At 47.9% G+C, this 71302-nt stretch overlaps 1 protein-coding gene and 2 long non-coding RNA genes across 4 annotated transcripts; 1 reads left to right on the plus strand and 2 right to left on the minus strand.

Annotated features, from left to right (window-relative positions):
- Window positions 1-4684: 4684 nt before the first annotated feature.
- Window positions 4685-6624, minus strand: LOC119088286. 2 transcript variants are annotated; one of them, XR_005091910.1, is made up of 2 exons: window positions 6528-6624; window positions 4685-4908 (listed from the first exon to the last, which is right to left on the minus strand). It is a non-coding gene; the product is annotated as an uncharacterized LOC119088286 (long non-coding RNA). The 2 variants fall into 2 exon arrangements; XR_005091909.1 differs by having other exon boundaries at window positions 4685-4911.
- A 15019-nt stretch (window positions 6625-21643) lies between these two features.
- Atp1a1 (ATPase Na+/K+ transporting subunit alpha 1) lies at window positions 21644-49332 on the minus strand. The gene is made up of 23 exons (XM_028877301.2): window positions 49024-49332; window positions 39636-39746; window positions 38778-38837; window positions 37105-37308; window positions 36474-36587; window positions 36062-36196; window positions 35828-35945; window positions 35154-35422; window positions 34461-34659; window positions 33633-33742; window positions 32150-32284; window positions 31483-31675; window positions 30288-30463; window positions 29216-29352; window positions 28112-28262; window positions 27407-27575; window positions 27144-27298; window positions 26553-26676; window positions 25226-25371; window positions 24977-25107; window positions 24427-24528; window positions 22358-22449; window positions 21644-22005 (listed from the first exon to the last, which is right to left on the minus strand). Exons 1-23 carry the CDS (start codon window positions 49033-49035, stop codon window positions 21977-21979), a joined length of 3072 nt encoding a protein of 1023 aa, XP_028733134.1. The 5' UTR covers window positions 49036-49332; the 3' UTR covers window positions 21644-21976.
- Window positions 49333-49417: 85 nt separating this feature from the next.
- Window positions 49418-52891, plus strand: LOC119088205. Its single transcript, XR_005091815.1, has 3 exons — window positions 49418-49589; window positions 51337-51430; window positions 52447-52891. It is a non-coding gene; the product is annotated as an uncharacterized LOC119088205 (long non-coding RNA).
- Window positions 52892-71302: the final 18411 nt, after the last annotated feature.

Consider the following 71302-nt stretch of genomic DNA (forward strand, 5'->3'; position numbering starts at 1 on the left):
AAATAACAGCCAGCCAATCAAATAACTCTTGGCACCTTCTTTTTAAAACACACACACACACACACACACACACACACACACACACTACATACAGTTTTGTCTGCATATAGGTTTGCATCACACACATGTCTGGTGCCTGTGGAAGTGAGAAGGTGTTAGATGCCCTGGGACTGGAGTTACAGATGGTTGTGACCTGCCCTGTGGTGTTGGGAATTAAGCCTGGGTCCTCTGGAAGGGCAGCCAGTGTTCTTAACCACTGAGTCGTCTCTCCAGCCCCCTTGGCACCTTCTTTTAATTGCATGAGCTACAATATTAAACTAGAATCTCTGCTCAATGAGACCATACTGATAAACTCTTCCTGGTCTAGCTTTGTATTGTCCAGCATTATCCCACTCCCCCCAAATCCGTTTCCACCCATATTCCCTAGATTTCCACTTGAATGCATTAGGAAACTCATTACGTTCTTTAGGGGTACAGTGCAGCTCCTCACGGACCATGCTTCCTATCTCACCGCTCGAGGCCTGACCAGCTTTGAGTACGGTTCTAGTCTAGGGGCAAATACGGTTGGCCTCTGTTTAGACTCACGGATAAATTCTGCTCTCAACATTGGTCAGAGAAGCTTCATTTTGCAGTGGGCATCGGTCAGTGTAGAGACTCAATGGTCAAAGTACGGACAATAAGGGACTGCCTTGTCACGGCCCTAAGTGAGACGTTTCTATCGCTTACCCACCCGTGCTCAGGGGACACTGTGGGAGAGGAGGCAACAAGAATGTAAGAGCCAGAGGAGGGAGAGGCAGGAGTGCTACAAGACTCTGGACGTGCACGGTCACTTCACTCATGAACTCACAGAAGCTGTGGTGACCACAGACGACCTTCGCAAGACGGGACTGAAAGGGGACAGGATGGGCTCAGGACACCCACGACCAAGTTCTCAGCACAAAGGAGACTTACTTGCCCCAGAGGAACAGAGGGCAGGAATAAGAGACAAAGACAGGAGACAGAGGATTTGGGAGAAGGGGAAGGGAGGGAGGAAGGGCTGTTTGTCCCAGAGGGAGACAAAGGACAGTCTCTGGATAGAGAGGAGACAGGCGTGGCCCATAGGAAAATGGCAGTTTGTCAAGGTAACAGGGATGTATTTAACTTTAGTTGGGCATGTTAATTGGGTGAACCAAAGAGGGCTTCTGACGCCTGGACATTTAATACTTTGATAGCTGAACCTTGGCCATCAGCCTCAGGAGGAGGATGTGGTCATCGAGGGACTAGACCTCGGTGGCTGGCTTTGGGAAGGTAATCTTAATGGTTGTTAGCAAGGCAGAGGGTCTGGAGAAGGGCAAGGCCTGCCTGAGCCATGCTTGCCATGCTCAGCCTGACTAGAGTCCCCTCAGGAACCCATCAACACTCCAGCATGGATGGAGCGGGGCACATGTGGCCCCACTCCTAGGAGCTATTGATAATCAATGGCTGTGGGGAGGGTGTCATTTTTCTTCAGGGGTGTAGCCACTGGCAAGGTGCCTGTAACCCCACACCCCTTGGGGGGATAAAATGAAGAAGAGTTGGGATTTAGTTCAATGCTAGAGTGCATGCCTAGCTTTTGTAAGGTTCTAGGTTCAGTTCTCAATGAAACAATTAGTAAATAAACATATTATATATATATTACTATATATAATAAACACACACACACACACACACACATATATATAATGGGACATTACTCATTACAAGGCAACATGATCTCAACACCCACCTCACTGGAGGAACCTTGAAAACATACTAAGTGCAGAAAGCTGGATGATCCCACCTGAGGTGCAAAGCTGAAGATCTCTATGGAGAAGTGCCTTCATGGTCACCTTGAGTTAAAGAGGTGACAGGACGGGCTGAGGAGCTGAGGGACACCTGACAGGGAGGGTGTCTCTGCTTTCCAGGTGTCCTGTCTCCTTCCTCCTACAGAACAGCGTCCAACTGCCCAGCAGATCTGTGTCCTTTCCCAACACGATCATTCAAGTGACTCACCCTTCTGCAAACACCCAGACAATTCCCTGCCTTCGTCCTTTCTTGTGTTCCCTGCGCCAAATGCCTGTTCTTTGTTTACTGATCAGATTGCACTCGCTCTTACTTCCAGATCCAAGTCTGATGCACCTTCCTCCCCATTCCTACGTGCTCCTCTACTCTCTCTGTTCCCCTGAAGGAACATCAGCATCAGAATGTGTCTCCTGTCCTCAGTGATCCCCCTGCACCTTTTATCCTCTGTAGCTGAGTGACAGTGTTATCCACTCAGCGTATTGTGGGCAACTCTATCTCTCCAAGGCCTGTCGACTCTTCAGGGATCAATATAATTACCAGAGACTTGAGGGTAAACACGTTAGGCTTTGCCAGCCCCCACAAGCTGGGCTCTGCCACCCCTCCCCAATAAACTAATTGAAGAGACGGGTAATGATGAAAAGGAAAGAGAAGGGACTTTTTAAAGAAATTTTTAAAAATTGACATCCTGACCATCGTTATGCAGCTCTGGTCTGGCCTGGATCGTGGTCTGATGAGTCGCTAGACTGTACGATTCTTTCCTCGATTCATTCCTCCTCTGACTGGTACTAGGGCTTCAGCTTTTCCCTCCCCACCCCAGCATTAGTTTCCTGGGGACCCCATTCTTTGGGCCTGTTGTTTCAGAAGTCTGATAATTGAAGAGAGAGAGACAAGTGTCTCTTCACACGGTTCCTTTGCTGCAGGGTGGTTACACTGTAACAATCTGCTTCCTCTCTGGGGTTCCAGGGAACAATGATGGCTGGAGCATTTTCCTTCCTTGGTGGGCTGTGCTCAGCAGAGCTCAGCGTGACAAGTTTGAGACTCCGGATGTGATTGTAAAGATAGTGTTCCTCTTTACAGCTCCCCCCCCCCTTTTTAAGCCTTTTGATCCCCTTCCTTTGCTTAGGGCTACTATCCTTACTGGTCACATTTGCATCTCTGCTTCTCACTGTAGCTCCTCAGATCAGCTCCAACACTCCAACACTGCCAAATGTCAGCAGTGCTGCCAGCACCCTGAGAGCAGGTTACCTCTGTCCCTGGAAGTGCCAGAGGGCTGGGGAGGAAGCCCAGAGAGTCCTCAGTTCCTACTTTCTTCCACTGAGCCCCAAGTGAGCTTTCTTCATTAGACCTTTGCGCTTTTCTGCTTGACATAAAAACATCCCCGCCCTTAATAGCTATATCGGTAAACTGCAGAGAAGAGCAATGGATCTATGAGCAGAAAACTGCTTTTCTTTTCAAGATGTGATTTTTAAAGGTCTGCTGTCCCTTTGCACAGAATTCTCTGTGCAGCAGGGCCCGATGTTTTCCAGAGGAACACATGGCCACACTTGTGATAGGAGGCCCCGGAAGAGGGCCATGACTAGACGCCAAGTGATAGCTAATGTCTGTACAAGGAGGATGACATCCCAAGCCCCTGGACCACAGTGTTGGCTTTTCCTCCTGTTCTCAACTAAGACTGAATGGAGAATTCCTGCCTTATTGACTGGTTAGTGAAATCGTGCCGGAATCTTCTAGATCTTCAGTGTCATCCCAGGACTGTCAAGTACCTTTGGATTGTTTACCTTTAGTTAAGACTCTGCTTGGAGCTGATAAGATGGCTCAGTGGGTAGAGATGCTTGCTGCCGGGCCTGCTGACCTGAGTTCAATTCCCAGGCCCTACCTGGCACAAGGAGAGAATCAACTCCTGTAAAGATGCACACACACACACACACACACACACACACACACACACACACACACACACATTTTTAAAAATTTAAAGACTGGTTAAATGAACTATTGATAATTATAACTAAGTATTAATTCATTTGACCAAATGGGCTGGAAGAACAGACAGACCTGTTGGTTAGTTGTTTCTCTGAGTCTCTTCCTAGCCATCATCTAATCTGTCTCTGGTACTCAGAGCTGGTAAGTGCATCCATCCTGTGAAGTTCGGTTTATGCTTGAAATAATGTATTTTATGTTTACCTAATTAACTACTGACTCTGTGATGAAGAATATCACTGTAAATTCCATGAAACTTTTTGGATTCTCATTTACTTCAGAAAACAAATGAAGCTCTTAATTTAATTTTCATGCCAGAATGTAAACTCCGTAAGGCCCTAGAGCATACCTCCCATGTCCTGACCCTCTCTACTCTCATGCTTGTTGAGATATCTCTCTCTCTGTCTGTCTCTGTCTCTGTCTCTCTCTCTCCTATCTATAAAACTTTCTTGCTATCTCCTTTCTCTTTTAAAAAAATATTAGATGGTGGCTGATTTATTTTTAGTTTACGTATATGGGTGTTTTGCCTGACTGTGTCTGTATACCATATATTGCATTCTGGCCCAGAGGCCAGAAGAGAGCGTCAGATCATCTGGAACTGGAGTTAAAGTTGTCAGCCACCATGTGGATGCTGGGAACTGAGTCAGGATCCTCTGCAAGAGCCGTAAATGCTCTTAACCTCTAAGCTATCTCTCCAATCCAACCACCTTCTCTTTTAATTAAGTTCTCCTTCGAAGTTTTCTATTCTGCATGGTATCTAATCTCTGCGCCAGTCTCCAAGGGTGTTGATAGGTTAATTTACTTCTGATCCTTGTAAGTCACAGTCCATATTTCTTCGAGTCTAAGATGTACATGATTGCAGAGTCTACATGCCTTATAGATCATCGAGTAAAAACACTCAAGATTTCAAGAATGCAGCGTGTTTGTTAGGGCTTGATTTTAAAGACATTTTCAGTATGACGCAGTGTGCATCTCAGAATTGTGCACTGTTTTTGAATTTTGAAGGGATTCTTCTTCAGGCAATGCCTTGGTGTCTCCTATGGTGGAATGCTGGGCATCTTGGTGGGGAGAAAGGCTTGAAGTCACATGGAGCTTTGGCTATTAGTTGCCTGTCTGAGTTTTCCATTACTGCTGTAACAAATGATGACAAATTTAATGACTTAAAACAACACAAACACATCAATTTATGGCTTCGGAGGCTGGAAGTCTGCCATGTGTCTCACTACTAAAGTGGAGTTTTGGCAGGCTTGCTTTTCTTTATGGAGAAGGACTGGATCCCCTGTCTTCGCCCGTGTTGGAAGGCCATATGTATTTTCTGTGTAGGATTTCTTTCTCCACTTTCAAGGCAGAGGGTTGCATCTCCTGGACCCTCCATAGTCAGGTCTCTCTCTGACTCTCTCCTGCCTCCCCCTGCCCCTCTAAGGATCCTCATAACGACCTTGAGGCTATTACAGCCAGTATAACCTTCCCATTTGAGGAGCATCTGATTATCAACTTTAATACTTTAATCTCCATAACTATGTAATCCTCACATTCACAGGTTCTGTCAGTAGAACACAGACATCATCAGATGTCATCACACTGCCAGTCCTAGAACAGAAGTCACAGCATGGCCGAGCTTGAGAAAATCAGGGGTGGAGGAAGACATCAAAGAAGCCACCGTCAAAAACTAGCTTCTTTTGAGTTGTGACCTTCTCATATTGTTTATTAGACAAGGAGCCAGAGAGCAGTAAGGGACTATTTGTGGGGTAGATATCATGGGCTGGGGTTCCAGAAGCATGGACAGAGAAGGCACTGTCCATGCAAGCCCTCCTCAGGGCATCCCTTGGGCTCAACACAGCTGGAAGGAAAGGAAGCCTGGAGAGGAGGCAGGGAGAATGGGAAGCAATCTCAGCCAGGACTCCATCTGGAGCTTTAAAGGTGGTCAAAGAGCAGGACATTTGTACCCTGTTAGATGTGATTGTCCATGAAGGGAGATGTGATCTTGATGGAGGGGGGGGGTTCTCTCTTCAACAGAAGCCCTTCTTGGAGAGGACTGTCTGCCAGCATGTTCCTGGCCAGTGTGGGGAATAAGCCCAACACTTCTCAAGAAGCATGGGGTGATGCAGTGTGAAGCCCGCTGTGGAAGTGTTTTGGTGTAAGGTCAGTGGTCAGTGAACAAGAGGGTATTCTCCAGGTTTGACAGGGAGAGTCTCTGAGCAGGGTACATGACTAGGAGGAGGAAAACCGCCATTGAGGCAGGGAGGAGATTCAGAAGGTATGACTTCTCATCTCCCACCTGCACCCAGTCCCTACAGAACTCAGGCTTCTTGTCCTAAGCATTAAGAAGATGTTCAGGTAAATGGTGTCAACTGTACCTACCCCAGAATGGTGGCCGACCTGCAAAGTCAGGGACCTCCCCACCCAACACAAAGAGGAGTCTACAAGGAAGTCCTGGCTAGGGTTGCAGCATTGATGAGACAGTCCCAGCCAATCCTGAGAAACCAGGCAGAGGCAGTGTGGCCTCCCCTCCACAGAGAGATTCCAAATCCTTTGGGGGTAAAGATGATGCTTCAGGGTTGTTGAGAGGATTGTTGTTTAGATGGGTTAACCCAGTAGCTGGTGTTAAAATACATCATTTTCTCTACCTTCTCCACCCCTGGTGACTAGACATCAGCAACCTGCCTGTGGGTCTCATTTGTAAAGTGGGACCAACAGATGTGTTGTAAATATTAAGAGAAAACAGGCATACGGAACTGAGTATTTACCTGGGACTTGGGTCATGGCATCCGTTCCTTCTTCCCTAGGATGATACATAGGTTGCACCATAGTTGACGAAGATTTTTTTCTTTAGCTTCTTATAAATGTAAGGGAACAGAAGGCAGGCACTGTGTAAGCAGGGAGCAGACAGGAGCCCACCCAGCAAGGCAGCCAGCAAGACATTAGGGATGCACCAGGGCCTCTGGTGCGCCTGCTTTTGCCCTGCCTGTTGCCTGCATTTGTACACCCCTAAGTGGCTTCCCAGGAACCCCATGCTCAGGTGTAGACACCGTTCAGATAATGCAAGAGAGGCCCAGCACTTGCTGGACCGGACAGTGGGGTCCCTGCAAACCAGCCTTGCTGGCCAAGGAACCCCGCAGCCTCGAGGTAGGGGATGGGGTAGGGTGGGGCAGGCTCTGAGTTAGCTTCTTGTAGACAGCTGACTTCGGGGCCTGCTTAGGTCAGGAGCTCCCTTCTCTAGTAAATCAGACTTTAGAGAGAGAGAGAGTGAGAGAGAAGCTGACGCACATCTACTTTGCTGTCCCGAGGAACAGTGTTTGCCTTGGATTTAAAGGGCACTGCAGTACCGACCGGCCACACTTAGAAGGAAGGCCCTTGCTGTTTGTAGCCATGGCGCCAAATGCCCTGGAATCTCACTTAATCCTCACAGCCAGCCGCTCTCACAAAGTTCTGCCCACTTTACATGCTGGGAAAGAAAGACTCAGAAGTGAAGAGAAGGTTGTTGCAGGTCACAGGGCATGAGTGACAGAGCAGAGCGTGAGTCTGGTTCCATCGGGACAGCCGTGCTCCCAGTGAAGTGTGCTCCTCCGTGAAGTGTGCTCCTCTGTGAACACTATAGTTTCGTCTTTCAGAATCTTCATGTCCAGGGTCTCTGATGAAACTTTTGGGGAACATATTTTCTAGGTGCGCCCACCCTTCCCCAGTCAAGCTTTTTCTTAACCTTTTATTTTCTCCATTTTGTATTTTTTGTTTGTTTGTTTGTTTTGTTTTTCAGAACAGAAGGGAGCTCTGTTCTTTTTAAAGTTTATTTATTTAATGGGTGTGTGTGTGTGTGTGTGTGTGTGTGTGTGTGTGTATGCTCACACTTGTGCCCTGGGATGCACATGGAAGTCAGAGGCCAGCTTTCTGGAGTCAGTTGTTCCCGTCTACCTTGGGGCAGTCTCTCGTGCTGTTTCTGCCACGCTGTGGACTCCAGGCTAGCAGGCCTGTGAACTTCCAGGTAATGCTCCCGCCTCTGCATCCCATCTCACTCTAGAACAGCTAGGATCACAGATGGGCACCACCACACCTGGTTTTTTACGTGGGTTTGAACTCAGGACATCAGGCTTGCACCACAAGCGCTGTTACTCACTGAGCCATCTTGCTAATCCCCACCCCCGACCCCTACTTAACCTTTTAATCATTGTATGTCCATAACAGATGCTGTTGTGTGCGCAGAACCAAGTTAGGCTGGCTTGGGTAAGTGAATTCAAGGATAAGTTACACACTACCCAAACCCTCCAAACCAAAGCTAGAAACACAAGAGGCCTTGGCTCACTTCACAGAGGTATCATGGTGCCCATGTCCTGCCGCACAGGCGGCTCACCCAGCCTAAAGAATGAACTGATTGTTGTCTGTGCTTTCCCCTTTCTGTGGCTCCAGATGTGGTATTTAATTTTCAAAGGTGAAACACTGCAGGATAAATGTGGTCTCAAGTCAGGAGAGTGTGTGCACATATATGCATGTGCATCCATGTATTCATATGTGAAAGGCAGTCTATCGGCACCAGCTAAAAACGTGAAGCAGTCCATCTGTGCTGGAAATTGAGGGCACCATATGCTTGCATTTCTAGGTCTCCCTAAGAATTATATAAGCGCCCCCAAAGCCAAGAGGGCAGGATCAGGGCCAGCCATGGGACACGTTTCCAATGAGGAATGCTGAGGAAGGACTGTCCTTGAGGAGACCTAGCTTGCCAGCCCATGGAATGTTCCCAGCCTTGGGGTTTAAACAAAAACGGCATTCAAAGGTTGAGCGCTCTGTTGAAAGCAATCTGTCTCCTTGCTTTGTCTTGGGGACTTATCAAGGTGAACCCTGGCCCAGAGAGGCACTGGCTATTGAATTGAGAGCTGGACACTACTGCCAGGCAGGCCCAGTAATCCTCCCAGCCATCTCCTAATGAGCAGGCTCTGGGGGCCCTCAGGGTCACACAGTCCAGGCAGAGGTGAGATAAGCATGAGGTCTAGTCTCCTCACTCCGGGAATAGTGCTGCAGAAAGGCATCCTGGGAGGAGAGCTGTGGGAGGTAACACAGCCAGGCCGGGAGAGCTTATCAAGGGCTCCCTGTGTGCTGGCCCTCCAGAGAGGGACCTATCTGATTGGCGCAGACCCACTGTGGGCCTCTGCAGCGTTCTCGTCTAGAAAACCTTCCCTCATTACCCTCCACTCATTCTCTCTGGTCTACTTGAGTAAGGCCCCTGTACAGAGACCTGAGACTTAAAGTTTCATTTTCAAATAGTGCATCATGTAATTGGTTTAGTGGGTGATATCCATCATTTTAAAAAAAAAAAATAGAGAGAGAAATTAGACTGGAATAGAACAGGGGTGTGGCTGGGTGCACTCAAGATAATAAAGGTAAGCATGGTCACGTGACCATGGCATTCCGATCTAAGAAAGTAACTTTTTGTTTTTTCTTTCAGGACTAGGGATTGAACTCAGGGCCTCGGGCATGCTAGGCCAGCACTCTACCATGTGAATGAATGAAGCCTACAAAAGTGTTTCTAGGTGACATGACATGACGTCAGAAAGAAGTGGTGACAGAAAGATGTGAATAGATGAGACAAGATGGACCCGATGCCAGCAGCCATTCAGTGTGGACAGTGACTCCGACACATCTGTTCTATTATCGCCTGTGTTTTTGTGTCCTGTCAAGATTTTTTTTTAAAATGGAAAAAGTTTAAAAGCACACATAAACACAGAACAATATTTATGCTGCAGAAATACACTGAAATTAAAAACCAAACATTAAGAGAGCTAGAGAGGGTCTTAGTGGTTAAGAGTGTGTAGATGTAACAGTCTTATTAAATAAGAAACACAGAGCCAAATGCAGAGTTAAAAGCCCAAGAGGTCAGAGCAGTAGCTGAGAGCTGAGCTTACCCTCCACTGCCGCTGCCATCCTTCCCCTGAGAAAGAGGCCTACTTCCTGTGTATCTGTCTTTTTATTGACTTTCTATTCTGCCTTCTCATTGGTTGTAAACCCAACCACATGACCTCCTCGTCACTGCCTGTCTATACAGACCTCCAGGTCTTCTATGGTTGGTATTGAGATTAAAGGCATGTGTCTCCATACTGGCAGTATCCTTGAACACACAGAGATCTGCCTGTCATGTGATCTAGATTAAAGGTGTGTGCCACCACTGCCTGGCTTCTGCTATGGCTTGCTATTAGCTCTGATCCCCAGGCAACTTTATTTATTAACATACAAATAAAATCACATTTCAGTACAAATGAAATATTACCGTAAGAGTGTTTACTGCTCTTACAGAGGATCCAGCTGGGTTCCCAGAACTCACATGGCAGTTCACAACCATCTATAACTCCAGTTCCAGATGATCCAATGTTCTCTTCTGGCCTCTACATATAAAATAAAAATAAATAAATCTTTAAAAAAAAAAAAAAAAAGGAACAGCAAACCATCCATACCTATAGTTTCAGGAGATCTGATGGCCTCTTCTGGCCTCCATGGGTACCTGCATGCATGTGGTGCACATAACCTCATACAAGCGCACACACACATATACATACATCTTTTTAAAAAGATAAATATCAAATCAAAATGGCCACTTGTGAGGATAGGGAGTGGAGCACAATAATGGAGCACTTGCCTACCATGTGTGAGGGCCTGGATTTGATCCCTAGCCGTGCTCAGCCCCTCTCCCTGTGGGGGATAGGGAAGATTAACTGTAAGTTAGCAGAATGGGGGTTTGACATTCATCTTTGTTAGGGTTTCTGTTGCTGTAAAGAGACACCAGGACCATGGCCACTCTTAAAAAGGAAAAACATTTAATTGGGGTGGCTTACAGTTTCAGAGGTTTAGTCTATTATCATCATCATGGGGCATGGTGGCATGCAGGCAGACATGGTGCTGGCTACATCTTGATCAGAAGGCAACAGGAAGTGGGCTGCCTCACTGGGCAGGGCTTGAGCATGTATGAGACCTCAAAGTCCACCTCCACAGTGACACACTTCCTCCAACAAGGCCACACCTCCTAATGATGCCACTCCTTTTGGGGGCCATTTTCTTTCAAACCACCACAGCATGACAGGAAAAAAAAATTAGAAAAAAGAACTGGAGAAATATTTGGCTTTCCAACATTCCTCCAAGGCCCTCCCCCATCACTTCATACATCCAGAGGAACACAGGTCAGGTCAGGTCAGGACTAAGTGACAAGGTGCATTTGGCAGGCAGCCAGCGGGGCCTTCCCAGCACCCACCTTTTTCCTTCCAGTCCCAGGGCATGGTTCAGCTCTTCCTTTGGAAGCAGCCTGTCATGGATTTACCATGTATCATCTTGAGACATGATCATGGCTCTCTCTTCCCTACCACACTGAGAAGCAGGGGCTGTGCCTGTGTGTCCCCAGCCTATGGCACTAATGTACTCTGTAAGAAGAGCTATTTAGTGAGAAACAGCCTGTGCTGGTGGGTTGTTATCTGTGTTGTCTTCATAGAGCTCTGAAGTGGGGAAAGTGCTTTCTCCATCTGGTCAACCAGGGACCGGGGACCCAGGGAGGCTGATATCTCAAAGTCACGCTATTATATGGAAGTAGAGCTGGGATCCAGTCCGTCCACACAGCCAGTATTCTCAGTCACTGCCCCATACTGTCTTGAGGGAGGGAGGGGGGAGAAATGCTGGACACTCCCAAGCCAAGCGCTGAACTGATGATGTTGGTTCTGAGTGTTGTGTGCCTGAGAAGGGTGGGAGTGGTCAGAGATACTGAGAACGAAAGAGATGAGTGTGACACTAACAGCCACCGATGGCCTCTAAGTGATGGTGGTCAAGGCCAAACATCTCCCCTAAATTGTTCAGGGGCTGAGATGGCTGGGGCTCAGTTCTCTCTCATGAGAATGATAAGGGTCTTGTCCCTTCCACCTCCCCACCCATTTCTTTTCCATCTTGAGACAGGATTCTCATGTAGCCCAGGTTGGCCTCAAACCTTCAAGGATGGCCTTGAACTCCTGATCCCCCTACCTCTGTCACTAGAGTGCTTCTATTACAGATGTGCACCACCACCTCCATCTTCTCTGACAGATGTGCGCCGCCACCTCCATCTTCTAAACTGGTCTCAATCACTGGTTCTCAATTAAGAGTAATTTTGGTCTTTGGCATACCTCTGGTAATGTCTAAGATAATTTTCATGGTTACAGTGTGGACAAGAAGGTTATGTGTTGGTCAGTCTTGACTGCTTTGAGATGTAGGTAGGAGATTGGTAAGTCACACGTCTGGGTGTCTGTGAGGATGTTACCTGTGGGTAGGGAGAACTGCTCTGAATGTGAGCAGCAACCCCCCTAGTCTGGGGACTCAAGGAGAGTAAAGAGGAAGGAGGAAGAGGCCACAGAGCACTGGCGCGCTGTTCTTTCTGTGACTTGACGGCCATGAGTGAGGAAGCAGCTTGGTTCTCTGTGCCTTTCCATCCCACAGTACTGCCTTGCCACAAACCAGAAGCAGGGAGCCAGCTTCACCAGGACTGGAACCTCTGAAACTGGGGCCAAAACGATTCTTTCCCTCTTCCTCTTAAGTTATTTCTCTTTGGGTATTGGTAAGAGCCCCCCCCCTCTCTCTCTCTCTCTCTCACACACACACACACACACACACACACACACACACACACACACACACACACGGCTGATCAGCTGATGACATCTAGCAGGTAGAGACCAGGAGTCTCTAAACATGGCATGGGATCCAACAGGAAAATCCTCAACAAAGAATTTCCCCACCCCAAAGTGTTACCAAGGCCAAGACTGAGGACCCCTCTTTAAACAAGTCTTTCTTGTTTGATTGGTTGGTTAGTTAGTTTTAGGGGGTTTTGTTGTTGTTGTATTAGGTTTGGAAGATATATCTATTGAAAACAGAACTTTAACTGTAGTATGACAAAAACTATTTATTGCTTATTAAGCTTTATTTAGTGAGTATGTTATGATCAATGCAACCAATTCTTAAATGAAAGATATTGGGTTTAAGAAATGGCAATTATGTGAAATATAGTATACACAATTAATACATAATAATGACATGAAACAAATGATTATACATTTTCATTTCATACACATTTACTTTGTTAAGACAATTTCTTAATGAAATTACTTTCATGTTATAAAAAGATAATGCCTTCTAAAAACACTTAATGAATAATTAACAAAGGCCCCAGTAGTATAGATTTAAGCCAGACAAGTAGATCTTTTCCCTCTTTTGGGAGAAATTTTTAAATAGAACTCAGGTAATTAATTATGCTTGAAGATAGTTTAGATTGCTATGTGTTAAAATTCTGGGTAGTACATCACCACATAATCATATCCATTTTAGTAAGCATATTGGTTTATTTACAGCTGGGTTGCTATTTTCTCTCCCACCATTTTTCACCCTCTCCATTTAAATATAGCCACATATAGCTATACAAGATTGCAAAATGCCAAGTCCAGTTGACATGGGAATGGGAATGGGAAAATTTCACAAGATCTCACCCTTCCACATCAAGCTATGGGCTACCAATGGCTGCTAAGAGAGGGAGAATCAGTCTTCTCCAGTGATGAGTTCCATCAGAAGTGGTCAGCCCTAAAGACATGTGAATACAGGCGACAGTAAGTGGATTCAGCACGTTGTCCATGTACACATACGCCCGGGTTTCATATGCATACACATGCAAAATGATAATTATAGAAGGAGAGATCATGAATTTGATTGGGAGTATGGCAGGGGATGCAACATGGCTGAAACACATTATTTATGTAGACCAGTCTGGAGTCAAACTCATAAAGATTTGCTTTTGTCTGTTTTCCAAGTGCCGGTATTAAATACATGTGCTACCATGCCCAGAAAAAAAATCTAAATTTTCAAAAAGGCATTATTCATTTATTTGTTTGTGAGTGTGTGTGTGTGTGTATGTGCATGTGTGTGCACGCACATGATGTGTAGGCCAGGTGCCTCGCAGGTCAGAAGAAGACATCAGATCTCCTGGAACTGAAGATGGTTGTGAACTATCATATGAATGCCGGGAACTGAACCCCAGTCCTCTGCAAAAGCAACTGGTACTCTCAATGGCTGAGTCATCCCTACAGCTCCCCTCAAACCATTCTCTACCCGAAAGATGCTTCTGAAATTTCATCCACTCTGCTTCCTCGAGTGCCTTAGCTCCCACAGGCTCTGAATACCGGGACTTGGCACACACAGGCTATTGTCGAGTGGTGCCTGAGTGCTGGGCTGGGGAGGATCATGTAATGGCATTTATTTGATAGCTTGTTAGAGCCAAGAGCCATTGCACCACACTGCCTTTCCACTTTCGGACACTTAGTTCACCGGTGCACTGGGTGGCATTTTAGAGCGGCTCTCGGGGAAAGCCCATTTTGCCCAGTCCGTGGTATTTGACAATTTCCATGGCGCAACTATTCCAACCTTTGCCAATTTCGTGTTGCCAAGGTGAAGCTTGCTGGCCTGCAAAATCCATAAAACTAAATAAAGCAAATGAGCTGCGGCTGGTGCAAGCTGGCTCCCCACACCACTGCTTAATCAGTCCCCAGGGTCTAATCGTCTCTATTCTCTCTCTGGCCACACAAAGGCTGTATCTATTGAGTCAACGGCTTGGTGAAATCAACGCCGACTCTTCACTCACACGATAGCTCACACTGAGCATTTCTACTCAGGTGACTCTTGCACACACGCTCCCACCACACTCCTGCACGGTGGCTGCTCAGGATTCAGCCCCCATCTGTTTGCGGTTTCCTCTCTTCCAGAGCACTGGATTCCAGAGAGCTTAAAAGAGAGGTCCTCCCCCCTCCTTTCCTCCCTTCCAAGACAAGAGCTCAGTATGTAGCACAGGCTACATCTTGAACTCCCCGCAGAGCCCACAATGGCTTTGAAATTGCAATCCTCCTGCCCCAGCTGCCTAAGTTCTGGAATTGCAGGTGTTCACCATCACGCATGGCTAAGAATGCACCGTTTCTAGCAGGTCCCCAGGTGTTGCTGATGTTGGTAGATTAGATATGGTTTTAAGAGTCATTACTCTAAGGCAAAGGCTCTTAACCTTGACTGCACGCTGGCTGGAGTCACCTGGGAGTTTTAATAGGTTTTGATGCCTGGCTTCCGTTCCCATTGCCAAATTTCTCTGTGTGATTTCAGTGTACAGCCAAAGAGGAAGTCATGCTAAGGAGTACCACACCACTGTTTTCTCCATCCTCCAGCTGGTGGATTTTTGTGACGGTTTGGATATAAGCAACCCTCTAAAAGGCACGTGTGTTGAAGATGAGCTCTGTATCTGGATCTAGTCATTGAGAGCCTCTGCTCTCAAGCATGAGAACTCTGCCTTCTTCAGTGGCCTAATCTATGGATGGATTCAGAGTGTGGCGTTGTTATAGAGAGGCGATGGGAACTTCCAGAGGTGGGGCTTAGTTGAAGAAATAGACCACAGAGGGTGTGTTGTTTGGGGCTGTATGTTGTCTTAGGCCCCTTCCTCAATCTGTTTCCTGTCAGCTGAGGTAAGTTGGTTTGGTCTATCAGGTGCTCCACTCCAAGGGACCTGAACACACCTTTGCTTCTGGCTCGCAGCAATGGAGTCAGCTGCAAATGGAGACCCCTGAGACCATGAGCCAAGATAAATCTTCCCTCCTCCATGTCATGTGTCCTGTCACAGCCAAGACAGAGGGAGAGCATAGTTCTGTGTGAACAGGTGTCTTAGTTAGGGTTCTATTGCTGTGAAGAGACACCATGACCATGGCAACTCTTATAAAGTAAACATTTAATTGGGGCTGGCTTACAGTACAGAAGTTGAGTCCATTATCATCATGGCAAGAAGCATGGTGGTATGCAGGCAGACATGGTGCTGGAGAAGGAGCTGAGAGGTCTATATCTTGATCTGCAGGCAGCAGGAAAAGAACTGTGAGCCACTGAACCTGAGCTTGAGCATCTGAGGCTTCAAAGCCCACCCCTGCAGTGACACACCTCCTCCACCAAGGCCACACTTACTCCAACAAGGCCGCGTAGTCTAATAGTGCCACTCCCTATGGGCCACACATTCAAACACCTGAGTCTATGGGGGCCATACCTACCTAAAGCACCACACTAGCAGTGAAGAGACATTATGACCATGACAACTCTTATAAAGGAAGGCATTTAATTGGGGCTGGCTTACAAGTTCAGAGATTTAGTCCATTGTCATTATAGTGAGAAGCATGTTGGCACACAGGCAGACATGGTGCTGGAGAGGTAGCTAAGAGTTCTACATCTGGACTGCCAGGCAGCAGGAAGAGCTAGTGACTGGGTCTGGCTTGAGTACTGGAAACCTCAAAGCCTAGACTCCCAGTGGCACACACTTCCTCCAGCAAGGCCCCATCTACACCAACAAGGCCACACCTCCTAATCGTGGCACCCCTTATGAACCTATAGGGCCCATTCTCATCCAAACCACCACAAAGGGCTTGTGGCTGAGCCTGGGAGTGATGCACATGTGTTAGGCTAGCTCACGTCCCATGGCCTGGAAGAGTCCCTTGATGGAACCTCCCGTAGGTTGGGAAGTGTGATCCAGCCGGCTGCTACAGAAGGAAAGGGGTGTGGCGTACTATCTGGCGGCTATCATCGTTGCTGTTTGGGGAACAAGTACAGGGAGGCAGACCTCCCGATGGGTGAACCTCCAAGTATGTGTGCCGACGTTAGTGTGGGGGAGAGTTCAGATTTAGGGCGAGCGTGTTAGGGTAAAACCCCAAGGGCAAGATGGGGTGTTTTTATATCCACCCTCCAGATGGAACGTATGTCAAAACTAAGCCCTACAGACAGTGCTCAGTACTTCCTCAAGCAATCAAGTCACTCGACTCTCTAGCCCTCAGTTTCTCCTCACTTCCAAGAGGGAGTAGTGTCTGCTTGGATCTGTTTCGTGGGATTCCACAAGCTAAACCACCACAGGCCATGCTGCAGGCAGGAGCAGATGCTCAGTGGATGTTGGTTCCTCTCCTCTGTTAGTGGAAGTGGGTGGTCTGTGTGTGTGTGTGTGTGTGTGTGTGTGTGTGTGTGTGTGTGTATGCGCGTGTGCACACGCGTGCATATACACACGGGGTAAAGACCTGGCGTTGAGGCTCTCACTGTTTTGCCGAGGGAGACGCAGAGACGCTGCTTCCTTCCTGTAGTCAAGGGAAATATTGCTTCAGGGCAGCCGTTGGCATTTATACCCTTCCTGTCTGCTCTGTCACTCCAGGAAAGGTTTAAAACCTTGCCGTGGGTTTTAAATGGAGCTATTATTCATACTATAAAAGGATTCTTTGCATAGTGAGCAGCCTCTTTAGACATTTCTGCTTTCCTACACACAGATTAACTACACTGAGTCAGAGCCCTCCATGCAGAAAGGGAAGGAGGGGACAGAGGGGGCAGGCAGGAGGGGAGAGGGAGGGACCTCTGCTCTTCAGAAAAGCTGATCTGAGAATGACAGCGTTGAAAAAAAAAAAAGATACCACCATCTCGAACCGTGGCAACAACAACAAAACTCTAAACTCTCTGACTGCTAGGGAACAGTTAACAACGGAGAGGCCAGAAGCCATCCTCTGTAACCTGTAGGCGGTACCAGACCACTGGGCTTCCCAGTGGTCACTGGGAAGCCCTGTCCCAGGCAGACCGCCCCTGAGCCCAACGGGAGAGGCAGACTGAGCTGTTTGGGATTATAGACTTCATGCTCCCCAGTTACACAAGTTACAACCTGATCACTCAGGCCCTGGGGCGAATTCATTGGGGTAACTGTTCAACAGCCTGTGCTCAGTTTCCAAGAAACTTTCCATGCTCTGGTTTTAATGCCAGCTCTAACTCCCTGTTCTTTGTTTTTCAGAAAAACACTGCCCTTCTCTGGTCCTTGTCCCCAGCCGGGCTTCTCCACCACAGTCAAAACTTCTGATATGCTTAGGGACACAGCATTAGCATCCCACATGCCACACCCAACTGTCCGGGGAGGGGGGTAAAGGTTGGGGCGGCAGACTTTTCACCTTCTGTCACTTGTCAGCTGTAGGGCACTGGGTAAGTCGCCTCCCATCTCTGAACTTTGGGTTGCTGTTGTTTTGTGTGTTTCCCTAGCAAATGTTCTTACTTAGAACATTGCCTGACCCATGATGAACGAATGCTATTCATTAAGTACTGAGTTCCACTAGGTAGGAACACCAAACTTTGCCCCAGTTTTATCTTTGGAGAAAAGGGGTTGAGGGAACTTCTCTCTACCTTTTATGAAGGCCCAGGCGCTTGCCAAACCTTTCTGAAGTTTATTTGATCTTTGCAAAAGCCTTGCAAGGTATAACGGCCATCGCACTTTCTAGGTAGAGAGGCTGGAAGAGTCAGTGACTCGCCTAGATGGAAGGCTGAGAAGTCTGCTCAGAGATACCCCCACACCCCCAGATGTACAGGAGAGGGGAAACAGCACTTAAAACTATTCCCTTCCTAGAGGTATGCGGACGTGCTTGTGTGTGTGTGCGTGCGTGTGTGCGTGCGTGTCCAACAGGAGGCCCTGTCTCAGTGGATATCACAACATGCTGTGCTTCAGGCTTGCACCTCAGGGTAGTCACAGAGTGGTTTTGGGGGAAAAGTATGACACACCCCCCTCCCAATTTGCCCTGTCTTCTCTTCTGAGCTACGTGACACTCTGGACAAAGGTCTCTTTGCTCTTCTCTTTGAGTGGAGTATTGGCCATTACACAACATTTTCTTGGTGAGGCGGAGCTGAGCACAGAGCTCACAGTGCCAGTGACTACACAACCAATTGGGAACTCGAGTTAGAATTGGGGATGGGGCACAAGCCAGCTATCTGGTGGGCCACCCCAGACTCACCGGGCTTCTTACAGGAGACAGCCAGATCAAGCACAGTGCTTTGGAACCCGGGCCAGTCCAGGGTATAAGATCCCCCGGATGCCTCCATCTCTTGGTAGATCGTGTCTTCTTAATGACTTGGACATGGTCCTCCACTCTAACTCCATATCCAGTTTTAGGCACTGCTCATTCTCAAAACCGAGAGGAGGGCCCCTCCATCACAGGCTGGTGGCAAACCAGGGCACAGATCAGGTAGGTAAGCCCTTCCCTTTGAGAGAGTGACTCCAGTGAGCACCCAACTTAAAATTATGGCTGTTTAGGCATTGTGTGCATGTGTTCTGTTATACTATATAATTATATAGTATAACTATACAATATACACACACATATATACACATACATACAGATATATATACACATACATACAGATATATATATATATACACATACATACACAGATATGTATATGTATACACACACACACACACACACACACACACATGCACACTCTTACACACACACATATCTAAATGAGGAGTCAATCAACAAGCAGCCACACTTGGATCTGGGCTATTGGAAGACAGCAAGCCTGTGTCCTCAGCCACTTTGTTGGAGCCCACACCCTGGTGATTGGCTCAGCATCGGAAAGAGGTCTGTATAGCATCCAAGGGATGGATGGCATCACTGATCACTGCCCAGACAGAGTACGTTCATTTTTGCAGGTGCTCAAACAGGTTTGCCTTTTAGGATTAAGATTCAAGTGAACTGTCTAATTCCTGAATACATGAAGATGTCCAGGATGCAAGTGGGTTTAGGGAGGGCAGATCAGATAAAGCTAGAGATCATCGCGGCAGGAATAGAGCCAGGAGAGAGAAGGGCATGAGGCCATTCCTAAGAGGACCAAGGATCAAGGAGCAGGTGAAAAATGAGGAGCTAGAGTGAGCAAAGTTGATGAGCGCAGGACGGGAGCTGTTCCGGAAGTGGTACATAGCGGCTGGTGGCAGAGACGCTGCTGAAGCCGAGGAGGATTAGGAAGTGTCCATTGATGGACAGTCAGGCCGATGGTGACTTCAGCCGCATGGTTTCGGTGGACTGGTGTTATGGGGGGGGGAGGGATGGAGGAAGCAGAGTTGCTGGAAAATGAGCAAGGAGAGGGAAGTCATCGTGTGGCCCAGGAAGTGTTCGATGACCACCTCGATGAGTGGGAGCTCAGGATATATAAGGCCAACAGGACTCACATTCAAATGCCGAGAAGGCTGGAAAAGCACGTGGGATGTGGCCCAAAGCCTTGTGGAACACTGGAAAGAGTGGTCAGGGCAGGTTCGGAGGCACATCTGTAGGAAACAGACAGCTGGTCACTGAGGTCATCCTTAGGAGCCGTTTCTGTGATGTGCCGGGGAGATTCCTGATTGGCTGTCACAGTCGAGTGTAAAGAGGAAGAGCTGGTGGCCTAGAGCTCGGTTTCACAAGGTTGGGAAGCCCCAGCCTCTAGGAGAGTTGGCTTTGACATCTGCTCGCCCTGACCGCAGGCTACTTAGCTTCTTTCTCTATTTCACTGCGGCTTATCCAGTGACAAGTGGTTGTGAAATGGAAAGGACAGGGGCGTCCTGGTGGACAAGGGGAGAGGCTCGGAAGCCCTTCTCCCTCCAAGGTGTTCCCCAGATTAGAACAGCGGCGAGGCTCTGACTGGCAGCAAGCTGTCCTTCCAGGAAGTCCCAAGGTTCCAGGCTGACTTAAAAACCTTAAATCTGGCCGGGCGGTGGTGGCGCACGCCTTTAATCCCAGCACTCGGGAGGCAGAGGCAGGCGGATCTCTGTGAGTTTGAAGCCAGCCTGGGCTATAAAGCGAGTTCCAGGAAAGGCACAAAGCTACACAGAGAAACCCTGTCTCGAAAAAACAAAAAACAAAACAAAACAAAAAACCCTTAAATCTGGAAATACCATGACCTTCATCATCATAGTGTGCTCTCTCTGGCCCACACCCAGGAGTGACAGCAAACAGACACACAAAGTGTCAGGGTTGGGACAAACAGGCCTGTGGCGGTCTAAGCACAGAGGGAGGACCCCCTCCTGGCAGTCACCCTAGAGGCTCTCAGCAGCCTGCGCCTGGAGCCCTCTAATCCCAGCGTCTTCCGCTTGTGTCCTCCCAGTTTCATGTCGGTTGGAGAGACAACTCTTATTGAAGATGACTGGCTTGCAAGCATCGATCAGCAAAGAGTTCAAGGCAGGAGATGGACTAAGACGCCCCCTTCTCGGTCTTGAAGTTCTGGTGGTAGCAATGAGGGTGGGGTGGGGGGGGATGTGGCATTTGCTCCCCCCCCCCCCCACTTCAGAGCAGCCCATAAACCTGACCCATGGATTAAGGCTTCTCAGAAAACCACACGTCATAGATGACGGCCACCATTGGAACCAGAGGTGAGTGCGGCTTGTCATACTTCCTCAGGAGTGGCAATAACAGCCAGAGGTGCCGGCAGTTAACAGGCCTGCTTGGGCCTCAAGGCCCTTGAAAGCAGTTAAATGCTACCCCACAGGACCCTGGAGCACAAGGAACCCTCTGGTACAGAGCCACATCCGGAACTGCTGTGGGTGGTGCTAATTTAGGGCGGACTCTAAGACCGAGCCCCAGAGCGCACTGGCCAGGCAGGCAGCAGGCTCTCCCACTGAAACAAACTGGGGCTGAGGTTCTGGGAGCTAGGCTGGATTTGGAGAGCAAGCAGGAAGGCCCGAGGGCTGAGATTTGCGTAGGACTCCGCTAACTGAGGTCAGGAAATCACTCAGGTGAAGTGTCTCCTGTTAAGAAGCCCAGAACTAAGGAGCAGGTGACGCCCTGGCTACAGTAACTAGATAGTGCCTGGGAAAACGGGTCAGGGAAGCTCTGACATCTGAAGAAGGGACAGTTTCCTCTTGGCCTCTGGCTCTCCATGTGTGTGTCCGTCACCTGGGGAGCTCATTAACCACACTGTTGACAGCCTGCCTCATCAAGCCTTTCCTAACGAGCCCCAGGAGATGCCTCGGGATCCACACATGGAAACCACAGCTCATCATGCACAACCTGGTCCCCAAGAAGTGACGAGGACACAAGGCAGATTCCATTATAATAGCCATCTTTATTTGTAAAAATCCAGATATAAAACGTAATCTTTCAGTCTTTCCAGGTTTTCCTTTTTTACAAAAACAAAAAGGCACATATAAACCTTGCCCACTGTCGTTCCTGTACAGGGTGTTTTCAGGCAGCCCTCCCCCCGCCCCCCATGACAGCTACATGCTTCATTCCAGGACGTCTGGCTCCCCACATGCTTTGGCGCTTTCCTACCAGGGTAGAGTTCCGAGCTCCAAGACTTGAAGTACACAAAGAGGGGGTGGGGGTGGGTGCAGTGTGGCACGATGCTCCACATGCTCCACGGCGTGCAGGGCAGTGGGTTAGTAGTAGGTCTCCTTCTCCACCCAGCCTGGGAGAGAGGGATACATACAGTGAGTCCGCTTTCAGGGGGAAAAAACCAGGACAGTGACTCCCTAAGGATAACTCGTGTGTGTGTGTGTGTGTGTGTGTGTGTGTGTGTGTGTGTGTGTGTGTGTGTGTGTGTACCGTGTGTACCTGAGGCCTCAGCTGTAGCTAATTAGCTCTCCCCAGGAATACTGTGTTATTAGGTTTATGTCAAGATTTTTTTTTGTATGTTGCATTATGTTTGGTCTGTACCTTTTAAAGAGAAACCACGATCTGTATTGACCTTAATTCAGTTCTCTATGTGGGAGACACGGCGGCTGTACCCGACTCAGAAGGCAGGCCAGATGCTCACTTACCGCCAGGGCGTCGCCTGATGATGAGCTTCCGCACTTCGTCATACACGAAGATGAGGAGGGAGTAGGGGAAGGCACAGAACCACCACGTAGGTCTGGAAACAGAATCAGTTAGCGGGTTAGACCCACACCAGCCAGTTCAAAGGAAGACAGAGAAAGCACACGTCGTCTCCCAAATGATGAGGAAACCATCGGCTGACTCGTCACCCTTAGCTAGGGGGTCACTCACAGACTCCCCCTCCACCAGGCCTGGAGCTGCAGAAGCCAGCCTGCATTGCATGAAGGAAGCCCGTTTGCCTTGAGCTCGGTGGCTTCCCTATGAATCGAGGTGAGCGGACTGTATTTTCTGCTGACAATCTGGGAGTGACTGGACATTTCCTTTCTTCCTTTCCTAAAGGGCTTAAGCTCCCAAGTGCATTTGTCTCCCGCCTTGGCCTCTGCAGACAAAGAACTGCCAGTGGGAGTCAAAGCCAGTTGATTCAGACCCTACACTCCGTCTCTGGCCATGGAATCTGGGAGGACCAGCTGTGTGTTTTCAGTTCCCGGATCCGGGGAATAAGAGAAGCAGAGCGCTGACGCTGACAGATGAGAAAGGTCTTCAGGGGGCCTGGAGAGGCTGCCACATGGTCCCCGGCAGAGAGACAGGCTCCGGGCAGCCTCCTGCAGGCACCAGGATTCCTTGACTACAGGCTCCCGGGTAAACAAAGACAGCTTTGCAGTCTCCGCCCTTCCTATGGGCCCGAAACAGTGGAAAGGTGACCTCACTGCCTCAGCAGGGGCAGCACTGAGGCTGTCAGGAGGAAGTCAGCTCACAAAAGATCCGAAGTGCCTGGAAGGGGGCGAAGTCCCGAGGCCCTGCTCCTCCTCACTGGGACTTCTCAGCTAGTTGTTTGGAAACCCGTGACCCCTTCTACCCTCTTTCCACTTAAGGCTCAGGCAAGAGAATCCAACTTGGACATTTCTTGCATCTGATGCTATGGAACATTGTGACCAAAGCCATAAAGACTATTACCTGGAGATCAGAAACAGCAAGCCAACAAAGAGATATGAGAGCCCAGGACCAGGAGGGCAAGACCACAGGGAGATAAGCTCCAAGGACTTCAGCCCCAAAGGACTATTGGGTTTGATGGGTTGGGAGAGAGCATCCTTACCAAAGACATAGGCAGAGAGGGTAATAGTAGTGAACTAGCCTACCATGGGCTTGGCCAGGCTGTGAGACACACCCTGGATGCCAGCCCCACCTTGCACCATAGACTGACTGTACACACTTGATGTGGCCAAAGGGTATTGATTCAAAGATGAGATCAGTGGAGGGAAGTGTTGGCAAGAGGCCAGGAGGAGACATGGTCCAGATGAGTCTGAGCAATGACAGGGGTGGGTAGAACTCAAGAGACTGATGCTCTCAAAGGATCTTGTGTTGGGAGAGTGCCATGCTCTGAAGCTCAACATGTTTAATCAAGTTGTAGCTGCTCAACCTCAACTAGTTACCGGACAGCATCGGACACATGTGGAAGTTTCCACTGGCTGCCAGATTTCACGGTGAACCCTGTACGTAAGAACTGAGACCTAAGAGAAGCACAAAGTCGTTCTCTACGCAAAAGCCGGTCTGCTTCTGAACACGGAACGACGGAGATCTGCTTTCTCAACTGCCCAGCTCCACCCACAACTGACTGTGAGGTCAAAGGAACCCTTTGGAGCCTCCAGGAAGGCAGAGAGGTGACACGTGACCAGGGCGAGCAAACAGACTTGGGCCTGAGCCTCCAAAGTCCAGAACAGCTCTAGGTGGCTGGGCTGTGACTGCAGAGGACCCGAGGGTTCAACAGTTTGCTGTTGAGCAATTTCAAGGAACCAGAGCTTGTGCAGTCTCGCCTTGGGCCAAATCCTGGGCCCTGGCAGGTCTCGATTTGTCGGTCTGGTTTACTGTCGGGTCTGGCTTTCTACCTTCCAGTGCAGAGGAACTCTTACCCACACCACCCAGAAGCCCAGCAAGAACAGACACCCGCACACGACACGAGGGGAAGAGCCACATAAACTATGTCCACACTTTCTGGAATGCAAGAGGCCCAACTTACTTGAGGGGATACATCCTAAGGGCGGCGCCCATCCCAGGGCAGTAGGACAGGAAGGCAGCGAGAGCTGTCTCTTCAAAGAGGCCAAATATTAAGATCTTGTTCCTAAAATTCAAGGGAGACCAAAGTTTACAGGTTGCAAGTGCAGATTTCTCCTCTAATGCTGTGTGAGTGTGAGGGCAGATCAGCACCTAACGTATGAGCTGTCCGTAAGAGCTGAGGGGCAGGAAGGGGAAGGCTGAGCATTCTGCTCTGTGGGTGTGCCCAGCCTTTTGACATGGCAACATCTCATCCTCTACAAAGGACAGGCTTGAGAACTGCAGGTGGTAGGGAGGACTAGGAAAAAAACAAACAGACAACTAAAATGAAAACAACTCTAAGTAAGCTTGAAACTTCGGGCTGGCCTCTCTTCACAGGTATCTGGGGGTCGATGCGGGCTGGACACTCCTGGTGGAGAGTCCAGGAACTCGGGCATGGGTGTCAGATGCTCAGCTTATTGTGAAGGTTCTTTTAAAAAAGTTACCAGGTCCCTTCTGCGCCCTTCACAACTTACTTCATGCCCTGCTGGAAGACAGAATTCCTTCTGGTCTTGCAGATGACCAAGTCGGCCCACTGCACCACCACGATACTGACGAAGAACGCCGTGTGGCAGGTGAACTCCACGATCTTCCTCTGCTCGTAGGTCTGAGAGGTGAAAGCAGGCGCCTCAGCCCTGGCTCTTCGCCCCTACACAGCCCGTGGCCGCGCTGCCAGTCCTCGGGGTTGGAGGAGCACCCCCCCCCCAGTGAACGCTGTGACTTACCCATTGCTGCCCGTAACTGTCTTCCACATCGTTGACCCAGCGGTCATCCCAGGTCTCTCGGATGCCCAACAGGTGAAAGGGGAGGAAACCGTTCTCGGCCAGAATCACAAAGTAAGTGAAGAAGCCCCCCAGGGCCTGGATCATACCTATGGTGGAAAACGCACCTGAGTGTTAGCCCTCACCCAGGGCCCGCCGTCTCCACACGCTTCACCCCAGCAGCCCCAGAGCATGGAGGGCAGACGCGGGGGTGGGTTTCCTGGATCTCTGACTGATGAAGGCACAGGAAGACATGCCAGCCACTGTCTCTCGTGGGCGGAGGGCTGGAAGGGGAGCATGCGGGACCCACCGGGCTCAACGCCCCTCTGCTCCTGAGAGCTGGAGGACACAGAGGTCTTCCTCTTAAAACACTGGCTTCTCTCACAGCATCAGCTGTCTGCAACCCTTACAGGAAACCAGCTTTCCTACTTTTTAGTCTAAGAAATCATGATCTCTTTCCTACCTCATGCCTGCCACACATCGTCACTTTGCTAGCTCCTGAGGGATCTTATGACAACCCTTTTATCCTGTCATTCAGCCCAGCAAGGACACCCCCAAGTTCTGCAGAGCAGAGCGTCTTTCTCTCAAAACTAGGTCTTCCTCAAAGACATGAGGCACTCTCAGTCTACTGCTCTGCTGCCAGGAGTTACCTCATGGAAGCTGGTCATAATTTCTGTAAGACGCTAATCCATGTTACCTCTCCCAAGCATTCACAGACCTAACTGCTACTGAGATCAGTCACTCATGGCTCTCTGCTTTCTTGAAAAAGAAAGGCATTAAAAATTAGGGCATTTGGATTTCCTATCCCCCAGATCTCCTGATGGCTGGTCACTCGGCTGGAGCAGAAACCAGTGGCAGATGAGGGTGGCAGAGAACCATCATTTGGAGAGGACTCACTGAGCAAACTTTTGATGTCCAACTCTATCGCAATGAAACAGAGGAATGCGACCCACCCTCCCCACCCAGAGAAAGCGGCCCGAGTTGACAGGCACAGACCCAGGCTCCTGACATTCCACAGGGTTCAGTGACGAAAGCTGCTCCCAGTACTTCAAGAACTACAGTTTGCACAGAAATCACCCGTCAGGCAGCGAAGAGTTCCCATGGCAGCGAGACTCCAGTCTGGTTCCCATCTCCCTCTATTGCACACTCAGAATTGAACCCAGGGCCTGACGCTGTGACTGATTTGTGTCCTCATCCGTCACTCTCCAGTCTGAACCCCGTCACAGCCTATCCCAGAGAACATCCCTTCAGGCCCCTCCTGGCGCCTGCTCTACCCTGGGACAAGGCTCACCGATCTGTCCATAGGCCATGCTGATCAGGCGCTCATTCACAAGTTTGTCGGTTTTGGGATTTCTGGGTTGTCTCTTCATGATGTCACTCTCAGCCTGTTCATAGGCCAGGGAGATGGCGGGAACCTACCAGAGGTGAGGAGGGACAGAAGTGGGCATCAGGAACTTTTATTACAAAATTCTTGCTCCCTCTTTAAAAAAAGATTTTATTTATATGTGCATGTTATGTTGAATGGGAGGCTCAGCAGGCACTCTTAACCACTGAGCCATCTGTCTAGCCCCTGCCCTCTTTTTTTTTGAAAGTTTTTTTTTTTTTCTGTTATTTTTTGTTTTTATTTTAAATACATGGAAGACTATTAGGGAATCCGATGTTTCCTTAAGTAAACTTATATAAAAGTGGGGCTCTTTTCTAATAAGAGAATATGGACCATTGCCCCGATGACAAGTCACACGGAGCCAATGAGGCTGAGGCTGGCTAGTTGTTGAGAATTTCTTTTCATACACCAGCTCCATAGGTCCCAGGAACAACGAGAGCTGGTAGCAGCATATGGGGACATGTCATCACTACATTCGTGGCCGCGACACTCACATACCATGTCAGTGCCCAAGTCAATGCAGAGGATGGTCACAGTCCCCAGGGGCAGTGGAATGTTCGCAATAATAAATATCAGGAAGGGGGTGATTTCCGGAATGTTACTGGTGAGGGTGTAAGCAATGGATTTCTTCAAGTTATCAAAGATCAGACGACCTGGAAAAGCAAGGTGTTTTTATTAGACGGCTGAAGAGACAGACAAGAAACTGGACACGAGTGTGGAAGCACACTGCCTGCTGGGGAGCCCCTTCAAAGTGCTCTCACCTTCCTCTACTCCAGTCACAATGGAGGCAAAGTTGTCGTCCAGGAGAATCATGTCAGCAGCTTGCTTGGACACATCTGAGCCAACAATCCCCATGGCAACCCCAATATCTGCTTTTTTCAAAGCTGGAGAGTCGTTGACACCATCCCCCGTGACGGCCACGATGGCACCCTGCCCGGAGGAGGAGGAGGAGGAGATGGGTTAATAAGGCCCCATTTCTTTGCAGGGATGAAAAGGGAGAGACAGTAAGCGGATGACAGATGCCCTTCTCTCCCACGAAGGCTGCACGGAGCCTAGGACTACCTTGGCCCCGTGCTCACTGGGACCCCACCCACAATGACAACGGGGAGAAATGACCAGGACAGTCTCCCCATTTAGCCTGGACTACTCAGAGGAATGACCCTGGTGAGTGGCGCTGGGCAAGCCCCATTCCTGCAGGTAGAACAGCGGTTAAAAATTAGGGAAGGGTCTCCTGGCAACCGCCACTTGCACTAAAGACCCTATGACCCCATTCTGCTGCTCCTAGGGACTCACTGAGGCTTAGCTCTGCACTGCAGTACGAACCGGCCCCAGGCTTCTATCACCACGGCATGGCTGAGTCACCCTCCCCATGCCTGGGGCTCCCGACCACACAGACACAGAGAGCCTGTTCTCTCCACTTCTGCTCTGCTCCCACAGGACCCTGGGGCCCGATGCAGCTCACTGACCTGCCTCTGGCAGCCCTCCACGATGATTAGCTTCTGCTGAGGAGAGGTCCTGGCGAACACAATCTCGGTGTGGTACCGCAAAATGTCGTCCAGCTCCTCGGAGGTCATGTCCTTCAAGTCACTGCCATGTACGACACAGGCCTTGGCATCTCTAGAAGCAGGGTCAGGGAAGGAACAAAGGTCACCGTCCATTCGCCAGCACTTCAGAAAGGGAACCAAGACCCAGAGGACGCCCCACCACTTTAGAGATGGTCTTACTCAGTATTTACAGACTGTCACGCAGGGCACCACACTCAAGGCTCACAGCCACCTGTGGCTGGCCTGCTTGCTGCCTTCCTCCCCCCAACTCTATCAGACAGACAGAAGTAAGACACACTTTTAGAAATGGTAGAGCCGAGAAAAACCTTCCCTACCGTCTGCTTTTTAATGTGTACGTGCATGCGTGTGCATATGTGCATGCGTGTGTGTGTGTGTGTGTGTGTGTGTGTGTGCACGCGCGCGCGCGCTCGCGCGTATACACGTACGTACACGCGTCTACACAGGAACGCGGGCCAAGCCGTACATGTGGAGGTCAGAGAATAGCTTCGTGGAGTTGTTCCTGTCCTTCTACCTTCAGATGTGTTGCAGGCATCGAACTCAGGTCATGAGGCTGTGGCAAGCACCATCAACTTCTGAGCACTCTCTGAGCTACTCACTGGCTTCGACTACCCACATTCTACTTGGATGCAAGCTCCCTCCTTGCCTGAGTTATCTGAACAACTGTTCTTTCTCATCTACTTTCTCCGTGTGGACCTGGAAACTGACCAGACACTAAGAGTCCAGTGGCGATCAGCGTTGGACCAGAAGCCAGTCCAGACTATTTATTATCCGACTGCTCCAGTTCTGGGCACCCTGAACACCTCTAAGCCTCTCCTTCCAAGTTCTGCATGACATCATTACGACAAGCACTCCGAACAGCAAGCACCACGTGGGTTAGTGTGGCTTTCTCCCTTTGAACAACAAGGTCACGTTCTGGTGGTGCAGGTACATTGCCCACTCCCGTGGTGCCAGCCAAGAAACCAGTACAGAGCCGAGAAGAGATTCTACTGAAGCTTCCTGCTGTACCTGGGGTTCACCTGGTTCACTGGAATGTTGAGGCGGGCAGCGATGTCTTCCACAGTTTCGTTGCCTTCTGAGATGATGCCCACGCCCTTGGCGATGGCTTTGGCTGTGATCGGATGGTCTCCTGTGACCATGATGACCTGAAACAGGAGATCGGATAATATGTATCAGCTCACCAAAAACATTCACTTGTATTTACAGAAAGAAACCACAGCCCCAAATCAAGATTTTATGACACATGGTCACATCATATTGCATGCATCATCTCTTTTAACAGAAACGTAAAATCCAATTTTACTAAAACCCCCCAAAGAGAGAGAGAGACAGACACAGAGAGAGAGAGAGAGAGAGAGAGAGAGAGAGAGAGAGAGAGAGAGAGAGAAGAGAAAACCTAATCTTGGTGGGTGGGACTGTAAAGGCAAAGGTGTTGTGTATAGGTAGAGGTGTGTACAGGCAAAGGTGTATACACTGCTGGTTAGTACTTATATACTCACACAATTCCGAAGAACAGTTACAGATTTTATTGTGTGTATGTGAGTTTGTGTCGATGGGAGAGGGTTAGCATGGTGCAGGAGTCCTTGAAAACCAGAGGCGTCAGATCCCCTGAAGCCTGAGTCACAGGTGGCTGTGAGCTGCGTGACGTGGGGTGCTGGGTCCCACGTAAGAGCAGTTAAGAACTCTTAACCACTAAGCCATGTCCCCAGACTATGTTCCTATTTTTTTTTTAACTTCAAAAGAAACAGAGCACTGGGAGAATAACTTCTATCAAGCGTCTCAATGAAGCATTTTTGTAGGTGTGAAAACAGCAGAAATGACAGGGTAAATACAACACCACGTGAGCCCTTCAGAGAAGACAGAACAAGTCACTGAAAAGTCGAGTGAAAACACCAGAGAGGCGGTGTCTGTTCTTCATCTAACACTTTAACAGTATCTGATCCTTCAGGGTGGCACCTGGCTTTGGAAATGAGAAACTGATAGACACTCTGAGAGGGGAAGTAGCTGCCTAGATCCGGGAAGCATCCACAGGCGGGCACCAGGGCTCTGTGATGGCACCAGTCAAACACCCAGGCCCTACCTTAATTCCAGCGCTGCGGCATTTGCCCACGGCGTCGGGGACAGCAGCTCGAGGAGGGTCAATCATGGAGATCAGACCCACAAAGCAGAGGTTATCCACAGGGAAATTGACTTCATCGGTGTCAAACTGGAAGCCTTCCGGAAACTGTTCGTCGGGCAGAAGGAGGTGGCAGAAACCTGCAAAGGACGGCAGGGTAACCAACCGTCAGGGTTTCCAGTGCTGTAGACAGCCGGGGACCATTGCAGCCCATCGTCCATCATGACTACCTTGAGCAGGATGTTTTATGCGGAAGAGGCTAGTTTATGAATAATATAGTCAGTGAAAGAAAACAAAAATGGCTGAAGGACAGAACCCACAGGAAGCACTATCAAGGGACAGGAATATTCAACATGGGGAACACTGGACCAACAACACTAGTTTTTAGTACCAGAACATCAGACAGCCCAGTACCTACGCAATTATGTCTATCTACCTCATCTGGAAAACTGAGGGCATCTCTTCCTGTCTAGACATGTATTACTGAGCACCAATGTGGGTATTCATAGGAGCTACTTTGAAGATGAATGCAGAACAGACATCCTGCTGTAACTGGACCCAGAGAACTCAACTCGATCAAGCGATTGGGTCTCAATTATCCCACCAGGAAGAATCAAATAATGGATTTGTAGCTATCAACACACAAAACACTGTAAGTGCCACTTGCCCAAATACAATGGACAGTGGGCAAAATGAACATCTAAGCCTCAACAGCTGCCAGGCTACAACAGACAGGAAGCATCATGGCTTTTAGTTTGCTGCTGGTCTTATGAGTGGAATGGTCGCTTCCCATGGACCATGCACAGCCATCCCAGGTATTACTTAGGCACACCAAAAATAGATAGATTTTAATTAAGTTTACAGATCACGGCCATAACAATGAGTTTAGCTAATAAAGCTCTCACCCTACCCCCCGACCCAGAACTAACCATCACATGGCCATAGGTTTAAGTCCAGGCCAGTAGCAAATCATCAAGACTCTGTTTCCCAAGATAACCATTATGTCTCTACCACTTTCTGCTTTCAACAATAGAAGACAAAAACAACAACAACAAAAAGCAAGATGGCCCCAGAAAGAATTGACAGAGATAAGTAACTGCTGTGGCTGTCCAGGACACAGCTGTGCTCTGGAGCCATAGGCCGTCACCTGCCTGCATACCTAGCACTCGCTCCCCAAGGCCTCCCAATTCCAGGTAGGCATTCTGAAAGGCGTCTTTCAGCTCGTCGTCCAGCGGCTGCTCCTTGCCATGGAGGAGGATGGAGCTGCAGCGGTCCAGGATCCTTTCTGGGGCGCCCTTCATCACCAGCAGGTGTTTAGGCTCGGAAGTGTTTGGGTTCTTGTGAATGGACAACTGTGAAGATTATTTAGGAAGAAACATTAGGTGGCTGCACATGGCAGTCCAGGGAGAAAAAGCAGGCTCTCCTAACTAGCTGGTATCTACTATAAGACAAGCTAAGATCTTTCTGAACCTGTAATCTCTCATGACACATCACATGCTGAATGCTACAGAAGAAGAAAGGAGCGAGCACTGTGCTGTACGCCTAAGTTCACATGTGAACACACATCTTCCACGTGTGTGCTCACAGAGGCAATCTCCCAAACTCTTGGAGAACGCTGGCTAAGGCTTGTGTACAGATTCTCTCTCCTGTTCAGTCCCCAACTGCAAAGTCCCCAACAGCATTCAAAGAGAGGTTTCATTTCTCCTACTGATTTTCAAATAATTGAAAGGGAGACATTGTGGAACCTGAGCGGAGACTATCTCTTCCTCTAGCTCATCTCCCCCAGCCTCCCCGCTGCCCTGTGAGAAGGCCCCAGATCAACACACCTGGTACTTGTTGGTGGAGTTGAAGGGAATCTCCACTATCTTGGAGTACTTCTCCCGCATCTCCATCACGGAGCCACAGCAGACCTCAATGCACTTCAAGAGCGCCGACTCAGAGGCATCGCCTGCAACTGCCCGCTGGGAACGGAGACACAGTCCGTTAATGCCCCGCAAAGGCTGATTCACAAGGCATCACCGGGAAACCCAAGGAACTCTGGATGTACGCCAATCTTGTCAGTGGTGGAGAAAACAGGCGAGGAGTGACCCAGACCAGGCCGTTCACGGTGCCTCAGGCCAGTCTAAGCTCGTTCCCCACCCATGTCAGCTTCAGGCGAAAGGGTGCCGGAAGGCACCACCAGCACTCCCTGCCAACCTCCTGCAATCTAGTTTTACCTTCCTTGGGCCTGCTAAAAAGCCTCACAGTCAACCCTATTCATAACTGAACATTTCCGGTTCTACGTCTGAAAAAACCAGAAAAACAAAACTAAAGCAAACACTTCTCCCATTGCTCACTGGCCCAGACCTTAAAGTAAAACAGCCCAGGGTTCAAAGCCAGGAAGACTGTGTCAAGGGCAAGGCAAAGGGCTAGAGCTCTTAACCTAATTCAGTTGTGCAAATAACAACCACAACAAAAACCTGGGCTGACTCTCTCTCACCAGCTCTGGCAGTAGCCTAATCAGCTGGCATTTTATGCGGTCTTCACTTTGGGGACACACACGTTTTCCATGATCTACTTCCTTACACTGTCACACAGCTACCTTGACTTCCTAGGCAGTTAGCTCTACCTGTCAACAACTTCTATACAGGTGAACATCTTAGACCTCTGACAGGAAAGCCTGGACACTCAGGTGAGCAAAGGGATGCTCATGAGGACATCTGTAACCCATGGTCCTTCTGGGACTGCACTGTCTGTCACTTGAGCCACACGGGCCAGTCCCAGCCATTGCACAGTTGGTGAGTAGTCCAGGAGGCCGGGACTGCGCTTGATCTTATTTCTGCATCATTAGTAAGCCAGCTAAGCACGAGTGAGATAAGGGAAAATAGCTGAGCTATTTTAAGAACATAAATGGCTTAGGGGATTGACTGGAATTTGGTGCATCTGAACATGGCAAACACAATTAGAGTCCAGAGCGGTCTCACAGCCCCTTTGGTTAGGTGCTATCACAGGAACGAGGGGAAACCTAGTCTGCTTAGGTTTTCCACCAGGAAAGAATCTCTCTCCTCGTCCCGTCTCACTCAGATCAGATTTTTACTTTATCAATATGGACTGTGTCCACTGGAAGCACTTCAGGGCTCCAGGCAACACAACGTTTGCGGTACAGAGCAAAGATTCCTACAAAAGATCTCCAGCATCCTGCAATGAAGTTGTTTTTCTACACACAAAGGTAAGGTGGTGTTTAGAAAGAATGGGGGCAGTTCTTCCCTGGTGACTATATCCTCACCCACACCCCCACCCCAAACCAGCAAGAGCACTTCTCGGGTATACCTTAAGAATAGGCAGGTTTTCTTGGTTTGCCTGAAACACGGCCCTGTTACAGAGACCAGCAATTCTGGACAGAGCGAACCAGGTGGCTGATGTCTTGTCAAAGGAGACACCTGATGGAAACAAGAAAACACGACTTTAAAAAAATTGATCGATATGTGCATGTTTCTCTGTGTGTGTGCTTGCTGCATGAATTTATGTGTCCCATGAGCATGCCGGTCCTCAGAGAGGTGAGAGGCATCAACCCCCAGTAACTGGAGTTACAGGCAGTTGTGAACCGCCTTGACATAGGTTCTGGGAATCAAACCCAGGTCCTCTGCAAGCTCAGCAAGCACTCTTAACTGAACCATCACTCTAGCCTCAAGACTTGTTAACTTTGAATGCTGTGCCATTTATAAGTTCTATTCAAGTCTGTCCTCCACCCCAAATCCAAAATGCGGTATCTCACTTCTTAATTAAACACATTAGCTTGTAGTGGTTCTCAATCATATGCGTAGGGCAAATTAATTTTTCTTCTTTCTCTCTCCCCAACAATAAATATCAAACTAAAAAAAACAAAACACTGTCATGAGCTTGATCAAAAAAAAAAAAAAAAAAAAAGACAAGTGGGGCTGGCAGGATGGCTCAGAGGCACAGTGAGGCCTCTTGCTGCTCAGCAGGATGATCCGGACTTGGTCCCCGGATCCTACAGGACAGGAGAGAACAGTCTCCTGCAAGCTGCCCTCTGACCCCCACACGGTGCAAGAGCACACGTGGGCCCACGCACGCACACAGTAAATAAAGCAGGGCAGGCAGGCAGGTGCTGCAAGGGGAGGCGGGGCCCGGCCTTACCGCTCTGATTCTCCGTGGTGTCAGCTTCGTGGATCTGATTGTCAAACCACATGTGGGCCACGGTCATCCGGTTCTGAGTCAGAGTTCCAGTTTTGTCTGAGCAGATGGTAGACGTGGACCCCAAGGTCTCCACGGCTTCCAAGTTCTTGACCAGACAGTTCTTCCTGGCCATGCGCTTGGCGGTGAGCGTCAGGCACACCTACAGGCAGGGGCAGGCCAGAGAGGACATCACTCAGCCAGGCTGGAGTGCTACAGAAACTCCGTTACATCCTAATACCGAACGAAGAAACTTACTTAAAATGCAAAGTCTCCAACCTTCTCCTGAAGTCATAATGGTAAAACTTCATGAAGGTGGTGGAGACTCCCTCCCACCCCCACCCCCAAAACAATGTAATAAAAATAACAGGATTTATCAAGTCAATCCTCCATACTGATCTCCAAGGTATTATTTTCCTCCATTGTCCTGAGTTGGGTGACATGATAACTTGAGAGCATAATGTTATGTTTTGGGGTTCCTAATAAACCAAAGCTGATGTTTTCTCTGTGACATCTTATGTGATGTGGAACCAAAGACCACACAGACAAATCCAGAACATAAATACAGAATTTGGAAACAAGAGGCTCATGGCCAAGCCCTGCACCCATACAAGCTGATCTGAGAGGTGGTGACGGCTGCGGTCCCGAGCATCTTACCGTGACAGTGGCCAGCAAACCCTCCGGCACATTGGCCACGATGATACCAATGAGGAAGATGACAGCCTCCAGCCAGGTATACTCCAGGATCAGGGAGAGGATGAAGAAGGAGACCCCCAGGAACACGGCCACCCCCGTGATGAGGTGGATGAAATGCTCGATTTCTTCAGCAATGGGTGTCTGGCCGCCTTCCAGCCCAGAAGCAAGTGTGGCGATTCTGCCCATCACAGTTCGATCCCCAGTGTACACCACGATGCCACGTGCAGTCCCTTGAGAGAAGGAGAGGGGAACCGTCAGCCGGAGGCCAGAGAACGTGTTCAGTTTTGAGAGAGACAGAACACACATGCGTAGACTTCTGTCCCTGAAGAGGGCCTCGCTCTCCGGGTAACTTGCTGTTTTAAAGCAGAGTCCCTGATGAAGGGATTGTGACCCACTGCCCCAGGAGAGCAGGAGTCACGCTAGCCTGCTGCTATCAGTACAGAGCACTGTGCGGGGGGGAAGGGAAGGCTTCTTGGGCTTTCCTGGCAGCAGGTGAGGCCTCTCTGCTCTGTGCTGAGGGAAGCTGTGTCAGAACAGAGGCAGCAAAAAAGGAGGAATTGTACCTATCTTCTCTCTTTCTGTTACCACCCACAGTAAATACTAAGGCACGCCAGAAAGTGCCTTAAATAGCCTACCTTCCACACAGTTGGTTGAGAAGAAAGCAATGTTCCTCGTCTCCAAGGGGTTCTCGTTGGTGAAATCTGGGGACCGAGTCTGGGGTTCTGACTCACCGGTGAGTGAGGAGTTATCCACCTGTGTGTAAGACGAAGTGTAGGGCGTTACCCGGGCTCACCACGGGCTACTGTGACCCTCAGCTCATCCTGCCTACCGAGCAGAGCTGGCCAGGAGAGGTCTCCTGGCAAACCTACCTTGCAGCCGTTTGCAGAGATGATTCTGAGATCAGCAGGAATCCGGTCCCCACCTTTCACCTCCACCAGGTCCCCGACTACAACATCTTCTGCGTTGATGCTCATTTTCTCGCCATTTCGAATTACAAGTGCTTGCTTTGGAAGGGGAGACAGTTGACACCGTTAGATGGATCCCAAAAAGGCAAGGGTAAAGTTCAAAATAAGAAAACCAAGTTACAAGTGAGCTTATCCCACGTTACCAGAGTCTACAGCAGTGATACGGTTCATTATACAAAACGCTGTAGCTACAACAGTATTCCCACTAGAGACTGCTTAGCAACATCACTTCATACTCAGAATATCTTAACTTCACATCAATTTATGTTGTGAGAGCTGTCAATCTCTCAGAAAGGAAAGACAAAGAAGCAGGTACCTGAGGGACCATGTTTTTGAAGGATTCCATGATCTTGGAACTTTTAGCTTCTTGGTAATAGGAGAAGCAGCCGGTTATGATCACTACAGCAGAGAGCACCACACCGAGGTACAGCTGGAAGGGAGCAGACCAGACCGTGAGGCCTCACGACTCTCAGCAGAGCAGTGGGAATAGTCAGTATTTTCCGACGGAATAAAAAGCAGATCTGGAGAGGTCAGGGCTGCAGAAATAGGGAACTCACATCTTCATGTTTATCTCTCTGGAGCCTGTGAACGTGCGTGTGTGCGTGTGTGTCTGTGTCTGAAATAACATCAATCACGGACCTCCAGTCACTAACTTGAGGCTTTTGCAAATATTCTAGGTGAATCTCTTTCTCTTGCTCTATTAAAACAAGGATATCTTCCCAAGAACTTCTAGAGAACAGACTTTTCTAGGCAAGCATAATATACCTAAGCGAAGAGCTGAGCTCCGCCATCTACAAGTGGCAGCTGAACCTAGACCAGGACCTTAGCCGAGCTGCTGCCGCCCAGAGCTCTGAAGGATCCAGAGTGGAAGAAGGGGGGAGTGTCAAGGGGAGGACAAGACAGGTCCTGGAGGCAGGCGACAGTGCTCCTGGGACTCTACAACTCACGTCATCATTGGGCGGCTCCTCTTCTGTAGCACTTCGGATGCCGTAAGCCAAGAAACAAAGAATGGCCCCAATCCACAGCAGCATGGAGAAGCCCCCAAAGAGCTGCCGACAGAACTTGACCCATTCAGGAGTAGTGGGAGGGGGGGTGAGGGCGTTGGGGCCATCCCGGGCCAGGATCTCGGCAGCCCTGGCAGGTGTTAAGCCCTGAGGAGCAGAGAGGCACACATCAGACAGACCACACCAGTATTCACCAGCCATCAGGCTCCCCGAATAACAACAAGTCCACAGTAGGATTAGGAAAGAAACAGGCTCCCAGCTCCAGAGCCAGGTGAAGCCTGACTACCCGCACCCCCCCCCCACCTGCTTCCCCAAAGTAAGCAAGGGATTCCAGCAGACAAACAAAACCCATTCCCTTAGGAACCTTTAATACCCTAAGACCTCATTTAAAACTCCTTTTAAAAGGAACTGTGGAAAATCTGAATCAGGTTGATTTTTTTTTTTCCTTTAAGTTTCAGACTGGAAGGGATCTATTTTAACTAACTCATTCGGTTTTGCAAGTTAGGAGCTTTGAGAGTTTGCTGTGCGTGGATCCTAGAAGGGGGAGGGGAAACCTACAAACACAGAGCAGGACTATTTCCCTGCAGGAATAATCCAAGCTCGTACTGAGTTAGCAGCCAAGCTGTGACTACAGAACTTCATTCTCACAATGGTAATAAAAACCCTGGCCTGGCAGCGAAGGGCTCACCCACATGCATCTTTCAGCTAACTCCTGGGAAACCTATCAGTTGAACAGTGTTCACTAACAGGCCTCAGAACCTGTCCAAGTGGCAGACACAAGACTCACAGTAAGAGGAGAAAACAGTATTGCTTTTGTACTGTCCAAACATCAGGTTAAAAAAGACAGAACACAATTCTGTCTAAAGTATCTGTTTCTATGTACCTGGTGTTGGCATTATTTTTAACATTGGCGTCAACTATGAAGTGTAAGGAAAGAAAAAAAAGCATCGGTTCAGAGAAAAAGCAAGGAATCACTCCACATCCTCATCTACCAAGTCCCTGCTGGGCTATTCACTGTGGGTTAATAAAACAATGACCTAACATCTGAGCCTAGCTACACCCCAAGCACTGGGCTGGGCCCTTTAACTAGCCTGCCTAATTTCACAACCATCTCTTATAGGCTACTAACCCAATTTACAAGTAAGGGACACACAGCACCAGAGTTAACTGACTTTTGAGTCCCAGATAGCCCGCTAACATAAGAATATAATAAAAACAAGAGATAATGGGCAAGACGCTCAGAGAAGAGATGGCCTGGCCCCCACCATTGGCAAGAGGGTCTGAGTAGAGCTGAGGTTCCTCTCTGAGCCCAGGGGCAGGTGTTCCAAAGGCCTCAGACTGTTCCAAAAGGGGCGGGGCCTGGCTTTGGAACCACCTTCCAAACTGGGTGCTCACGACAATGCACTGGTTGGTAGTTCTAGAAAACAGGGACGTGAATGTCCACTCCCATGAGGCTTCGGGGAAGTGAAGTGTTAGCATAAAGCCCACGTTCTGTGTGTGTCACTCGGCCAATGGTGGCTGTCAGTGTGCTACCAAGGGCAGGCCCGAGAGATAGAACAGAACACAGTGGGGGGAAAACTACAATTCAGTACAGCAGGCTCTGAATGAGTACATACTCGGCTCAAGTCTGTTCCGTATTTACGATGGAGTTCATCAAGGCTGAGTTTATGGTCGTCCTGAAAGAAAACAGAAAAAAGTAAGTACACACCCCAACACCAACAGGGAAAAAAACACCCACACCATCCATCCCTATCAAGTTCATCAAAGAAACTTTCTTCCCTCAACTGCATAGGCTAAGCATCCATCTAATGGCTTCCTCGGGACAGCCAAGGCTGGGTGACAGTGGTCCACCATCACCTGCCACATCATCAGAGAAAGTCAACAACTCCTGGAAGTCTAGACGAAGACCTCATCTGTCCAGGTTGGCTCTAGATAGGTTAAGTCATAAAAGCCTCCTTAGCCTACCAAGGCTGCAGGCCTCCAGCACTCAGCATCCTTCAGAGCAAAGCAAAGGCTGTGGTACCAACCATACTTCCATAGCTGATGGAGAGTGGGTGAAGAACCTGTTGAACCCTTTAATAGCTTTTAGAATCAAGACCAGCACCAAAGTCTACAACCGTGGAGAGAAAACTGCTGCAAACAGATGCTGTCATTACTTCATGTCAGTTCTCTGATGGATGGGCAGGGTGCAGAAACATACACTCGCAGGTGTAAGATGCAATTATTATTATTATTATTATTATTATTATTATTATTATTATTACTATTGTTGTTTTGGTTTTTTGAGACAGGGTTCCTCTGTGCAACAATCCTGGCTGTCCTGGGACTCGCTTTGTAGACCAGGCTGGCCTCGAACTCCCTGAGATCAGCCTGTCTCTGTCTCCCAAGGGCTGGGATTAAAGGTGTGCGCCACCACTGCCCGGCTTGGGACACTTAAGAGAAATCATAGAGCCAGTTTTCCTCCCAGCACTTACCATGGAAACTTCCTTCTTCAGTTCATCCATGTCCCTTTCCTTCTTGGCCTTCTTGCCCTTTTTGTCCATGTGCTCTGAAACAGCTGCAGGCTCATATTTGTCTCGTCCAACCTACAAAAGGGAGGAGGAGGAGGAGGAGGAGGAGTGAGCTCTGGACAGCACCCGAAACCCCAAGGTTCTGCACTGTGTGTGTGTGTGTGTGGGTGGGGAGCTGTAGGGACACAGCGGTCGGCACGGTCCCTGGGTTAACACTCATGACAACACAGCCTATGAGCGTATCCTGTGCAGTGCATAAACAAAGCCATCCACAGAGGATGACGGCCATCATCACTCAAGACATCTCGCGTCCACCCTAGGCCATGAAGAGCCATGGGGAAGTTGTAACAGGCTTCAAAGAGCTTGCCAGGGCAATCTGCATTTGGGGTGAACAGAGGTTACAATGTTAAACCCCTATCCTGCAGTCTTCCACCTAGCCCACCGAAGGAATGAAACCATGTTTCCATTAGTAATCTTGAGGCCAGTCCAGTACCTAAGAGTGTTTGCATGGGAATCAGACCGACAGAGGCTGGAGTCCTGGGCCCCACTACCCACCAGTTAAGGAAGTTTGAGGAAAGTCACTAACTCCTAAGGGTCGATTTCCCTTTCCACATGGTAAGAGCCGAGAACCTAAGTCAGCATTTTTGAGTTTTTAATGATACATCTAATGCTGGTCACTGGCATTATGATTAAATTCTTACTGCAAAGACTTCAAGCAATGTTTAAACATCGTTAGTGCTCACAGAAAGCCACTAACCGCATTTCATTTTCTCAGAAGTAAAAAAGTCTAAAAGTCCCTAAAATTTTTAAATCATACACACACACACACACACACACACACACACACACACACACACACACACTCACACACAGAGAAGTGAGGGAGGAGAGAGGGAGAGAGAAAGAAAGAGAGAGAGAGGAGTCTCCACCCCATTCTGTAACCTTAAAATAAAATCCCCAAAATGAAAGGCCCTGGAAATGTTTTGACACAAGCAGGATGCAGGAAAAGCGTGTGCGTTATCGCATAATTCACAGGATCCACCTACGCCTCTCAAAACTGGAAGAATTTTTAGAGAAAATGTTGATTCTATAGTTTAAATTTAGATCATTCCACTCCCCCACCCTGTTTAAAGAGCTTGAGGCTATCTGCATGAAGCCTGAACTTAGTACTCCAAAATCAGTCCACAAAGCAAGAGGCCTCTCCCCTGCAGGCCACCTCTCCCCTGCAGGCCACCTCCCAGGGGAGGGGAAGCTGATACTGTGCCTGTCTTACAATGAATGCTGGGTGGCACTTGGCTGCCATTGTTTCATGGGTCTCCTCTAATTTTAAGTGGTACATTAACAGCTACCCTAGCAACACCTGGGAACGTTCCTGTCTACATTATAATCTTGCTGTCCCAAATGAAAATAAAACCCCAAAGCATGTGTTTCAGTCATTATATTGTAAATTTGTTTGAATTTGGAAGGCTCCAAAGAGAAAGCCTGCTCGGATGAGTGGGTGTCGGAGATGGGGCTATTTGTGACGACTGAAGACTGACTTCTTCAGAGAGCAGGGCACTTGAGCCCTCCTCTTATCTGTTCCGCCTGGAGCAGGGCTGAAGATAGTCCACATTCCTGACATTCTCTCGGCTCTGGAGCAAGCACAGCTCTGAGTGCGTGTGTGCGTCCCTGAGGGTGGCTCTGGTGCCAGAGGTAAGCCGGACAGTCACTCCACGTGTTGAATAAAAAGGAAATGGAGGGCTTTCACCAGAGACGAGGCACATTCCTTTTCATGTCCAATGGGAAGAAAGCACAGCTCTCTAAAGCCATTTCACAGACGCTGACTAAGGGCTCCTTCATGTGTGTGGCCAGTCTGCACTGGCTTTTAAAACACAGCTTCACCCATTTTTAAGCAAGTTCAGTTTCATGGAAATATGCTTACACAAGAAGCAGTGTCAGAGTCCCCCAGCCTCACTGCCTCAGACTTCTAAGATTTTCCACTCCAAAAGGGAGGAGAGCCGTGTTGGCGAAAGCCAGCCCTGGACATCTTCCAAAGTTTATCACCCGTCACCAAAGCCGTGTTCCGCCTCTACCTTCACAGCTGAGAGTAAAGTTGGGGAGTCCACATTTCCTAACAGACAACCCCCTTTATAAATTTGTGCTATTTAAGGCACAGTTTTAAATGGGGACATCTGCAAAAGGGACATGGAAACTATTAACATGTACAGTTACTTCTTCAAAATCTCAATTTTTCCAGAAGGCAACGTTGGTCTAAAAGAACTGGGCAGCTTATCGGATTCAGTTCTTGCCCACAAATAAAACAATTTAACACTAGCTCTTCCTGGTGTGGATCAAGAGATACTTAGGTTCCTAAGGGCACCAAGAACTGTAATTTCAAAGCCGAAGAAGTATGTGTTTGTGGTGTGGGGTAAGACAACATTTTCCTTATTATTTCTTTTAAAAACAAAGGTCACAGCAGGGGAGTGGTGAGGTGTTTCCTCTGTGGACTTCATTGACCTTCCCATTTGTTTGGGCACTGGGCATGTAATTTCTCCTTTCTCAAGGCTGATCGCTTTCTAACTCAGGCCCATAGAGCGGCACAGTGACTAAGACCAGTGATACTCATTCGAGTGGCTCCCTTGGGTGGCTCTGAGGAAGACCACGCACGGAGCATTCAACAGGCTGTGCTACCCTCAAAAGGGCAGTTGGTTAAAAGTAGGGTTATTAATTTTTTCCATTCTAATTTAAGAACTAGGAAGTTAAAACAAGAAATACTCCATGTGACGCTTCAAGGCTGGCTGTGACATTATTTCAACCTCCCCAAAGATTTTCCAGGAAATTTGCTATTGTTCGCTTGGGGACAAAAGGAAGGTATGTTGGAGATGGAAAGAGAAAATCCTGGACAGGAGCAGCAAATCATAGCTGGATTTCATTGAAAAACCCATGCTGGCCAGTCCTCACAACACAGGAACAAGAAATCCCCATGACCTTTTCGAGTAGAGAATGTTCCTTCCTCTTCTTTAGTTAATTCATCACTTACAGGAGGAAATGTGTTCAGAGAAGGTAGACTTGACCAATCGTTACAATAAATATGATGATCACACATCCACACCACACACAGTGCAGCGGAAGTAACGATGTTCCTCCTCAGTAGCCTACCACTGGAGGCCTACAGAGGCACCAGAGCTATCTCCGCCCTGTGCCCTTCACAGCACCCAGGGAACACCCAGGGTGACCTCCTAAGGCTTCTGCTCCCCACCAATACTTCTGGTTCTACAGCCAGAGCTCAGGAGGCCTCTTCCGGACTTGTGAAATTCCCGCTGTACTTGCTTGGAAGCCCAAGATCCCAACACTTCAGCCAGGTCAGTGGACAGTGCCGTTAACTGTGGCCCATGTCATGACGCCAGCCCTGCCACCTGCCGGCTCCATGTCCTTGAACAGTCAGCCTCAGTCTCCTGCTCTGTCCTAACTATGGACTCACTGAAGGCATTCTGACCGTTTGGTTAGTCGAATCTGAAAACAGAACACCTAACCAAACAACAACCCCTGCGCTGTTGTTTCCAGAGCTGAAAACAAACGCCTTCGACTAACAAGAGGGGTTACCAACGTGGAAAAGTAACGGCCCGGACTGCTGCCCAATTCACAGCTGGCCAAGAGTGCTGTGGAGACATCCCCTTCCATCTCAATTTGGCAAACTCCACCCTGGCAGGGAAGTCAGAGACAAGCTGGTCTGCCTGGTTGCTACAGTAGTAGGCTCTGCCTAGTTTTGGCCAACTGTTGTTAGTATGGGGGGGGGGGACGCGATGGCGCGGTTTGCATCCCTCAATTTTCCTGATTGTCATGTCAAACCTTCACACGCAGCTCTGTCTGTAAAGGTCCTCTGCACAGCGCTGTACAGAGGTCACTGTGATCACCGCGTCACTACACACATGGCTGCCATTCCTTGATTCCTACAGAAACAGCTTTCGGAGACATCTTAAGGAGAGGATCGGTCTGGCCTACTCTGCCCCATTTCCAACTGCTGCTAAGCCGAAATGGTTTAGCTGGGGATAGGAGAGCAGTACCAAAGCCTGAGCTGCGGGGGTGGGGGGCGGCAGCAGACAAACAGAAGACAATGGACAGACAGTCATGGCCCTTTAGCTGTTCTCCAGCCTACAGTCACACTTTTAGAACGGCAATTCTCTTAGGAGTAGGTAACCCAGGGGGCACCTCCCCACCCACCCCCATCCCATGCCTCTTTTCACTCCTGGAGACACACACGCTGAGGAATGTACTTGAGCAAGGGCAGAGCACTAGGTCCCAGCATCTAAACTTGGGCCGTAGCCCACTGGCCACAGGGCCGAGAACAACCACAGCTCCTAGCCATTGGGTTCCCCCATCCCATGGGAGCATTACCTAACCTAACCCTCCTCCCCAGTGAATTCTTAACAACCTGCCAATCCATCCCTTCTGCCAGAGTGGATCCACGATCGTTTGACAAAACAAACATTGTAAAGTATGTGAAGAATCACTCTACTTTAGATTTTCTTCACGGTCAAATGTATTTAGTTCTCTCACTTGCTGAAAGCACCAGTCCCATGGGACATTCTACCTCTCTGAAAGGCCGGGAAGAATCGAAAAGCCCTGCAGAGGGGGCCGTCAGTTCCCAGTTAAGTCCCGATCACTTTTTAATGGGTGGCTGGAGGCCTAGGGAGCACACTGACCGGGCGGCAGAGGGCAAGGTGCTGGAGGCCTAGGGAAACACACCCGTACCATGGAAGCATGCCAGGGACGGTGCAAACGAGAGTCTCAGCACCCCAAGTGCCCCAGGGCCTTAAATAACATCAGGACAACAGACTGGAAAGACAAACACCCCGGCCCACGGATGACAAAACGTTACAGTGATTACTAGTCCCCAAATAATGAAGGCTCCACAGAAAAAGCCCGAGCCAACATCCATCAGCTTTTCAGATCACCAACAGAGAATATGAGATCGCTGTTACTAAAATGGGGTTTGAAGAAAACTCACTAAGAGCCAATGCCCAGATATATTCCACTGTCAAGTCACAGAGCAACTAGAGAATAAGGCTATTGGATTAAAAAAAAAAAATCCCTTTGGCTCAGGACCCAAACGAAACCCAATCGGGGTGAAAGCGCGTGTGTATGTGGGGGGCGGGCATTCCTCTTTTCTCATTGACGGAACCTGTTATCCCAAACAGCAAACAAATACATGTTAAGAATGTCTTATGGATTCCTGACACCAGATTTCAGCACAGCTAATGAGGTGAGTCATATGCAGAGAACAGTCGCTCTGGCTCCAGCCAAAGAACACACTTCCTCTCACACTCTCAATTCAAGGCAATGTGAGAAAGTTCAGACCTGACTCGGTTGCTTTCCTCTCCCCCCTCCCCAAATACATATATATAAACGGAGGTGTTTTAAAGGTGCCGCACTGTGACACCCCCTTTACTTCACATCAGCAGCCATCAGACACGTTCTCAGAGGAATCTAGACTGGGCTGGCAGGACCAGAGAAACAGTCTGCCCAGTGCTTTGTTATACAAACCCAGGCACTCTGATTACTGTGAGCCCATCTGACCTGACACTCGGATTTCTTCTTTGGGCCTGCTGGCTGGCAGGGGGCCCTGGGCACTGATGTTCCGGCTGAGAAACGGCCATTTCACCCAATGAGACTTTCAAAAGGTGAAAAATGACCACTGATGACGGTTAAAGTCTTCACTTAGAAAGTGAAAGCTGATGGTGGAAAATCCAAGACGCTACTCCATGGATCTGCTTGTTGGGCAAAGGTTAAGAAGAGTTCCCAGTCATATCGATGGATACCTCCCTTTGAGGAGCGGTTAACAGTTTCTCACTCTTTTCCATCTCTAATGTTTCTCAGGGGAGAGAAATTTTGTTCCGTAGCTTTGAAAGGACCAGGGACTCAAGAGCAGCAGTTTATGAAGGTCTGTGTGGCTCATAGTTCTAATGACTTAGTGAGTCCCAGCAGCCGGAGCTGGACCGCACAGTGGTATGGCACCCACTCCAAAGAAACAGTACGTAGATGACTCCACTTGAGCCTCAGGGCGAGGACTCTACATCTGGCCAGACCCGAAACTAGAGCAGAGCTTTTGCTTAAACACACACACACACACACACACACACACACACACACACACACACACATAACCTGCTTGTCTTCAAATGAAGCAAAAATGTGACTTAGTTCTTCATACAAAGTCCTTCAGGGCTGTTTGGTTAATACCTCCCTCTCATTATTGAGCTATTCCGAAAAGAGCAGTCTGCTGTGAAGGGAAAGTCACTTATCTGTGCACTTGTTGCTAAGTAATCCTCAGGCAGTGGATTTGGAGAGTTCAGGGATGGAGAGTGAGTGCCAAGTCTCTGCTTTAACGCCGGACCTACTTCTTATTCTTAAACGTGATTTCAAGTTTTGGCCCTCATCTGGATAAACACCCTACCGGATCTTTATAAAGCTTTTGGGGGTGGGGTGGGAGCTGTTCTCTATCTTCTTGGGTTTATAGAGCAGCCTCCCTACGTCCTTCTCTTCCACCCGAAGGTGAGTCATCATTGTTACAAACTTGCCAGCAGAGAACGCTACAAATTAACCAACAGCAAGCAGCCAAGAGGATACAGCTTGACAGCGGCACAGAGAGAACCTTCCAGGCAGGGAACTGTTACACTCTTACACCGTATGACTGGCAGCCGAAAGGTGGAAGCAACCTCCCACCCCCTGCTCTGCTCCCTGGGCCTCTCAGGACCAGCCCAGAGCTCCTGGCAGGGCTGGGCCACTTTCCATTGTGAGGACTCTGCCTTACAGTGTTTTTGAGTCTAAAGTACTTGCTTTATAGCAGCCAGTGGGTAGTTACACTTTCGAGTTTAGCTCCAAAAGGGCAGCTGATAATGTTACCATACAACCAGGATTTCTGCTGACATGTGTACCCCCGTGTGTCACCTGGACCTGGACCTCTCTTCACTGCCTGGTCTTTAAATCACCACCCAAAAGCTAGGACTGCTTTTCTAGGTAACGAAGTTAATAGTAAACTAAACCCAGAACTGCAGTGAAGGGCTAGGGAAGACCCTCCCCTTCCCCATCTTTTATAAACTCAAAAACAAAACAAAACAAACAAACAAAAAAACCCCAACTAAACTACAACAGCAAAAACTCAGAAAATCTCCTGCATTTCTAAACAATTTAATGTGCACCTTTGGTGAGCTAAACAGTTGTGGGTGGTAGCCCTCATTGAAGATTTAAGCCGAGTCACTGGCAAAAAACACTCAATAAGAAAAAAAAAAAAAGCGACAAAATCCTATTTCATCCAGGAATGATTCAGCAAGCTGGTCCTTCACTTTCATACCGAATGTTCAGGACTCTGGCTTTGAAAGCTAGGAAGAATCACCTGAGAACATCACCCACAGCTAAACCCATGGCACTTGAGAAAAGGGGAGTGGGATCACAGTGACCTTAAAATGAGCTGCTGTTAGGCTTCCTGGTTAACCAATTATCAAAAGGGTTTAGTCATCACTCCACCCACATTTTAATCCCCATGTGGAAAAATCCCAACATTTCAGTATGAAATATTCCTGACCAGTTCAGCCATCAGAAGTCATCGGGAAAGACGTGCACACATACATGAATGCACGTATGCACATCCGATTTATCAGAGTACTCCAAATACCTTAGTGTTGTTACTCTAGACACTGACTAGGCTTCATAAAAAAACTTATGTTCAACTTCCACTAAATACTCAGTTGGACTGTTACTGTACCACTCCAGTGCATATGGGAGATTCAGCTAGGCCCATGGGCATGACTTAAAGATCTGCCTGGCTTATTTATTATTACAAACACCCCCATTTCTTCCAAAGGATTAACTTCAGAGTTCTGCACACCAAGTCATGCTTAAGAGGCAGATGTGTGTGTGTGTAAGCTGGAGAGCAACAGGTTGCTCAGCACCTGTTGTCACCAAACAACCCTTTGACCTTGAACAAGTCACTTCACCTTCCCAGGCTTCCCTCGGTCTTTGTACTCCCCAAAGCCACTCAAGGTCTCCACTTGACCAAGATACTTGTTGAGGGGAAAGGAGATGAAAGAGGGGGGTCTTAATGAATAAATGGCTTATAGGAACAGCCTAGATGGTATGTAGGATGATGGTGTGATACACAGAGGCAGTTTCTATCCTGAGAAGGGGAGGCCAGGCAGGCAATCGGCTCTTTGCTCTGATGCTGCATAATGCGGGGCCCGCACTGGGCACTTCCACGGTCCCTATTATCCCTATCTGGCTCAAATCTTATAATTATCTCCTCCTAAATCCATTTAGTCTCCAGAGATTTTGCTTCCCTCTGCCCCGTCTCGGGATACACCCAGGTAGGTAGGTGCCTTGGGCCCTGCAGAGCGTCTATAGCCTGTCTGCTTGGTCAGCCCTGGAGAGGATGGAGTGGACTCTCCCACCTGTATTCTCAATGACTGGTGCCTTTTTAACCCAGGAACTGATATTTTCAGGGTTATTTGGGGTTATAATTTTTATCCGCTGGATTTGAGCTGCTTTGAGGTCAGGAGCTAATTCTTCTGCGGTGGACAGGAGTCATCGAGGTGGGAACTCAGCGTTGGTCGTGTCCTGGGTCCCTCAGTTCCTTTGGGAACCGCTCTTGGGGGAGATAGCAGCAGCGCAGGACACACGCATGGCCTTTCTGACACCACCAACTGCCCAGTCTCCGGCCCTTTGTCGGAATGACTGTACCCGGCGGCCCTGGCCTCCTTCAAGAATCATCCCCGACACAAATCCACACACCCCTCCCAACGTTAAGACGGCCACACCAGTTACCAAAGGCGCATCCTGTCATGGAGAGCGGCCCATTTTAAAGCTCTCAAAAGTATACCTTAAAGGCTATCTTAGGGTTGTGAAGTCACACCCTTTCTGGCACTAGCTTCGCTGGGCTGGCTCTACCGTAAGGGGAAGCCAGTTTTTTTTCCTTTGGAGGAGGGCAGTCGCCTCTGCGGGGAGCTGGCCGAGCCCCAGCGCCTCCAGGAGAAGGGAGTCTCGACCCGGAGGCTGCCCTCGCCGGCGCCGGGCCGTGGCTAGGACGGCCACCACGAGGGGGCCCTGGCGGAGCTCCCCGGGGGAAGGGGAGGAGCGCTCCTTCCCCTGGGCACGGAGGGAGGAGGGAGAAAGGAAGCGCAAGGCGCGCGGTGAGGGCGACCGGAGGGCGCAGGCAGGGCAGGCGCCCGGCTTGGGGATGCCTCCTCGGGCGCTCCCCCTCTCCGCCCGCCGCCCGCGCTCAGCGCCCGCCCCTCGCCCGCTCCTCCATTGCCAAGAGCCTGGTCTCCAAGCCGCTTCCTCCCGGGCCCCCTCCCGCGGCCCGGGCTCGCCCAACACTCACCCCCTTCCCCATGGTGGCGGCGCTGCGGGCCCCGCGCCGGGTCCTGTGGCTGGAAACTAGAAAGAGGAGAGAGCAGCTCCCGGCCGGGAGAGCGTGGCCGGGGGAGCCGAGAGGCGGGAACTAGGGCTGCTGCGGGAGGAAAGAGGGAGGACGGCTGGCGCCCCGGACCGAGGCCGCCGCTGCTGCCGCCGCCGCTGCTGCCGCCGCCGCCGCTGCCACGTGTCCGCCTCCTCCCGCCGAGGCTCCGCGCCCCAGACCCAGCCGCAGCTCGAGCCCGCGCCTCCTCCTCACTTCCTAAAATATGCAACCTGCGTGATGGCTCCGCCCACGCGTGCACGTCACTGTTACCGGAGCAACCTGACACCGGCTCCAGCTGGCTCCGCCCCCGTCTCTAATCCCTCCCCGTCGGGCCCGGACCGCGCTAGCGGCTGCCAGCCCGGGGCTCCCGGCAGGAGGGCGCCGGAGCCCGGGACGCGCGTGTCCGGGTCTCGCGAGGGCTGCGGTGCGCGTCCGCCTGCAGGACACCGGGGACTGGAGTGAGCAGCCTGCGCAGTAGAGCACAGAAGGTCCGCAGTGGGTGCGGCGCAGGGGAACTGGGCTAGCCCACTCACTCAGCTTAGCTTTTTCTCCAGCGGCAGGGATCTCAAAGGGGCCCGGGTTGGACTGCAGCTCCGTGACTCCTTTCTGCGTAATGCAGACCGGCGTCCATCGGCTGATGCCCTCCCCAGGCTCTCGGTGCCTTCCCTTTACTTCTTTCATCTTGGGGTCCTCTTACTACTGCTCACTCCTCCACTAGAGAAATGCTTCCGAATACAGACAGACAGACAGACAGACACACACACACACACACACACACACACACACACACACACACACACAAGCGCGCGCACACACACACACCCCTCCCTTCAAGACCCCAAAATGACTAACCAAAAATACAGCCAGTAAGGAAATTCATTCACAGAGCCGTGTGAATGAAATGAAACGTTCTTGTGAAAAGAGGAGCGGGGTGGTAACCTGCTTGTCCAAGAGATTCTCCTTTTTAGGGTAGAAAAACCTGAAACCCCAAAGAATGCCCATCTTTAGTAAAAGAGGTGACTCAAGGGGGAGATGTTTTGAAGACCTGTCTGGGGCTCGCACCTCCCTCCAGCATAGCCCCTCCTCCTCCAGGGCATCCTCGGCTACCCAGAGGGGCCCATAGGTCTCACTCCCATTCCAACCCACTCAAGCCCCTGGCAGTTCCAGGGTGGGGCTTCTCTCTATAGTTTCAGGCAGCTTAGCGGGCACTGCAACCTCTGCAGTTCAACATTTAAAAAAAAAAGTATTATTATTATTATTAACAATGTCAGGAAAGCAAGCGCTCTGGGAAAGTGCAGGATTCAGAGGAGATACTCGCTTTCCATCTCTGGAAACTCCTATGAGAAGCAAGGAAAACATTAACTCCTTAGAGTTATCTATCGACTTCAAGTGTCAGTTCTTCGTAGGGTGTGGGGCTCCCAAAAGGGGGAGGGTAAGGGAAGGAGAAACATCCTAACAGCTAGCCACTGTTAGTAGTTTAATTCCATAGAACAATTCTTAGCCCTTCTCAGAAGCAACTGTTGCTTCTAGGAGAATGCAGCCTTTTATCTCCTCCGGTGACTTAATGAGTTCAGGCCGAAGAGAGCAAAGAGACTGTAAGCAGAATTCAAAACCATGATTCTGGGCAAAGAGCCCCCCCATCCAGAGCAGCAGTCCCAACCCTGTTAGTTCAACAGAAGGCTACAGAGTGTTAGCTACTTCCTGGCCTGATCACTGCCACTGTGCAGAAGGCTTTGCTTGCTGGAGATCTTAGTTTAAGATTAACTACCCCTACACCCTGATCTAAACACTACAAACAAAATGTAGAAAGCACAAGCCTGAGTTGTGGTCTCTTTATTCACATCATCCATTCATTGAACAAAATAAGCCCTGAGAGGTCAAGGCATTGTCTGGTCTCCAGAGCAGTTAAGTTGGCAGCTGTGGGTCGCTGGTGTCTTTCAGGAGGCCGGGAGTTTCTAGTTGTTTTCAAGGGTGGAGAAAGGGCAAAATCTGTACAATGTCTAATTAAACCCTGTGTTTTGCTTTTGGCTTCATACAATGGTTTTTTTTTTTTTTTTTTTTTTTTTTTTTTTTTTTTTTTGTTAACCTGCTGTGGGGTTCTTATGGAACCTATGGCTCCAAATGGAACAGTGGGAAACTTGGGGGGGGGGGCTTGGCTGCTGACTGCGGGAGCTTGGCTTTGAAATTGGACATTTAAACCATCTTTGAACTTCATATTTTGGTGTCTGAACATAGAACCAACTTCCCAGGGAACAAGCGATGGAGAGACTCCCTGCCTGGTTGAGATGTAGAGCTGTGGATGTGGGTACAGAAGCAAGTGAAAGCCAAGGTATGGATTAAGATGGAAGTGTGGAGGTCTCAGGTTTAAGATACATTATCAAGGGAAGAGGATTGAAGGTCTCTTCTTGAAAGGGACCCCCCCTCCTGTTCTTAGGAGAGACTTCTGAATGGAATCTTAGACATCAAAGACATACATGCTCCTCATTTATGGTGAAGAAACTGAGATTCAGGGAGTGATGGACACTGGACCCCCCAGATACTGACAGGACATTTGGATACCTTTTCCAGTTCCTAGTCCCAGCCTAGTACAGAGAACAACTGTGGATGATGGGAGAAAGAGCCAGCCACCTAATATCTCTCCTCCTGGCTTCTTAATGTATCAGCTCTTTAAAGCTGCTAGCTTTAAAGTTAAATGGATGGGATCAGACTCAGCATTTACAGACCTCAGGGCTGCCAGGTGTAGATGCCTCCAGGAGGAGGCTCTGATCCCAGTGAAGGAGGGCTGACCCAATCACTGTGAACAGAGTCAGCAGATGTATGAAAAATATGATGCAAGTCAGTGTTCTGAGCCAAGAACATTAGCACTTAGAGTGAGCACTTGCAGAATTAAATAAACACAACGTTGCAATTAAGGACTTGAGAAGATGGCTTGGAGCCCACAGCTAATTAGCATTTTCTATAGGAAGCAAATATTTGGGACATCAATGAGCTAGGAATTTGGGATGATGAGATTTTCCGAGGCCTCGCTTGCCCTAGAGTTAGCATGTAAACAATTATAAGTGTCCTTTTTATGTTGTACCCGTTCCCAGGCTCCCCAGAGAACCCCTCCCCTTCCTTCAAGCCAACTGTGGTTATCACCTGAAAGGTTCTTCCTAGCTCATTTCTACCCCTCCATGGAAAAATCCATCTCCTCTGCTCTCCTGTTTGACACTCCTGTTTGATAGATTATTGCCTGCTTGTTTTTGAACTTAAAAAAAAAAAAAAATCACACCTACATTTTTATTTAAGGGCACAGCATACACGAGGACCACTTGCAGAAGCTGGTTCTCTCTTTCCACCTTGCAGGTCCCGAGGATCGAACTTAAGTTGCCAAGGTTTGGAGCAAGCACCTTTACCCTCTGAGCCATTTCGCCACCCCATTGCTGCCTGCTTTAAAACCACAGTCCATGCACATTGCCAGCCATCCCAATCAGCAGGGAACTAACCCCAGCTCCTGTAAGCTTTCCTACCAAATTCCATTTCCTGCCTCAGCTCTTAATTCCTTTTGAAAGCTCCTTGGTGTATCTTTGGAGAGCTCTTTGGTATATCTTCATGGACTAATGGCTGGAGAAGACTTCAAGTTCTACCTCTGGGAACGTTGAAGATTCAGCATGTAATTGGTGACCGTCGTAGATTACTGCCAACCACAATGGCACCCCTCTCTAATTCACCATCCCTCTAATGAAACTGTCACTTAAGTAATTTGTTCTTATTAAGGGCAGCGTTTTAAAAATAAAACAGTAACAGGGGTCTTTTAGCTGTTTCTTGTGTGTCCTACTTTGGTTCCTGAGTTTACAAGTCAGGGTTCTGTGTTCATCTCAACCTCATCTCGTCCCCAAGCACTCGGAAACAGTGGCCTGTCCTTGCCGTTAGAAACTCAACAGCCATGGGGGAACAGAAAAGACAGATCAAACCGTGATAAAGATGGGGCCTGGGACTTGGAAATCTGCCGTTCCTGGAGTTTCGTTTTCAGCCCGCGGCATCTAGGTACGGCTTCGGGCAGGCTTACTCAGCATGGGCAAGCCCTGAGTCAAGAAGAGCAGTATGGGTGACTGTCATTTACTTCTGCCTGCCTTCCGGAGGGTAAAGCCATGCCCTGAGGAAACCAGTGCCATCTCTGGGCTAGATGCGTTTGCCATTCTTGGCCTGAAAATCTACACGAAAACCATCTAAGATGTTCTGTGGAGGTTGGTCCAACAGAGAGCAAAACTCTTCTAGACATGCCAAGACACTAGAACTGTGTGTTGGGGAACACACAAATGTTCTTCTTAGGGAAGAGCTACCTTCAGAGGAGCGACCAAAAAGCCATCTCGAAGTGGTGTGATTCATGTATAAAAGTCTGGAAGCTTTTGTCACGGCCATAGAAGTAACAGAAAAGTAGGTCAGGTACGAAAATAGCAACCAGCTCAATTCATCCCTAGCAGCTTGTGTTTAGCCAGGAGGCTGCCATTTTGGTGATGGATGACTCCCACATGTGAACTCTTTGAGGAAGTCCCTAGGATGTGTTCCTCTTTTATGTCCTCTCTCACAAAGAGCCTTGTCCAACACATAACTCTGGTACCCTTGGATTAGTTAACAGAGATAAGAGCCATTTTATACAAAGCAACACCCCTCAAAGCAAAAACAAAACACCAAACGTCTCCAGAATAACTGTTATTGGATCTCTAGGCTTATTACAGAGTCTGACACAGTGCCTGGTGTTAATGTGTAAAGACTAAAAGGAGCGCTCCATCTTTGAAGAACTGACCATTGAGCATGAAAGAAAGACATGCAAGGAGACGTTAGTGACATGGTGAGAGGAACTGGATCACAGCAGAGCATCACCGGAGTGAGGAGGAGGAAGCAGCCAGCTCTGCCCAGAGAACTGGGAAACATCCCTGACTGGACCTTGAGACACCCAAGTGTATTCGGGAGGATCAGGGAAACTCAAATAAAACACAGCATGTGGGTAAATTTTCAAAACATAAACCCGGTCTGCTGGAGGATGGACTCACAATTCACGGTTGGAGCCTTGGCCAAGAGGGAGAGCCGCAGAGGGTGGCTTCTTCTCTGTGGAGGTGGTAGCATACAAACTGTTGAGGACTTAGAAGCTATCCAGGGCCTTGGACTTCATCCTGGAGGCCACAGGGAGATGTGGCAGGGTTTTGAGAAGGGCTGTGGCTTTGAATAGATTTCTTTGGCAGAAAGGAAAGCATGCTTAGTTTTCACATCCACCCCTGTTTATCAACACTCCCCTAGTCCTGTTGAATTCAGACTCTCAAGATACCGGTTTCTGCCTATACCTTTGTGATGGCTTACTCTTTTCTTTTCCTTTTTTTTTTTTTTAAAGCACATACAGTGTCTCTTAATTTTCCAACATCATCCCCATTATCCACTACTTCCTCCCAACAGAGCCTTCCAAATTGCTGAGGATGGGAGAGAAAACAAACTGGAATAGAGGCATACTTTTTCACAATCAGTTAATGCAACCCCCTCAGCCCCAAAAGACAGCTCGATTGGCGGGAAGACCAGGCATTTTTTTTTTTTTCTGGTTTCCTGATAGGTGTTGTTAAATGAAACTCCCAAATAGACTGAAGCCTTTCTGCTGCTGCTGTTGGCATTGTCAGAAACCGGAGCTTAATGCAACTGCAGCGACTAAAGACAATTTAAGCCACCTGGCAACCAATCTCACAATAAAGACTGGAATTACAGGGCCTAGAGAAAGGAAGAAGAGTCCAAATTAATGAATAATTTAGCTTCAATTGCCCAAAGAGCTCAAGCAATATTTGTTCCCTGTGGCAATGACTCTTAGCATTTCACTTTCTTGAAAGGTCCTTGCCAACTTGACATTTGATGTTTGATTGCAGACAGGACAGTAGAGGTAGTGGTGGAGACCGTGATGATGGTGACAATAATTAGGGTGGTGGTACTGATGTTGATGATAGTGATGAGGTGATGGTGGAGATAATGATGGCGGTGGAGGTAGATGGTGGTGATAGGGATGCTGATGATGTGATAGGGATGCTGATGATGTGGTAGGGATGCTGATGATGGTGGTGGAGATGCTGAAGGTGGTAGTGGTGGAGGTGATAGACCCCAATTGTTGATCAAAACAGTATCCCAACCACACACCTTTCCCACATAATAATAGTGTTTTCATCATTCATAAAATGGTATGATTTATTATCTGTATCACTGTATGGCTATAAGGGCTTAAACGCGTTGACACAATATACATGAAGCCTAGCATATTGCCATCATTAGTAATGATTCCCAAAGTGTAAAGAATTATCTTGATTCCAAATACCTGCTCAGTCCGGGAGACATGAGGGCGCGAGAAGGATGAAGATCCACAGATGTGGATGTAAAGGAGGAGGAAGTGAGAGCAGAATCTAGTTCTGCTTTCACCCTCTCCCTCCCTGTCTCCCTCTCTCATCCAAGAAACCTAGCTGCCGACACACAGGCAGCTGGTCTCCGCCAAGTCAGGTGGCCGAGCTCAACCCAACCCTGCCTGGCCCAATAGCTGGTTATTACCAAACCTATTAAGGACCAGGGCAATAAGGCCACCAAAATGTCACAGCTGCAGTCCAGACAAGACATTTTCACCATCAGAGTGAGAGACCTGAAAATCCAGGGTCCTCACTGCAGGGCCTGATGCCCAACAGCCTTAGGGGAAAAAATGCTTTCACATTGCCTCCAAATGCAATTTAAAACCTTTGTCCACTTTTTGTTTCTTCAAAAAAGAAGACGAAGAAGATGCCATCTGCTAATAAAATCACTAATTAGCTGAGGAGTTATTCTAACTTCCTAAGAGCAGGCCCACAAGGGAGCTGAGTTACAGGCGTATCATTTTCTGTTCCAGGAACCAGCAGCCAGGCCATGCCAGGCAGGTATCCTGCTTGGGGCTGGAGCTGCAGGCCAGGGACACAGTTCCCTCCCATGGCTCTAATCTCATAAACCAGAAGTGCTCAAACTCAATATAGTCTCTTCCCCCTCTCATTTTTCATAATGGAAAAAAAAAAAAGGCGCTGTGAAAGTTTTGAATTAAGAAGCAGTTGCCATCTGGGTAATTGAATTCTGCTTGAAGCGGGCCACCTGCTTCACATCAGCTGTTCTTGGCAGGTATGGAAGTATCAGCACAAACCCTGCCTTGACTTCTAAACACAGGCTTGCCAGCATTCCGTGAGCAGCGGAGAGACCTTAATTTCTGAGCAGTGACAGCCACCTTATATCATGTTCCCTCAATGCACGGGAGAGTTCCCTGGCTGCAGACATTGAGAGTCACAACATGAAGGGCTGGCCTTTCCTGTTCCTAGCCACAGGCCGCCTTTATAAAACAAAAACTGAAGAGCTGGTTCCCTTTGGCTGTCTGTAATCCACGTCAAAGAAACAGGAGTGGCTTAAATCACCTTGCTCTCCTTGAAGAGTCAGGGGAGTTGAGTGTTTGCAATTCTTGGCTATTGGAGGAGGAGTAGACAACCCGGGGGGCGGGGGAGGGGGGAGCGTGTGTGTGTGTGTGTGTGTGTGTGTGTGTGTGTGTGTGTGTGTGTAAGAAGTGCCAAGTCTCCCCTCCTCTGCTGCTTCCTATGATGCTGGCCACCCCTGTTGCCCAAAAGAGATGTGCTTCTGAGGCGTGCATAGCATGTGGGCTTGCAGTCAGAGCCCGCCCCTCCCCCACCGCTCCCCAGAACCACACACTTAGAGAACGCAGGAATCAGAGAGCTAACTGTGGGACTTCCCAGTCGGGGCCCTCTGGGCCAAGAATATCTTGTATTTACATGGAGTGACATTGCTCATGTCAAGAGGAGGGGTGAGTGAGGACAAGGAGGGCGCAGGGAGCAGAGTTGCTGGGAACTCTTTGGATGGCCGCGAGCGAGCGAGTCCTTGTGTTTCCTCCGTATCTGCAGTGTCCCTAGCAGAGTGTAAGGAACCAGGTGGCTTTGCAGGTGACACCTGGCTCTTTAGTTGGGAGAGGGCCTCTGTGTCGGATGAAGCTCTTCTCGCAGATAGTTTGCACGTTTGCAAAGGAGCTTTGCGAATAAGATCCTTACACCAGGGACAACAGGGCCCCGCCCCCTTATCGGGGATGGGATGAGGCTGACAGGGCACAAGGGCTTCCCTGCCGCTGTCACAAGCTGATGCTTAATGACAAACTTAGATCCCCACCCTTTTCATTTCCAGCTACCCTGCGGCTTCCTTCATCGTAGGGCAACTAGACAAGAATCAGCTTTGAGAGCAGAAATGTTTTGCTTCTTAAAAAAAAAAAAAAAAAAGAGGGTTATCTAAAACATGCAATTTAAAAAAAACCAATTCCGTTAAAATGGAATTTTCCATGATGGTCTGGGTATTCAAATCGTTCATCTTAAAAACCTGATTTCTCCAGAGAGATGTATCTACTGGAGTTGGGGTGGTGGTGAGTTCAAGGCCAGCGTGGGCTAAATAGCCAGACCCTGTCTCAGAAACACAAAACAAAGTGGAGACAAAACAAAAAGATGAGTCAGGTGTGATGGCGCACACTTTTAACCCCAGCACTGGAGGCGGATCTCCTGAGTCTGAGGTCAGCCTGGTCTACATGGCGAGTCCCAGGGGGGCCAGAGCTGCATAGAGACTGTGTCAAAAAGAAAAAGTTTGATATCTCTCTTTCTCTCTTTCTCTCTCCCTCTCCTTCATAAAGAACTGTATCTTTATGTATCTAAGAACTGCACACATACATACACACTGTACTTTTCAACTGACGAGTATTCAATAAAGCATCTTTTTCTTTCCTAGTTGTTGTCAAGGTAAAATTAAGTTAAAACACTTTGCAGAGTTTCTAGGTTTGGGGAATAAAATCATCAGGACCCGGGCGGTGCATGACTTTAATCCTAGCACTTGGGAGGCAAAGGCAGGGAGAACTCGGTGAGTTTGAGGCCAGCCTGGGCTACATCCTCAGGAAGCATCCCTGCTGCTTCTTTCCTGGGAAGACTCTTCTCCCTCAGCATAGACCCCTGGGCCCCACATCACACCTTCAGGGAGGTGCTCCACACTGCCGACTGCCTTTACTCAGCTCCACTTCGGGAGTGGCTGTTAGTTAAGCCTAGCCTGGTCAGGATCAACTCCCAGATGGCTCACTGATGATCCCGAAGCTTTGGATCTCCCTTCTTAATCCAATAAAGGGTCACTTGCTTAAATTTAAAGAGATGTCTCAATATTACTTCATCCACAGTGTCCTGTCCTCAGGCTTTTAAGTCCATGAATTTCTTTCTTAAAATGAATTTTGTCTAATTGGACTCTTGGAATATTCATCTAGAGCAGTGGTTCTCGATCATCCTAACGCTGTGACCATTTAACACAGTTCCATGTTGTGATGACCTCCAACCATAAAACCATTTCAGTGCTACTTCACAACTGTAAGTTTTGCTACTGTTAGGAGTTGTAATGTAAGTATCTGATATGCAGGATATCTGAATGTAACGCCAAGGGGTCGCGACCCACAGATTGAGAACCACTGAGCTGGAGTCACATTTCAAATGTGCCTTTACTCTTCTTTCTCTTAACAGATGACACCACCAACCCTCTATATTCCTGCCGCTGCTGCTGCATCCATCAGCCAAGCCTCTCCCTCGATGCAGAACAGCTTCTTCTCTGGTCTGGGATCGTCTAGTACTCAATCTTCCCACACTGGGATCGATCCATGCATAATGCCCAGAAAATCAAATCATATGCTTTGGAATATGGGTGGGGGGAGTGCTGGGGGAGATACTGAGTTTAGGTCTAATTGCTGGACAAGGTATGAGGAGACTGGAGGAACCGTGAGTCCCAGAACCTGGGCACAAGGGCTCTTTTCTTAGCAATGGAGCTGCCCTGTTTTAACACAAGTATCAGTTTGGCCATTCTTGTTGGATGTTTAAAGGATGTTTTTTTTTTTTTTTTTTTTTTTTTTTTTTTTTTTTTTCTCATTGTATCCCACCAATAATACAAGATCGGGTTTTGTAGGAGATCCATACTGTGATTGCGGAAGAGGGCTACCCACACCCACAATGAACATCGAGAAGACAAGGTTCTCCCAGGAACTTCTTTTGGGGGTCATTGAGACATTGGGGAAATATAAAATACCCAACAATACTTACTTCTCACCACAATACATTTCTGGAAACCACATGGAAAATCCTAAAACTGATCTTCCCCAGGGGATCTGTGTTATAATTGGATGCTGCATTCTTGACCAAAGACTTGGCATCAGATAAATCACAGACACTAAATATGTCACAGAGGCAAAGATTCGCAGTTTAAATCGGTAGTTCTCAAACCCAACTGAGCATCAGAATTGTCAAAGGAGATTGAGCAAGAAATGCTGATGCCTGCTTCCATCTGGAACCAGTTGAAGCCAGATTTCCATGGGTGGGTCCAGGTAACTTTTTTTTTTTAGAAGAATATATTTTTATTTATTAAGAACCAGGGGGTGGCGGCAGTGGCGCACGCCTTTAATCCCAGCATTCGGGAGGAAGAGCCAGGCGGATCTCTGAGTTTGAGGCCAGCCTGGTCTACAGAGTGAGATCAAAGACAGGAACCAAAACTACACAGAGAAACCCTGTCTGGAAAAACCAAACCAAAACAAGCAACAACAACAAAAACCAGGAGCAAGTAAAGGAAACAGTGAAATAGTGGCACTGGCAGTTAAAATATTAAAAGAGCCACACGCAAAAACCACGACAAGGTGCGGGGGAGTTGATGTGATCTGGTTTAATGTTTAAAAATGACAACAAATAAAAACAATCTGAATGAGAAAAGAAAGAAAATGACCAGATAATTTTGATTCTCTAAGGAGAAATTCAGACCCCTCCCCCCCCTCCCCTCCCCCTGCATTTGTTGGACAGTTCACCTCACCTATCAGTGAACTGTTGCTTTCTAGCCCACAGTCCAAGGCCGAATTCCTCAGGGCACAAAGTCCCAAAGCTGATGACGAGTTATTGGACATTCATGAGAAGTCCCCAGGAAATATGTCTTGGTGTTTATAGAGTTTATCTGGGAGTCTTTGAAAAAGAATGGGCACAGTCCCTGTGGTCAAGGAGTCTGTGAAGGGAAGAGCATGCTGCTGCTGCGGCCAGGCAGCTTGTTATCTAGAAGCGTTGGAATGCTGCTTCTGCAGGACAGCGTTGGTATCTGAAATTGTCTCAGCCAGATAAACCACTGGAAGCTCGCAACCATTTCAGGGTTCTTCTCTTCCCCTGGCTAAAGTTTAGGCGGTGGTCACAGGGGAGCTCAAGCTCTGCCTTCCTGGAGGTACAGTCAGGACAAAGAGGGAGTCATCCCAGAGGTGGTCACCCAGGCAGAGTGTCTCTGGAGCGGCCTGGGAAATCTGCTCTGTCAGGGCAGGAGCGCGGTTTCCCTTTCAGATTCCAGTTCTGGCTAGGAACCATGATTACACACAGGGCATTTTTACAGCCTCTCACTGTTCTCCCTTTAAAATAGAAAGGTAAGATCGATTCCCCACCTACCTCCAAAGATAGGCTCAACATAATTTTTTTTCACACAAAACAAGGCATTTTTAATAACATTTTTTTTTTTTAACTTTTAAGGGTGATGAGCAGAATTCAGAAATGGTGGAGGAATTGTTACAAAAGAGAACAAATAAAATCTACCCGTAGTTAGACCCAGGAGATCATAATCATTTTAAGTACAATCAAATACAAATGAAGACTACTATTCTCTATCTGTAGTTTCCTGTGCTTTTTAAAAATAAAGACATTATAGTGAACATTTCTGAATATCATAAAATATGGTTTAAAACCTACAGACTTGTGGGCCCAGAGTGTTCGGTTTTTTGACAATATCATGGATTATATATTTGCAGCAGGGAATAGAATGTGGATTTCTGAAAATGCAGGCAAGGAAGTCATGCATTTTTTGCTTTCTTTTATTTACAACAGTAAATACACTTGGAGGTTTTTTTTTTTGGGGGGGGGGTGTTTAAGAAAAGATCTTGCGTGTAGCCCACAGTGGCCTGGAACTCATTTTGTAACCCAGGCTAGCCTCAAACCTGTGGGAAATCTGCCTTAGCCTCCCAAATCCTGGGGTTATTGGAGTAAACCACCAAACCTGGATACAGTTTGAAAAAAAAAAAAAAAAAAAAAAAAAACAAAAAAACCACCCAAACAACAGTTGGAAACAAACTCAGAAGCACAGAAAATGAGATTAAGAAAAAAAAAAATCCAAGGCAATTTTATTTTTAAAGGTCAGTTTGTCTGCTTGCAGGGAAGCAGAGAGCATGCAGTAATTGCTGTAACTACATTTCCATCGACTTCTTCGTGGTAATTTTATCTTTAACACCCCCTACTGGCTTGTCTGATGCCTTTAGGGTTATTGTTTCCTTAAAAGTTCTTTCCAAAAGTTTTTGCTAGTTGTCTGCCATCTTTCTACTCCCATCTTCTTTATTCTCTCTGAAAGAAAAAAAAAAATAGAACCTGATGTACCAATACAAATCTATAATCCTGACACCCCAGAGGTTGAAGCAGGAGGATTGTTGAGTTCAAGGCCTGCTTGGGCTACATGGTGACTTCAAGACCCTGTCACTAATAATTATAATAATGATGTGATAACCGAGAGAGGTTGTAGTAATGAAAACAGAACAATTGCGTATCTCGTCATACAAATCCTTTCCCCACACCCTCTCCCATCACGTGCAATAAACAGGCTTCAGAGCTTCATAGTCTGCTGCATTACTCATTCATCCAAGGTCACTGCCATGGTCTTACATTTCTCCCTGACCAGGGATAATTATCTCAAGATAAATCAGGAATGTGTGGATTCACAGGGTGTTAAACCAGGGCAGGGACTTCTTATGGATAAAGTTCCAGGCAGATGGAACTAGATAGCCCTTAACCTAGAGGTTGTTTCTTCCACCAAAGGGTTTGAGAGCAGCCTCCAACCTGGGACCTTAATTCCACCACAGAGGTCACTATATGATGACAGGGAAAAAAAAAAAAAAAACCCTGCTGCGTGGTGCTTAATCTTAACTGTGAGCCTGGTAGGTTTTAGAATCACCTACAAGACAAACTTCTGGGTGTGTCTGTGAGGAAGTTTCCAGAGAGGTTTAACCGAGGCGCCGCCGTTCAGTGGGCTGGAGCTGAACCAAAGGGAAAAAGCAAGCTGAGCACCGGCATTTGTCTCTCTCTGCTTCCGGACTGCAGATGTCACGTGGTCAGCTGCCTTCTGCTCTGTCGTGGACAGTACCCTTGAACCGGCCCCAATAAGTCCTTCTTTCCTTGAGTCACTTTCACTGGTCATTTTGTCACAGCAAAGAGGAGAGTAAGTAATACAAGCTGTTACTCCGTTTCTGCTAGATCTGGGCTCTGTCCACTCATCAAATGACATGTACTGGATGCCCACTCGGCCTTACTACTGATCTAGGTACAGAAATGAGACAGAGTCGGGTTTCCAGCCCCACAGAGATGAGTGACCACAGCACAAACATGAATGAGCAGGAAAATGCATGATGACATCACTTAACCCAAAGAGAACCATAAAGCAGGATGGCATGCAGCATACCCTGGGGTCAAGGAGAATATGCTCGCTAGGTGGTCAGGGAGCGCAGTTTTGAGGACGGATTCGACACTGTCCTTGAGTTTTTTATGCATGTGGATGCCTGTGCTTCAAATCTTCTTGGTACCAGGCTTTCATGACTTAATCTCAGTGCCGTCCCTCCACCCTTTCAGCTGTGGGACCCCAGGAAGGTGTCTCAGAGACTCCCACAGCAAGCCATATGCTATCCTACTACTTATAAATCCACACTCTATAATGGTCCTTCATTCCGGCACCTTCATTATGGAGAGTAGGATGAAGTTGGCAATGAAAGTGATTTCTATTTGTTTCAACCACAATAATCTCCCCTTCGTTTTCAATTATCATGGGAAAATATTGAATGGAAAGCTCCAGGAGTATGCAATTCATTAACTTAAATAACTTTTATTACAGTATTTTGCTTTAAGGTTCTACTTTGTTATTAGTTGTTGGCAATCTCTTATTATGTCTGCTTTATAAATTACACTTTATCATTAATATTTTTCTATAGGAGAAAGGAGTGTACATAAGATTTGATGCTGTCTGGGTTGCAAGCATCCACTGGGGGGCTTGGAATGGATACTCTCAGATAAGAGGGGCATATATCTTTTAATATGCATAAGATTTGCATTTTGGTACAGCCAACTTCATTTTCCTATTTGGGACTCTGCTGAAATTATCTCTTTGCAGAGGAAGAGCATCTCACCACCCACAGCAGCTTCCTTCTTCACCCAGAACAGAGTCCCAGAAAATAAAGTTCCTTCAACTGTTCTAGAAAGTCCAGGGACCAAGATGGGTACTTTGCTCTTTAGCCGTGATTGATGAATGGATGTGTTTTTTTACACACCACCATCAATTGTCTTTGATCTCCTTGGCTAGTGTAAGCTTGGCCATAATTTCTAATCATTTAAGACAGTTGGGGAGTTCTCGGTTCATTTCTTCTCTTCATTGTATCTAATTTAAGTATCTGTTTCCTTAGATTCAAATAGCCATGACTGCCTCTCCTTGCCAAGTCCTATGCCACAATGGCGTATTACCCTGTGTTAGGGATGAAGAAGGCAACACTCAGTGGGGTTAGTGGCTGTCTCAAAGTCAAAGGAAGAAACACATTCAAGTCTTCTGACCCCAGCATATGGGCCTGCAGGCTAGAGCTCTCCACCTGTCTCTCTGGACACAGCGTTGAGTCACATGTTGAGGAAATCAAGGTCAAGTGTAATGTGCAGGTAGACATCTTTGTAAAGATTTATTTCATTGGAGCCACTGGTCCCATGAGAAACCTACAGTGAACGTGTTCATGGCATAGGTTAAATGTGACTACAGACACGGGGGTGAATCCCTCATGTCTTGACGTCCTCACCGCTAATGTAACTCTGAAGAGGCCACAGAAGCTTAAGTAGAGCATATGGCATAAAGTTACATATGTGTGATCATACATGATACATGTACATAAAAGACATTATTTATAATGGCGACAAATGTTAAATTATTAGCATCGTAAACAATATACAGGACTGAGCGCCATTAATTTATTAAAAAGAAGAAAAGATCTACATAAGTGATTGAGGAAATTTGGTATCACTGTGGTGGCATCTGTTCCTAGATTGTTTTATTGATTCCATTATAATTCATATCAAAATCTCTAGGCAGGAATTTGTGGAATTACGATAAACTCATTTTAAGTTTTCTATGGAAGTAATAAAGGCTCTTGACTAGTGAACTCTGAGAAAGAAGAGCAAAGGAATGGGAGCATTCAAGTGAACGTGACATTTGAGAAGGAGGCCATAAACACAGTTGCGAAGTTTAGGTACAGAACAAGCAAATAGACCAACAGAGACTCCCAGTCCCGAGTCCCATGGAAAGCTAGTGCTATAGAGCACAGATATAACACAACACAGCAGCGTCCTCTTCATTGGATCAGCTGTGACATGGAGGAAGCCTTCGAGATCAGGCCTCTTGACACTGATGTTCCCTCACAGGAGGAAAAGATGGGGAGGGGTGGGGTGGCTCATTAGACCTTCACATGAGAGTCCAGACATTCCTTCTTGGACCTCCCAACCAGTTGTCTGTCATTCTGCCCAAGCTGCACATGGTCTCATTGTCTTGGGAGTTGGTAGTCTGTGCCAGGCCAATGGAAGGGAGCGACTATTATACAGCCACGGGAAAGTCACCCATCACTGACATTATTAGGAGTGGTGGCGTGGCGACTTTGGGGTCACTAATATACCTATAAATAATACCTCACCCATGCTCTGGGAGGAAAAATAAAATCATTAACTCTCCAAGTTGGACTTCAGTGCAGTGGTACTTTGGTTTGTCATTGGTACATTTTCCCAGGGAAAAGGTTAACAAAACGGTGAGAAACAGCTTAACAAGCACATGGTGGATGGGTACTGGGGTAGTCTGAATAAGAATGGCCCTCATAGGCTCATATATTTGAATATTTGGCTCCTTAGTTGGTGGACAGTTTTGAAAAAGATTAAGAGGTGTGGCCCTGTTGGAGTAGGTGTAGCCTTGGTGGAGGATAGGGGTGGGCTTTGAGGTTTCCAAAGCCCTCACCAGGCCCAGCCTCCCCCTCTCTGCCTTCTGCCTGTGGATCAGGATGTAAGCTGGAGTGTCAAGTCTGCCTGTCTGCTGCATATTCTCTGCCATGATGATCATGGACCAATCCTTGGGAACTATAAACAAGCCCCCAAATAAATGGCTCCCTTTATAAGTTGCCTTGGTCATGGTGTCTCTTCACAGCAGTAGAACAGTAACTTATTTGGAATACACTTTGGAGAAAGTCTTAAGTGGAAGAACAAACAAACAAATACAGCTAAGTTCTATCTTGACCTTTTAACAAAACACCCTTAAGATGGATTAATGTTAAAATACAAAAGGACCGCTCTAAAGCTAATAGGAGAAAAGATGGGCATGGCTGTCTGCCCTTGGGTGGCAGAGAAATCCTTAAATGAAGCTCTAATCACAAGCTTTCAAGAAACAAATGGTTGAATTTCAGAGTAATCAAAAGTGAAAGACTTGAGTGCAGTGAAGGACATCCTAGACAAAGTGGACGGCGACAAATGGCTGGTGACACTCTGGAAGATAGCTGCCAGGCCAGAAACCTTCCAAGTATCCATAGCAGCATACAAGAAGAAGTAATGGCAATCAGCAATAATAAGATTAAAAAATGAATCTTTTAAAAGGACAGTAGGAGCTGGGGAGAAAACTCAGCTGGTAAAGCGCTTACTGTATAAACACAAGAGCCCGAGTTTGATCTGCGGAATATGTGGGAAAAGGCGGGCCTGGTTGTGAGTGATTGGAATCCCAGTACAGGAAGGATGGACACAGTGATTTTCTGGCCAGCCAGCCTGGCCTAATCAGCAAGTTCCAGCCACTGCAGGGCCTTGTTTCAATAAAAACAAGGTGGACAGCATCTGAAAAATGACTTCTGGCTTCCACATACACACGCACACACACAATGGGCATGACTAGACAAGTCACATGTCTTATGAAGAGAGGATGTCCACCCTGACCAGCAGTCACAGGGGAGTACCACAGTGCAATACTGAGAGGCTGCTTCACCTCATGAGCCTGGCAAAACCCACGCAACCAGCCAGGACCACGTGCTGCGAGGCAGAAGATGAAACAAGAACCCTGAGCACTGCTGAGGGACAGATCTCTCACAGAGAGAGCAGATTTCACAGAAATTACACATGCGTGCGCCTGTAACTCAACAGTCTCCTTCTTGTGCGCGTAGCCCAGAGGACCTGGTCACTAGCAGAAACTGAATATTCCTCTTTGTGGGAATTTTCTCTGCCATCCGGGACAGTGTAAATACATCAGATTTACAGAGACGTTCAAGACGTGGTGTTTCAAGGCGAGCACACATTCTAAAGTATATAGATAAACACGTCTGGTGTGTGACGGAATAGAATTCAGCATGCAGAAAAATATAAATTAGATTTACATGGAGCACATGGATAGCTTTCGTAAACAATGTTTGAGTAAGAAATCAAACAGGACTTATAGCCCCATTTGATTTACATATTTTAAAACAGACATACACACATTCCCTTATGGATGCACATTTGCCTAAACAAACACAGGCAAGCTGGGCTGGGAGACTTAGTTACACCAGCCTTAGAGCCGTAGCAGGGAGCTCCTCATAGGGGCTGAGGACGGCAGGTGTCACGATCAGACTCAGTTGTCACCTGGACACACCTGGGAGTAGAGAACCTCAGTTGAGGCACTGTCTCCATCAGATTGGCCTGTGGCCATGCCTTTGGGGGCATTATTATTATTATTATTATTATTATTATTATTTTTATGGCTAATTGGTGTAGGAGGGCCCAGTCCACTGTGGGTGGTGCCGTCTCTAGGGAGCTGGGCCTGCTTGGGCTCTGTTAAGATAGGTGGCTGAATGTGAGCCTGGGATCAAGGCAATAAGCAGTGGTCCTCTACGGCCGCTGCTTGAGTTTCTGTCTCCAAGTTGGAATGCTGAGCTCCTGTCCTGGCTTCCCTTGCTGAGGAGCTACAACCTGTAAGCCAAATAAACCCTTTCCTCCCCATATTGCCTTTGGTGATGGTGTTTGTTGCAGCAGCAGAAAAGCAAACTAAGACAGCAGGTGGAAAGGGCAAAAATAGAAGAGAGGTCTACACCAACTAAGACGCATACGCTGAGGAATGATTGCAACAGTTTAGGGAGACCTCAGAGACTTCAAGGAAGAGGTAGTTTGTCAATGATCTATGGGTAAAGAAACCCATGCATATGAGGCTGGAGAGCTCAGCGGTTAAGAGCACTTGTTCTTGCAGAGGGTCTGGATTTGGTTCCCAGCACCCAACATGATAGTACATAACCATCTATAACCCATTCTGGGGAATGTGATGCCCTCTTCTGGTCTCCACAGGTACTGCATGCACATGTTGAATACACACACACACACACACACACACACACACACACACACACACGCAAGCAAAACACCTCCCCCCACATAAATAAGTAAATCTAACAATTTATTAAAAAAGAAATCTATGCATAAAGGTGACAATAAGTTACCACAACTACAAGAAAAACTTCCCACTGAGAGTGAAATTAGAATAAAACTGTGATGGAGTTGGGAGTAGATGTGATCGGTATACACTGTGTACATGTGTGAACCTGTTAAAAACTAAATACAATCTATTTTTAAAATGTGATAGGAAAGTCCTACAATGGCATTCTTTCTTTCCTCATTAATACAAAATAATATCAGAAGTGGCTCTACTCTGAGGCCAAGTCAATGGCAGTGACCACTTGGAACAATTTCTGATATCTGATATATTAAAAATGTGTCCTTATGTTGAAAAATGAGGCTACAGAGTTGTAAGGGCCTCCAGCATTTGTTTTAATTTTTGAAACACTTTTTATTAAAAAAGCAAGTTTTCATGTATCATAATTGAGTGCTTATGTTACTTATGGAAAATTATGGCTTTATTTTTGATTCAGAAATGAAAGAGAATGTAATAGTAAACAAATCTACCTCTCAGGGGTTAGAAATGGCTCATTGGTTGGGTGTTCTTGCTGCTTTTCCAAAGGACCAGAGTCAGGTTCCCAGAACCCATGTTAGGCTGTTCACAACCACCTGTTGATGACCTCTTCTGTACTTACACACATAGGTACATACATCACACACACACACACACACACACACACACACACACACACAATTTAACAAAACTCCATCTCTTGGATATTTCTGACATGCCGAAGTGGATTACCTAGGCAAGAAGAAATGACATTATTTTTATAGGTGACAATATTGGGTCTAAAATGACAGAATGAAATTCAGTAGGGTTAAGCATTAACTCCAACACTTAGATTCAATAACACTAATGCCTCCATTGAGAATGAGCAGCCAGCTACGCAGTGGTCAATGAGAACAGGACTGCAGGGTGGTGAGTTGGAAGGTTTTATTTTAGTCGGTGCAATGTGGCCCCTGCAGAGGTTAGCACAGGCTTTGAGAGCATCAGTGAAATGCGGAATGCATGCACAGGCAACCTCATTTACTGCAGTTGGTCAAAAGTCATCTGGACAATTGCATACAATAATAAATATCAAAGTCTTTTCATTTCTTAGTGTTGGGGCTGATTGTTTACTTTTTATTTTATTTATTTATTGTTTTAGTTTTTAAGTCAGGTCTCATGTACGACCTCAGACTTCCTATTTAGTCAAGGATAACCTTGAATTTCTGACCCTCCTTTCTCCACTCCGCAAGCACTAGGTTACAGGCATGGATGCAGCATCATAACTATTTTTGTGTGGGGCCTTTGTGCATGCTACACGGCTCTACCAACTGAATTGCATCTCTAGCCTGCTTTGGATGGTTATAAGAGTCATGCATTTTGCCAATGAAGACACGCAAAGATGTTCACTGTCATCAGCCATTGGAAGCTGCCGACCAGTGGATAATTAAGCACCACCCATACCAACTGGAATCACTGAGGTAAAGAAGAGGGCAGGGCTGGGGTAACAGCTCAGCTGGTCAAAATGTTTGCCACACAAACACAAGGTCTTGAATTTGATGCCAGAATCCACATGATGGCGCATGCTTGTTATCCCAATGCTGGATGACGTAGACAGGAGGATCCCTAGGGCTTGCTCGCCAGCCAATTAGCCTGAATAGCCAGTTCTGGGCCAAGGGATAGACTCTCTTTCAAAAAAACCAAGGTAGATGGCAGCTAAGGAAAGACACCAGAAGCTGACCACTGACCTCCACATATACAAACACATACACACAAGGACAATGACAAGTAAGAATGTAGAGCTCTTGAAACGTAGGTATATTGTGGGTACTGGTGTAAAATGGAGTGGCCCTTTTGGGGGAAAACCGAAAAGAAAAATAAAACCAGTTTGGGAGTTTCTTAGAAAGTTCAGCACAGGCTTGCTTTATGACTGAGCAGCTGTCCTCCTAAATTAGATTGTACCGATACATTACAGTTCCATCAATATGCTAAGATTGATGAGCTCCATGAGTCCTATGGTGTAAAAACTGTGTCGTTGGTGTGGAAAAGGATCGGATAAAAGCGATTTCAGGCAGGAAGGGTCTATCTGCTCTCACAGTTCTGGGGCGCAGTCCATCATAGTGGGGAGCTGCAGACAGAAAGCAGAGCACCCAGGGCTGCTTGGCTGGCTGTCTCCTTTTTATTCAGTCCAGGACCCCAGCCCATGAAATGGAGCAACCCACGTTCAGGGTGGGTCTTCTGACCCTAATTAACCTGATCTGGAAGCTCCCTTATGGATTTCCTCACCTAGATCTAGGTGATTCTGTGTCTTGTCAAGTTGATAATCAATATTACACAGCCTGATGTTCATCAGAAAAAGCAACCTGCACAAAGAACCAGCAGAAGAAAATAAAAACAAACAAGGAAGAAAACACAAACAAATAAAAATGCTCCAAGTCCCATCACCCAGAAATAAACTACGGTCACGGTAGGGGGAAATGTCATTCCAGGTATCTCCTTAGCTCACGGCAAGGGCAAGGCCACAGCAGAAGAGAAACAATGTTTCACTGTGGTGTCATGTGCTACTTTTCCCATTGTAAAGCAGAGTTTGCTTGAATTTAATGGAACGAGCATCATATTTTAAAGAATGACTGAGAGCCGTTGCTCCTGGATCCCACTACTCGGATCTGTAGCCTCCATGTAAGATCCTGGCAAGTTCTGTAAACAACCAGTGCTTCTGCATTCTCGTTTATTCCACACGAATCAGGATGGATCTCACCGTTTGTTGAAGGACCAGCGGCCTCAGTGATCATGCAGAGAGGCTAGCAGAGTTCTTGGCACACAGTGAGCATTGACTAAGCATCTATTACTAACTTACAGTGACTTGCTCCCCCCCTCCCCCAATCACCAGCCCTGAGACATCTTTAGGCGTACAGAGTGGGAAGACCAGAACAATGACAAATTCTAAACCTTGACGTTTAAGAGTGGTTATGGCCACTGGGAAAGAAGTGAAAGGGGGGAGACATCCTTACTATGTTTTAATAAAACATAAAAACACAAGGATTCACAGGGTATATAATGCAAAGAGGAACCACGACAGAGCTGAAATGGTTTAGCAGGATGGCTAATGTCCAAAAGGTTCCAGAGCCCCAGAACCTAAGGATATGATGCAATTAATCAAAGGGTTCCTCAGATATGGGATAATCCTAGATTATCAAGGTTGATCACATTTAATTATTAAAGAACCTAAGAGGAGAGGGGCAGGAGAGTTGGACAAAGAGAAGGAGACATGAACACAAAAGCCAAGGAGACAGGGACTGGAAGGGGCGGATGGGGAGACAGACAGACAGACAGACAGAAGGGCGAAGGAGACACAGAAGGAAACTGTGTGGCTGACCAAGATGGAGAAAGGCAGGAAGCCTACCAAGGCACCAGCCTTTAGAAATTGGAAAGGGGAAGGACATGGATTCTTCCCAGAGCCTCCACAAGGAATGTGGCTGTACAATCAGCGGATGTCTGGGCTTCCGACTTCCATAATGTATAGCAACAAATTTGCTGTAGAAGCCATTCAGTTGGTGCAACTTCTTTTCTGTAGGAAAACAGGAGAGTGGTGTAAATTATGCAATTAATACCAGGCAGAAGAGACTTTCAAAAACACTGCTAGAGGGAATGAGACTCT

Source organism: Peromyscus leucopus, chromosome 6 (assembly GCF_004664715.2).
Source record: "Peromyscus leucopus breed LL Stock chromosome 6, UCI_PerLeu_2.1, whole genome shotgun sequence".
NCBI lineage: Eukaryota > Metazoa > Chordata > Mammalia > Rodentia > Cricetidae > Peromyscus > Peromyscus leucopus.

What these genes read in the sequence shown, in the direction of transcription:
- Atp1a1 (XM_028877301.2), bottom strand. An exon ending in CCTTGGGGAGCGAGTGCTAG is followed by an intron (nt 30,464 to 31,482) that starts GTATGCAGGCAG and finishes CGTCCTTTGCAG; the next exon opens with GTTTCTGCCACCTCCTTCTG. An exon ending in TTGACTTGGGCACTGACATG is followed by an intron (nt 26,677 to 27,143) that starts GTATGTGAGTGT and finishes CACCTCTGGTAG; the next exon opens with GTTCCCGCCATCTCCCTGGC.